The sequence below is a fragment of the Zea mays genome, chromosome 9 (assembly GCF_902167145.1).
Source record: "Zea mays cultivar B73 chromosome 9, Zm-B73-REFERENCE-NAM-5.0, whole genome shotgun sequence".
NCBI classification, from domain to species: Eukaryota; Viridiplantae; Streptophyta; class Magnoliopsida; order Poales; family Poaceae; genus Zea; species Zea mays.
Window position 1 is genome coordinate 63,540,022 of NC_050104.1, and position 72,089 is coordinate 63,612,110.

Below are 72,089 nucleotides of genomic sequence, written 5' to 3' on the forward strand. Positions count from 1 at the left end.
AAGGTCTGAGTCAATATTGTAAACTTTTATGAGGGGCATGATTGTAATTCCTCACAGGCTGTGTCCTGTGCCTATAAATAGTGAATAGTATTCCTTTACTGTTCACACATTCCTGTAATTGCAATCACATCACTCGAGAATTATTCTTTACCAAGGCAGAGGTATAAATGTGTCTAATATTTGAATACATCATGTTTATATAATATGTAAATGATGTCTTTTACTTATAATTTACTCGGCTTTAATGATTTATATCTCGCATTGTTTTATATAATCTCTGAGAGTCCAATTACGAAGATTTAACCTTCGTAATTGTACCGTTTTTTAACCTTCGTCCGAAGCTCATTAAATCGTTGAGGAAATAATGCTTCAGCGGGCGAAGGGCATTAACATTTAACATTATATATTGCCTTGTTCTTAATTCATAGCATTTGAGAACAAGTCCCCAACAGGACCTAAAAGTATAAAAAAGCTGTAGGAATCATTATTGTTTGAACTGCCAACAAAAGGAGGTGTGGACAAATGAGAGTTCAACTTTGTCCCTAATACTGAAAGTTCAACTTTGAACTAACCATTAGAAGCATTTCGACCACCAAGGCCACCACCAGCACCAAGAACACTGAACATGTTCATCAAGGTGTTGAGGTTGACATTGCCTAGGATTCAAATTTTGCAGAAGTTATTAAATAAGCAAAGGGATATGTAAATCCACATAGGAAGGTACTCAATTGTCTAAAGAAGTTTAATTACATCAAGTTCTGGCCAAGACTTGGGACCCCAACAGAGTTGAACCAGCTAAATTAATCAGGAAAATGACACATGCTTCTTCATACTACAGTCACTTGGTCATAGAATATTACTATTCTTGTGTGTGAATTTTCAGTCAAGATAAATATTTAATGGCATTTGGAAGCAATGCTTAAACTGATCTTGTGGTTTGTCCAGACCAACTAAACAAACATAAATATTCTTAGTGCAAATATTTTTTGGGTAAGTCCATTTCGAAACTACAGGTAGTAAATTCAGGGGATACTTGCGCAAGAGCCTGATTGTGTCCACTCCCTGGATCAAATAACAAAAAGAATTCAAAAGACAGTTGGTTGTGCAGGAAATCTTGTGCAGGAGTAACATAAAAATGGAAGTGTTTGCATCATCAGAACACAAATCACAAAAACAGAAACCACAGAATATAATGTAAAACCAAATGCTCAAGATTGTTTGAGCTTTACGACTGTAACTGCAGTTCAGGCACATTAAACATCAACTGGACCTGCATTTTTAAGTGAAATCCAAACTCCATCACATCTCTCAAACATGGCTAAAAAAGTCCAGATGGTAACTATAGACGATTTATGCACACAAAGCATCTATTAAATCATATATCAAGTTAAATGGTACACCCCAACAGCAGTAGCAATAGCATAGCATTTGAAAGGAGAAGAAAAATAGATTGCTAAGTATGTATATCGACAAGCTAATCAAAGCTAGTCAACATGCACATTCCAACGCCCATTGCCCCACATTAATACATTATGCATTGCTTGGAAGTGTAGCATTTGAAGGTATCGAACACTTAAAAGTATGGACCCTAAATAAAAGTTAAAACATTTATCTCAGAGAGGGAGATGGTTACCTGTAGTGCGATGGTTACCCAAGAACTTCCGGGCGGAGAGGGAGAGGGTACCGGCAGCGCGTCTGTAGCGCGCTGGGCTGGCTGGCGGCGATGCGGTGGGCGAGCTGGCGGAGGGCGTGGTGGGCGGGCTTTCCTAGATAGTCAGCCAAGGGCATCCCATACCACCCTTGTGGTAGCACTGTTTTCCCGGGTGGTCGCTCCATGTTCCAATTTACATAATGATCTTATCATGAACAGTAAATAACAAGCTGGTAATAAAAGTGTGATCATGAATAATGTATCTCCATACCCAAAACCACATAAAGCAATAGCAAGTACTACCCAAAAAGTTCAGTGGTAATCAAGGTATAAAGATAGTCAAACTGGGGTAACCTATTGGGTCCCATCAAAATTAACCTATGCAGATCATTATGATTAATAAAAACATGACTGGATAAAAAGAAGTGATCAAGGGCACAACTTGCCTTCAACGAGCTCCTGCTCAGTAGTCTCCACCTGCTGAACCCCTGGATCCTCAGTGGCTGGCTCGTCTACTCGCATCAATACAAACAAACATGGTATAGAAGAAATTAACATCACAACAAACAACAGATCAAAATGCATGCTAATATTCTACGCTGCGTAATGAGATCGTAGGAACAAGAATTACTAAATTTGGAATTATGGTTATTTAGTTATGAATTTCTAAAGTTATTTAGCACTTAGAATAGATTAATTCAAGTGAACAATTTTATTCCAAGTTACATGGCTAAACAGTGTTACTAGTTGATAGACAATATTAATACAAAATTATTGAACTGGAATGGTTCAATTTGGAGCTAGAATGAAATTAATATGAATTATACAAGTTTCTGGAATTATTTTTGTATTAAAAATCAATTTCTATAATTAATTTTCTATTCCCATTACTCTCTGGACTGCGCGTCAAATACCAAAAAGGTCAGGGCTAATTCGCAAAATCTACACAGACTCAGCTATCTCCACCCTGGACGGTGGGTTCTATTTAAAATAAACGCAGGGGCTCAAATGAAAATGTGTACCCGCGAAGGGGTATCTTCGCATCACAGCCGTTAGATCCGCTCCCCACGGTCTGGATTAAATCGGCCACTTAATGAACTGGTACACGTAGAGGACCGTCGATCAAACAATCAACGGTCATGATCTAACGTGCAAAGATGTATGCCCGAGTCCAATCCCAAACGTAGGCCGGAGATCCAACGGTGGCTCTTCAACCGCACACCCTCATCTCTCTCATCTTCCTGCCCTAGGCTCCAACGGCGGTGGCCAGCTCCTCTCACGATAGGGGAAATCCCCGGTGAGCACCCGACAACCGCCGCAGGGTTTCCCCTAGCCAAATCAAAAATGCCCACATAAATATATGACGGTGCCAATGTCATGAAGGTGTTATTTCCGATATCCGTGTGGAGGTGAGCTCTAGCCACGATGAGGAGTGGATCCGTGGCCCCAAATTGCTCCGGCAAGCAATTCGCCGCACAGTGTTGACCCCCAAGCCCGGATGCCTACCTCACGCGACCCTAGCTGGTTGTAGCCCTTCTCCATACACCTTCCCGGCCGCCGATCTTTATACCTTGATTACCATTGAACTTTTTGGGTAGTACTTGCTATTGATTTATGTGGTTTTGGGTATGGAGATACATTATTCATGATCACACTTTTATTATCAGCTTGTTATTTACTGTTCATGCTAAGATCATTATGTTAATTGGAACATGGAGCGACCACCCTGAAAAATAGTGCTACCACAAGGGTGGTATGGGACACCCTTGGCTGACTAACTAGGAAAGCTAGTGGAGGACTACCTTACTCGAAAGGGGCAAGGGCAGTAGGGGAGTGGTTAGTGTGTGGAGGCCCTTGGGTTGATTTTGCTGCGATGGCGGTCAGGCGAGGGGTCCCTGCATTGGAGCTTCCTAGAAACTGTAGCAGGTTTTCTAAAGCTAGTGGAACTTTGTAAAGGCCTCGTAGTGTTACCCTGACTCGATTCCTTGGTAGAGGTGTATGGGATTCATGACCCCTTGGCAGATGGTAACATGACTTGTGGGTACAGGGTATAACCTCTGCAGAGTGTAAAACTGGTATACTAGCCGTGCTCACGGTCATGAGCGACTCAGACACTCACATGATTAATTTATGGAATTAAATTCAATTCATCATTTGCATCGCATTGGGATTATTTTATTATTACTTTTATTTATTGTTAATATGGTTTTTATTTATTATTAATATGGTTTGGTATTCACTTACACTTAGTAACTGCTAATAAAATTTTGACCAACTTATAAAAGCAATGCTCAGCTTCAACCTTTATTTTGTTAATCAGCCTTACACTTCACATGAACTCCCACCTTTGGTGAGTTCATACATATTATTCCCCACAACTTGTTGAGCGATGAACATGTGTGAGCTCACCCTTGCTGTCTCACACCCCCACAGGAGAAGAATAGGTGGTTCAAGAGGAGCCACACAACGAGGAGTTCGATTTGATCTAGGTGGCGTCTCCCAGTTGACTTGTGGCGCCAAGGATGGACTTTAGTTCGATTTATAATTATAATTTATTTTGTAAGACTTCCTCTATGTAATAAGTACTCTAATGTTATTGTGACATTTATCTGTATACACTCTGTTATTATACGTGTTGTCTTCTTTGGCATATATATGAGATGTACCTAGTTTTGTCCCTTAAATCCGGGTGTGACAGACCGGCTCCATGGGCCTCGGCGCCGGTATTTATAGAGAGAGGGAGGTGGGAGAGAGAGAGTCGGGGAGGGAGTGGGAGAGGCCGGCGGCGGCCATCAATGGTGTCGGCGGTTTCTCCATCATTGGAGAGGGAGTGGAGGGGGAGAGGAAGGGGAGAGGGCGCCGTTACTTGGCGTGGGGATGGGATGGGACGTGGGGGAGGTGAGCGGTCCGGCTCTCTGGCGGTAGCGGTGCCGCGCCGAGCGCCCGCGCTCCTGCGCGTCAGCGCGCGGGGGGAGAAGAAGGGCCACGGGGCCTCGCGGGGCCACACGCCATAGAGAGAAGGGAGGAGGGGAGAGGGGCATGCGGATGCTGGGCCTGGCTGGGCGGATTTGGCTAGCCAGCTAAGGTTTGCATTTTTTCTTTTTTATATAAATATCCTATAAAAATATAAATAAATATATTTTAGATATTTCTCAAAATCATAATACTTATACCAAAAATGTTTATAATTAATATATTTATTTTTAGACCAAAGTTCCTATATTAATAAATTGAGTTTCAAATAAAAAGGGATTTAAAAAGCATCAATCAATTGTTAGCAAACAAAAATGATTCTCTCAAAAATAAATGAAACCAAGCTCTTGGTTCGAATTTTACTATACTCTCTTTTATGTTTTAAATGACTATTAATGTATTATTTTAATTGATAGATTTGAGGTGTTACAAAACCTACCCCCTAAAAAGAATCTCGTCTTTGAGATTACAAAACTTCTAAAAATAGCTGGGGGAATTCTGCTGTGAGCTCATCTTCTCTTTCCCAAATTGCCTCATCTTCTGAATGATGACTCCATTGCACTTTGCACATATTGATAACTTTACTCTTAGTAATTCTATGAGATGTTTCCAGAATTCTGACTCGATACTCAGAATATGTTAAGTCCTCATTAATGCTCAGTTCTTCTATGGGTAACTGTTCCTCCGGTACTCTTAGGGTGTGTTTGGTTGCAATGACAGGTCGGGACGGGACAATGCCTCAAGGTTGTTTGGTTCAGGGTTAAGGGTTGCGACAGGACTATCCCAGTGTTGTCCCTACTTATCCCTCAAAATTGGTGGGACGAGAGAGGACGCCCCTGTCCTGGCTATCCCGCAACCAAATGCACCCTTAAGCATTTCTTGAATTGTGACACATGGAATATGTCATGTACGTCAGACAAACGATCAGGTAGCTCTAACTGATATGCCACTTCTCCTTTCCTTTCCAAGACCTTGAATGGACCAATGTAACAGGGAGACAATTTTCCTTTAACCTTAAATCTTCTCATTCTTCTCATCCGGGAAACCTTAAGATACACGAAGTCTCCAACTTCAAAGGTTAATTCTCTTCTATTGTCAGCATAGCTTTTATGCCTTGACTGTGCTATTTTCAAATTCTCCCTAACAATATGAACTTGCTTTTCTGCTTCTTGGAGAATTTCTGGACCAAACACTTGACTTTCTCCAGTTTGGTTCCAATATAGTGGTGTTCTGCATTTCGTTCCATAGAGTGCTTCAAAAGGTGCCATCCTTAAACTTGCTTGGTAACTATTGTTATAAGAAAACTCTACATAGGGCAAACTCTTATCCTAGCTTTTACCATATTTTAAAGCACAGGCTCTTAACATATCCTCTAACACTTGATTTATTCTTTCAGTTTGTCCATCTGTCTGTGGATAATAGGCTGAGCTGAAATTTAGCTTAGTATCCATAGACTCATGTAACTTTTCCAAAAACGTGAGGTAAATTGGGTTCCTCTATCTGATACAATTTTCTTAGGTACACCATGTAGGCAAACAATCCTTGACATGTACAGTTCTGCTATCTGGGCTCCTGAGTATGTGGTCTTCATAGGTATGAAATGTGCAACCTTTTTTAACCTATCTACAATGACCCATATGGAATCATATCCATCACATGTACTGGGTAACCCAACTATAAAATCTATACCAATTTCTTCACATTTCCATTAAGGCACTTTAAGGGGTTGTAGAAAACCTGCTGGTCTTTGATGTTCTGCATTAACTCATTGACATACGTCACATAGTGCAACATAAGTAGCAACATCTCTTTTCCAACCATACCACCAATATTTTTCTTTTAGGTCTTGGTACATCTTATTACTTCTAGGTTGTATAGAATAAGTTGAATCATGAGCTTCTCTCAAAAATAAGTTGGCATACTTGTTCAATTTCTGGTACACAGATCCTCTTTTTAAACCAAATTGTGCCTTGATCATCTTCGGTGAAATCAGGGACTTTTCCCAAATTAATCTGTGTTTTAATTTCCTTAATTTTCTCATCAGATTCCTGTCCTTTATGAATCTCTTGCTTCAATGTAGATTCTACTTCCATAATTGTTGCTTCCATATTATTAACCATACTAAGATTAAGTTGTTCCATTTTCCAACATAATTCTTGCGACATCAGATAGGTAGAAATACTATTTACTTGTCCTTTACGGCTCAACGCATCTGCTATGACATTTGCTTTTCTCGGATGATACTGAATATCCGAATCATAATCTTTGATTAACTCAAGCCATCTTCGTTTTCTTAGGTTGAGTTCTTTCTGAGTGAATATGCATTTCAAACTTTTGTGATCGGTGAAGATTTTGCACTTATTCCCAATCATATAGTGCCTCCAAATCTTCAAAGCATGTACTACAGCTGCTAATTCCAAATCATGTGTCGGGTAATTCTTTTCATGTTTCCTCAACTGCCTTGAAGCATGAGTTATTACTTTTCCTTCCTGTATTAACACACATCAAAGACCTAGATGTGAGGTGTCACAGTATACATCAAATCCTTTGTGAATATCTGGCATTACCAAGACTAGAGCAGTAGTTAGCTTTTCTTTTAGTTCTTCAAAACATTTCTGGCAAGCTTCATCCCACTTAAACTCTTTACCTTTCTCTAGTAGCGAAGTAAGAGGTTTCACTAGCTTAGAGAAGCCTTCAATAAATCTTCTATAATATCCTGCTAATCGAAGAAAACTCCTAATCTTTGACACATCTTTCGGTTGCTTCCAATTTAACATTTGACTTATTTTACCTAGGTCTACCTTTATTCCTCCATCTGTGATAATATGTCCCGGGAATGTGACTTCCTTCGGCCAAAATTCACACTTTGAGAACTTTGCATACAATTGGTTGTCATGAAGCTTATGCATAACTAGTCTTAGATGATCTTCTTGTGTTTCTTCATTCTGAGAGTATACTAGTATATCATCAATGAATACAACCACAAACTAGTGGAGATACTCCATGAATACTTTATTCATCGTGTTCATAAAGTATGCTGGTGCATTAGTTAGTACAAATCACATGACCAAAAACTCATATAGTTCGTATCTTATGGTAAAGGCTATCTTAGGTACATCTTTGGTTTGAATCTTTAAATGATGATATCCTGATCTTAGATCTATTTTTGAGAATATCTTAGCTCCTCTCATCTGATCACACAAATCTTCAATCCAAGGTAAAGGGTATTTGTTATTAATTGTCACTTCATTTAAACTTCTATAATCAACACACATTCTTCTTGAACTATCTTTCTTGTTCACAAATAGAACTGGGGATCCCCAAGGGGACGAGCTTGGATGGATAAAACCTTTTTCTAACAATTCTTCTAATTGTTTCTTAAGTTCTCCTAGATCCTTGACATCCATTCTATAAGGTCTTTTTAAAATGGGTGCAGTTCCAAGTAATAATTCAATAGAGAACTCTATACCACGATCAGGCGACATACCTGGTAATTCTTCCGGAAATACATCTAGGTATTCACACACTACTCTTATGTTTCCAACGATTTCTCCTCCAAATGATTTATCACTGGCATGCTAACATTGACTTCAACTCTTTCTCCTTGTGGACTTGTTAATGTAACCATTCTCTTAGCACAAGATATTACTCCATCATACTTGGTTAAGTAATTTATTCCATGTATCATATCGATTCCATATGACTCCAAAATTATCAGCTCTACTAGGAAGCTTATTCCTCTAATCTCAAGCTTAGTTTGAGTGCATGAGTGAGTGGCACTAATTTTACCTCTTCGTGATTTAATTAATAATTTCCTCTTCAAAGGATAGTTCGATATATTATGCTTTTCCACAAATGACTTTGTTACAAAAGAATGAGATGCTCTAGAATCAAATAAAACTGAGGTAGGTAAGGAACATACCATACACCACGTCAGCATCATATGGAACTATTTCTGCTGTCACATGATTTACCCTACCCTTACTCTAGTTCTGCGGAGTTTTGTTCTGTGCATTACCACAGGCAGGTGTATTCTGATCAAATATTTGGTTGTTGTTCTTTTGGGGCATTTGTGGGTTGCGCTTTGGGCAGTTGTTTGCATAGTGACCAATTTCTCCACACTTGGGTTGTTATTTTTGGCCGGTGCGTTCACGGTGCTTCCTTAATGGTTCTATGAATTACCACCAGAACTTTGACTTGTCTGAGAATTGTTCCTCTACTGGTTCTAGTATTGGTTGCTTCTCTGTCCTTGCTATCTAGAGCGTTGCATTTGATAATTATTATTTCTGCTCTGATTTTTAGAGCAAAACTGAGAACCTTGAGAGTTGTGTTGCCGGGTGTTTCTGCTGGACTGTCCCTGTAGATGGAACTTCCTTTTATGGTTCATCAACTCCCTTCTTTTGCTTTCTAAGCCAATCGCTTTATTGAGCAGAGTCTGGAAATTTGGAAAACTATGGCTTTGTAGCTGATAGTTTAGGGGTCCAATTAATCCTTCTAAGAACCGCTCTTGGTGCTTCTCGTCTATGTCAACCCCCATAAGTGCATAGCGAGAAAGTTGTGTGGAACGATCCCGGTATTCACTAACGGACATAACTCCTTTAGTAAGGGATAAGAATTCCTTCTTCTTAAGCTTCATTATTCCTAAGGGAATATGATAAGCATGGAAGTTCTCCTGAAATTCTTGCCTGGTTATCGCATCTGCATCTGCGTGGGCCGCAGTGTAGGCATCCCACCAGTGAAATGCATCGCCTTCAAGTCTTCCGGAAGCATATAAGACCTTTTCTTGGTCGTTGCATTGAGTGATGTCTAGCTTCTTACTTATAACCTTAAGCTAATCGTCGGTGTCCAAGGGATCAATCGAGTGAGAGAAAGCAGGTGGGTGGTGGCTCATGAAATCTCTGTGTTTATCCCAAGCTTGGGTGCATTCTGATGCTGTGGATTATGTTGATTTTGCAGAATCTGCTGTACCGAGGCAGTAAGGCCTTGGAGAAGTTGCATCTGTGTGGCCATGAACAATTCCATTGTTGGGTTGGGTGGTGGTGGTGCCAACTGTTGACCAGTACGCTGCTCGTGAGTCTGTTGGGGACCTGAGCGAGTGTTCACCATCTGGTATGTTAGAAAGTGCATCCCTTTTAGATAAGTGAAGAATAGAGGAAGATTTTAGGGGAATAGCTTTTGAACTCAGGTTAAGCTTATTTGTTAATTTTTAATGTTCTTATGGCCATCATTCCATAAGATCATTGCACTCAAACAAAAAATCCAAAATCAAACATTATGAAGCATCACAATCACCTTTTTGTTATTATAATAACATCATCATAAAGAGTTTCATCGTCTAACGCAAATCCAAACTTATTACATTATGACTTATAAAACTCTAGAGTAGCCTGGTAATAGATCCTAGGGCTCCATAGTGAATCCTCTTGCGGGGTGGGGATACAGCTATGGCAGGGACTTGGGCTTCGGGTGCAGTCCTTCAATCTGAGCTTCGAGCGATGCAATCCTCACATGTGCGTCCTCAATCTCCTCATGTACTCTTGAGAGATCTAGGGTAGCACTGTCCAGGTCAGTGTTAAGACCTACCACCACACCAACGAGGGTATTGAGGCGATCTTCTCCAGCTTCACCTCACGCTTGTGTGGCTCTCACCATGAGGACGTAGGGGAAGGTGCATGTACGCCGTGTCATGCAGTTGCTACCGATAAGTGTGGCTGAGGGACCACAAAGCTCTCCGAGCAGCATTGCTGACCAAAGCAGCGTAGGTGGATGGCAGCGTCAGTGACTTGTGAGATGATAGAGTCTTAAAATCTCTATCTCCTACATCCAACACTCTGATATGCACGCGAGTGATGTAGTAACAAGCCCCAGGGGGCTCAGACACCTACCTTGTGTCATATAGAGATCGAACGTAGGTTCCCAATGCATGCAACACATCTTGCAGCAAGTTTGGGAAGTGTCCCATCTCGAACATTTAAGTGTAGTGCTCTACGATAGGCCACAATCCAACAAAGTTGTCTTCTTGTTCCTGTTCATTGTTGGCATCCTCATCGTTGTCATTGTTTTCTTCTTCCTCTTCTTTATCATCGTCTTCATCATCACCAGATTCATCAGGGTCATCACCTCTATGAGCCGGGGCTTGAGCTACTGGCACAGGTGGTGCTGAAGATGAAGCTCCAGCAGCAAATGCATGAGACTCTAATAATGGAGTAGGTATCGCTAGAATCTCCTCAGAACTGTCCTCCAAGATCACATCATTCCTTATGGAAAGGTGGTGCAACTCCACAGGGATTTCTTCCGCCACAACTGGGTAGGAAGGAGCCAGTTGTGGTGGAGGGATACGATTGGTGTTCACACGGGTAGTCAGGAGAGTGTGCACCATCTACAAGAGAAAGTGTCACCTTAGTTGAATTTTACAGAGGCAAGATCAATAAAATAAATTTGTAAAGACAAAGTTAGCATATTTTGAATAGACTAGGTTTTCCATTTCTAACTAGTCTAACGACCTAGAGTCAGCATAGCTTTGATACCAATTCTATCACACCTAGTTTTAGGGAGAAAACCGAATGCATAGGCATATGTGTGCCAAGATCCATTTTTCACACATATGTTGATGTCACAAGTGTAATATATCAAAAACAATGCAATTGTTGGGGACTTGTTCTCAAATGCTTCGAATTAAGAACAAGGCAACACAGAAAATGTTAAATGAAATTGACCTTCGTCCGCGGAAGCATTATATCCCCATGGATTTAATGAACTTCGAATGAAGGTCACGGACAAGATACCACGAAGGTTATACCTTCGTGGTTAATGTGAAATAAAATATAAAATACTAGACATTATAGGAAATATAAATTACATTATTTATACATATCATAATATAAATTTAAATGTTGAAACAATATTTAGGTACATTTATACCTTCGTCTCTGACAAAAAATGATTCCAGTACAATGCGTTAGCAATTATAGGATCGCGTGAACAGTGCCGGGGTTCTGTTCACCTATTTATAGGCACAAGATTCAACCTGCGCAAAATTACATTTATGTCCTTTACAATCGACTACAATAATGACACAAAACACCATGGGTCTTTAAGTCAATTCATCTTTAAGTCGGTTTGGCCCTTCATCTTGAGATCTGTCTTTGTGCTGAAGCTTTATAGATAATAGCTTCGGCGCTTGCTTCTGAGAAGACCTTTCGAAGGTGTTCTCTCTCTTTAGGATCTTCGGCTACGAAGCATACCCCCAACAGTAGCCCCTTCGCGGTGCTAGATCATTTTTCGTAACGAGCTTGATCCGTGAAAAAGTCTTCTAGGCTTCGGGACGCCGAAGATCCAAAAAACACCTTCCCTGAGCTCGTTGGCGAGAAACGATTAAAATAATCGTCGCGCGCGCCCCATCTTGCACCAATTGCGTGCACCCCATCTTGCACCAATTGCGCGCGCACCAGCGATTCACCTTCTCGGACCCTGTGGCCCACCGTTCAGTGAGTGCGTGTGACTGTTTGTTCGGTGCTGGAGACCTTGCCGATTCACCTTCCCACCTGCGGCACTATATAAACAGACGGGTAGGTGTGAAGTTACCACATCATTCATTGCTATTGCACTGTTTTGCTGCCAAAATTTTAGTCATAGCCGAAGCTTAATCATCGTGCTCAGACGAAACTTTGGTTTTGGTTCTGCTTCGTCACAAGAGGAAGAGCTTCGGGAAAATCAGAAAAGTCAACAACAAAAATTTCAAGAAAGTCATAATCAAATGGCCAGAGTTCGCTCCACTGCTAGGGTTGATCGCGAGGGAGATGAGACCGAAGCTGCTGAGACTGTTTCGATTTCCGAAGCCATGAGGCGGTCTGGGCTGGTAGCACCGGAGGATGTCCTTGCCGCTGAAGCAGATCAAGCTGATGTTGGAGAGACGGATTCTGAAGATGATTACAGCAGCGCGGTGCCAAGCAAACCTAGCCACCTGGATTTTGGAAAATCCACGATCTCCGAAGGCGACCTGGCTAAGATGTTAAAATTGGGCTATTTTAATGAAGAGAAGAAAGAGCAGATTCGTTTCGGTGGAGAGGAAACTACTCCGAAGCCAGGAAAAGATGAAATAGTAGTTTTTAAGAGTTTTTTCAAAGCTGGTTTGAGATTCCCTTTGAATAAGATGATTGCTGATGTGCTAAAGAAGTTTGGGATCCATTTCCACCAGCTAACTCCTAAAGCTATCGTTAGGCTTAGCGTTTACATTTGGGCTCTCCGAAGCCAAGGGGTGGAACCGTTTGCCGAAGGTTTCTGCCGGGTGCACGAGCTGCATTACCAAACCAAGGCCAGAAAAGATGGATTACATGAAAACTTCAGCTGTTACAATTTTGCTTACCGGAAGACTACAAAATTTCCTGTGATCAGCTACCGAAGCAAGTGGCCGGCAGGCTGGAAATCAGAATGGTTCTACGTCAAAGTTGGCGATGATAAGGAGAAGTTGGTCTAGAGCCCGCTAGAGCTGATCTTCGGAGAGACCAGACCCCAATGTAATATGACACCAGAGGGTCCAACCCAAACAACACTGGCTGAATTCAGGATTATCGCGGCACACATTGGCACTAGGGACTTGGTGCAGGAATTTTTGGCTTTCAAAGTATTTCCAACTATGAAAGAGTGGGCCATGCCGAAGCTTGAAGGAAAGAAGAAGGAGGGAGAACTCATCCGGCTGCCCTACCACTACAAGTTCAAGAGAAATTTCAAAGTACCCTGCCAAGAATGGCTGGATACAATCGAAGTATTGTGCAACGAAATTCGTGGAAATTATTCCAAAAAGGAAGATCAATTAATGACAGCAGCCTTCGGCACCCGTCCGAAACGAAGGCTAAACCGAGTGATGGATGCTATAGGCTTTGAATATCCTGACTATGAGCGACTGGACAAGGGTGTCGAAGGGCAAAAAAGAAAAAGAGTTGCTAGTGCTCTAAATAAGGACGACGAAGATCAATCAAAGAAGAAGAAACAAGAGTCTGAGGTGAAAACAGTTGCTTCGCAGAAAAGAAAAGCTTCAACTCCGAAGCAAAAATCAATTGATGAAAAAGAAAAGACTTCTGCGACATCTTCTACTGAAATAGAAGAAATCTTAAAGGTAATCACTGAAACTTTGCCTATCAAACTAAGTCCATTGGGGCTACATCTGACGAAGCTTTTTCATAAGGAAAAGGAGCCCACAAAAACAAAGGCACCTAGGCCAAAGAGGCAAAGGATTGTTACTGTGACAGAAGTTATTGAAGCAACACCACCAAGGGCTTCAGCACCGAAGGTGCCGGCTATTGAAGCTGTACCTTCGAAAATTGCCGCAGCAGAAACCAGAGCCGAAGATACTAAATCCGAAGATATTAATTTAGAAAGCATAGCTGCCGATATAGACAAAATGTTGTTAAACATGGCCACGGAAGAAGCTGGCGCAGCCACCGAAGAGTCCACGACCGCAAAACCCGAGAAAGAAGAAATGACCGAAGATACTTCGGAGGATGAAACTTTTGACTTCCAAAACTTAGTTGGCCAAGAGCTGACAGAAGCTGAAATAGAGGAACTAAAAGAGTATGCTATATCTTGCGGGTACCAGCCGGGGGCGCTTCTCTTCGGTGGCATTGATGATGAAGGGTTAGGCTGCATACGAGATCAAACCGGTGCGAAGGTTATCAGTACTCTATCAAAGAGTATCGGTTTCCCAAAGCTCGAAGCGGATATCAGCCGCTACTGACGACAACACATTGTCGGCAGTTTGTTCTATTCCAATTTTAAGGTAAACATCTTGCATCTAACTCTTATTATTTGTAATAACAGAAATATTTTCTAACGAAGGTTATTTGTCCACAGAGTATGCTTTTGAGCAAGGCCTTAAAAATGCAGCAGGACTTAGAGGATAAAAGGCACGAAGTTATAATTGAGAACTTAGAAAACAAGATAAAAGAGCAATCAGCTGCCATCGAAAAGAAAGACTTTGAGCTTCAAACAACCGAAGGCTTATTAGCGGATGCTGAAGCAAAAATAACAGAATTAAATTCGATGCTTCTTTCCCAATCAGAAAATTTCGAACAAGAAAAGCTGAAACTTGATGCAAGGCTTGAAGCCGAAGTTCAAAGAAGTTCGGAGCTGAAAGAATCCTTGAAAAATCTTCAGAATAAGTGCCTGGAGTTCAGCACTCGATGCATTCAACAATTGAACCAGGTGTTCCATTTTGTTGGAGCCAGTAGTGAAAAGTTCACTCCTTTGGCTGAAGACCTGCCTGGTGCCTTCGAGCATATTGAAGGTGAAATTAATGATCTTGACGAAGTTATAGCTGGGCATGGCTACTTCTGTGCCCTGGCAGCTTCTCGGGGCACAGATGTTGCCTTTTTGAAGTCTGGCTGTGAACACGACAAGATTGTTAATAGACCCAACTTTAGCCTGTCACCAGCAGACCTAGATAACATTCCCAGTCTGGCTCGAAGTATTGCGAATAGATTTATAAAATTAGTGTGGACAAAGGGTGGACGTAGTAAAGCTGGTGACGAAGCTCGAAGCCACCTTAAGCTAGTAACAAAATCATACCTTATGCTTACCTTTTCCTTTGAATTTTGAATTTAGCATATAATACTTTCATACATGTTGACCAAGCCGAAGCTGAAGCTGCAGAGTAAAAGGACGAAGCTCCAGAGATGCTGTCGAAGCTCAAATAGTCTGTAAAAATAGCTCAAAAAACTCCTGTGATAACTTGTATAAAGTATGATGTAATTGAATTTCACTTTGTAATATAATCTTACTTTTCTGTCCATGTATGAAATGCTTTGGTGTGGACGAAATCAATACTTTTGAGCCATAGGCGAAAAACACCTTCCCTTCTTTGCGTACACAACGAAGCATAAAATTGCCTCTTTTTCTCTTTTTTCCGAAGCCTTCTCTTTCGAAGCCGAAGCAAGTTTGTATGTTATGATGATGATGATCCTATGTATGTCTAAGTGAATGTTTATGAATGCAAATGTATGATGTAATGTATCGTGTAAATGAATGTTCGAAGACACATATGAAACCATAATAACAAATCTTTGGCGTTTATTTTTCGGCTTCACCGCTTATTTTTCGGTGTATCAGCGCTGACTTTTCGTTGTAAGCCTCCCTTAGAAGCTTCTTCGCCTTTTATTTTGGCGGAATCAGCGTTGACTTTCCGCTGCAAGCCTCCCTTAGGAGCTTCTTCGCCTTTTATTTCGGCGGAATCAGCGTTGACTTTTCGCTGTAAGCTCTGCATTCCCTTAGGAACGACTTTTGAGCAGAAAACTTACGCTGCGCTCCCTTAGGAACAGCTTTTTGTAGCTTCTTCGTGCTCTGCATCCCCTTAGGGACGTCTTTCGAGCTTCTCCCTGTTTTTATTTTTTCTCGTTGCACTCGATGGTGCATGCCCAGTTTTTACATTTACATCTTCGGGGGATACTGCTCTTGTAGAGCTGATATAAGAAAAAGAGAAATTACATGCTATGGCCCCATTAAAAACCTTTCTCCCCCTTTGGAAAGGAGAAGGGTGCCATAGGAAAGAATAAAAAAATGATTACATCAGGTTACACATAGTACCGCCGAAGCTCATCCGCATTCCAAGGTCTAGGAATGTCGCTGTCGTCCATATCCTTCAACCTGTAGGAACCGGGTCTTGATGAAGATACTACCAGGAAAGGCCCTTCCCATTTCAACTGTAGCTTGCCTACTGTGTCTGGGTTGGCAACTTTCCGAAGTACCAAGTGTCCTGGCTTAATATTTTTTAACCAAACCTTTCTGTCACGCCATTTTATTGTTTCGGCTTGATATTTATTGATATTCTCTACAGCCTGAAGCCTAATCCCTTCTATGGCATCTTTTGCCACAGAATAATCAGCTTCGTCTTCTGCCGAAGCCACTGTTCTTATTGATCCCGCTTTAGCTTCTTCTGGGGTTATTGCTTCGTCACCAAACAGCAGTTTAAATGGTGTAAAACCTGTTGACCTTGATATTGTTGTGTTGTGGCTCCACACCACTTTGATTAATTCGTCCGGCCACTTCCCTTTGGGCTGATTGAAGATTAACTTCATTATTCCTGTCATTATAATGCCATTAGCTCTTTCGACAAGTCCATTTGACTCCGGGTGCCGCACTGATGCAAAATGAATTTTCGTGCCAATTTGTTCACAAAAATCTCTGAAAGCTTCGGCATCAAACTGCGTTCCATTGTCCACGGTAATTGCCTTCGGCACTCCGAAGCGACACACAATATTTTGCCAGAAAAACTTTTGAACAGTGACCAAAGTTATTGTGGCTAAAGGCTTCGCCTCAATCCATTTAAAAAAATATTCTACTGCCACTACAACATATCTTAAATTCCCTTGTGCTGGTGGAAGTGGGCCTAGCAAATCAAGAAACCATCTTTGCAATGGCCAAGTGGACTGTATTAATTGAGTTAGAGACGAAGGTTGTTTTTGATCTCTTGCACATTTTTGACAACCTTCGTATTTTTGGACTAATTCTGCTGCATCCGAAGCTGCCTTCAGCCAATAGAATCCTTGACGAAAAACTTTACCCAACAAAGGCCTAGATCCGATGTGAGATCCACACAGGCCTGCATGTATTTCTTTCATCAACTCTATACCTTCAGCTCTGGATAAACATTTGAGTAATGGAGAACAGACTCCATGCTTGTATAACTCCCCTTCTATTATTACATATGGACGAGCTCTTGCCGCTATTCTCTTGTGATAAGCTTCGTCATCTGAAAGAAAATTGCCCTAAAGAAAAGACATGATCTCAGTTCTCCAATCTTCACTATAAAAAGGAGATATATTGAGCACTGCTCTTTCAAGAAGGTCAACCGAAGGTGCTTTTATTGTTTCAAAGAATACTTCCGAAGGTAATGGCAGCCCCTGTACCACTGATTTGGCTAGTAGATCAGCGTGTTCATTTTCTCCTCGTGGAATATTCTTGACAGAAAACCCTTCGAAGGAAGCTTCAAGTCTTCGAACTGTATCTAAGTATTTCTCAAGCTTTGGATCTCTTGCTTTGCAACTTTTGTCAACATGGCCAGAAATTACTTGAGAATCAGTTTTGAGAACCGCCCTTCTTATACCCATTGCCTTCAACTTTCAAAGACCCAAAAGCAAAGCTTCGTATTCAGCAATATTATTTGTACAACTAAAGTCAAGTTTCACTGCATAGCATGTTCTGACTTTGGAAGGTGCAATTAAAACGGCAGCTGCACCTGCCCCGAAGGTTCCCCAGGAACCATCGCAGAATATTGTCCAAGCTTCGACATCTTTAGTTGCTTCTTCTTCCTGAGCCCGTGGCATCCAGTCAGCGATGAAATCTGCTAGCGCTTGGGACTGAATCGAAGATCTATGCACATAATCAATGTAGAACTCATTGAGTTTCGCAGCCCACTTTCCAATCCTTCCAGTAGCTTCTCTGTTTCTCATAATATCCTTCAAAGGCTGTGAAGAAGGAACAATTATATGGTATGCTTGAAAATAATGTCGAAGCTTCCTGGAGGCCATTAAAACAGCATACAGCACCTTCTCCAATTCTGTATAATTTTTCTTTGATAAACTGAGAACTTCGGAAACAAAGTATACCGGAGCCTGCTTTTTGAATTGCCCTTCAAGCTTCTCCTGAACAAGCGCGACACTTACTGCAGAGCGCGAAGCAGCCACATACAGCAGCAGAGGAGCCCCTGGCGCTGGTGGAGTTAGAGTTGTTAAATCTATCAAATACTGTTTTAGTTCTTCAAAGGCTTTTTGCTGAGCTGATCCCCATTGAAAAACTTCGGCTGACTTCAGCACTTCAAAAGAATGGTAAATTTCTCTCTGCCGATCTAGATATAAATCGATTCAAAGATGCCAATCTTCCTGTCAGCCATTGAGCCCCTTTCTTTGTGCTTGGCGGCTCCATCCGAAGGATAGCTTCGATTTTATTTGGATTAGCTTTGATCCCTTTTGTTGAAACCAAACAACCAAGGAATTTCCCCTTCTTTACCCCGAAGACACATTTTTCCAGATTCAGCTTCAGACCAGCTTGCCTAAAATTAGCGAATGTCTACTGCAGATCAGCAATGTGATTTTCTTGCTTCGTGCTTTTTACTATGATATCATCAACATATGTTAGCACGTTTCCGCCTATCTGAGAATGAAGGACCTTTGCTGTCATTCTGCTGAAGCTTCCTCCAGCATTCTTGAGCCCCTCAGGCATCCGAAGGTAACAATATGTACCACTGGGGGTGATGAAACTGGTTTTTGGCTCGTCTTCCTTCTTCATCCAGATTTGATGGTAGCCTGAATAACAATCTAGTAAACTCATGAGCTCTGACGAAGCTGCTTCATCTACTAGAGAATCTATCCTTGGTAATGGAAATTCATCCTTCGGACAAGCCTTGTTGAGATCAGTAAAATCAATGCACATTCTCCATTTACCATTGGCTTTCTTTACCATAACAGTGTTGGCTAGCCATTCTGGGTATTTCACTTCTCTGATGACTCCGGCGCTGAGGAGTCTTTTCACTTCATTCCGAGCAGCTTCGGCCTTGTCATCAGACATCTTCCGAAGCCTCTGCTTTCTGGGTCTGAAGTATGGATCAACATTGAGCGAGTGTTCAATAACATCCCTGTTGACTCCACAGAGATCATTAGCTGACCATGCAAAGACATCTTTGTTGTTGAACAGAAACCTAATCAAGGTTTTCTCCTGTTCCTTAGACAATTGAGATCCCAATAGCACCTTCTGCTCTGCTATATCGTCACATAAGAGCATGGGCTTCGGCTGATCGGCCGAGGCAGCTTTTTCCCTTCTGTACATGTATTGCTCACAAGCTTCAGCTCCATCTATGTTATGGATTGCTTTTGAATCTGTCCAGTTTCCTTCGGCCTTTCTGGCAGCTTCCTGACTTCCATGAATAGCAATAGACCCTTGATCCGAAGGTATCTTCATGCAAAGATATGCTGGATGAAGAATTGCTTCAAAAGCATTGAGAGTACCACGACCAATGATTGCGTTGTAAGGGTACTCCATGTCAACAATATCAAACACAACTTGTTCAGTCCTTGTGTTGTTGATAAATCCGAAGGTCACTGGCATCGTGATCTTGCCAAGTGCTACAATCTGCCTTCCTCCGAAGCCACAAAGGGGGTGTGTGGCGTCATGGATCTTACCTTCGGGCTCTTGCACATGTCTAAAGGCCTTAGCAAATATAATATCTGCTGCACTGCCTGTGTCAACCAAAACATTGTGGACCAGAAATCCTTTGATAACACAAGAGATAACCATAGCATCATTGTGGCGGTAATCCTTGAGCTGAAGATCCTCTTGGGAGAAGGTAATCAGGATGTGAGACCATCTTGACTTGATGAAGGGTCCTTGCACCCCTACATGTTGTACCCTTTTCTGTGCCTCCTTCTTCTGCTTCTTGTTAACTGGCTCTGAGCATGAACCGCCTGTTATCGGGAGTACGAGCTTCGGAGCCGAAGCAACTCCAGCTTTGAACAAAGCCATCAGCTCAAAAAGTGGAAGTGAGTTCACCGGAGGTGGGCGCCAATGTTGGGGACTTGTTCTCAAATGCTTCGAATTAATAACAAGGCAACACAGAAAATGTTAAATGAAATTGACCTTCGTCCGCGGAAGCATTATATCCCCATGGATTTAATGAACTTCGAATGAAGGTCACGGACAAGATACCACGAAGGTTATACCTTCGTGGTTAATGTGAAATAAAATATAAAATACTAGACATTATAGGAAATATAAATTACATTATTTATACATCTCATAATATAAATTGAAATGTTGAAACAATATTTATGTACATTTATACCTTTGTCTCTGACAGAAAATGATTCCAGTACAATGCGTTAGCAATTACAAGATCGCGTGAACAGTGTCGGGGTACTGTTCACCTATTTATAGGCACAGGATTCAACCTGCGCAAAATTACATTTATGTCCTTTACAATCGACTACAATAATGACACACAACATCATGGGTCTTTAAGTCAATTCATCTTTAAGTCGGTTTGGCCCTTCATCTTGAGATCTGTCTTTGTGCCGAAGCTTTATAGATAATAGCTTCGGCGCTTGCTTCTAAGAAGACCATTCGAAGGTGTTCTCTCTCTTTAGGATCTTCGGCTACGAAGCATACCCCCAAAAGTAGCCCCTTCGCGGTGCTAGATCGTTTTTCGTAACGAGCTTGATCCATGAAAAAGTCTTCTAGGCTTCGGGACGCCGAAGATCCAAAAAACACCTTCCCTGAGCTCGTTGGCGAGAAACGATTAAAATAATCGTCGCGCGCGCCCCATCTTGCACCAATTGCGCGCGCGCCAGCGATTCACCTTCTCTGACCATGTGGCCCACCGTTTAGCGAGTGCGGGTGACTATTTGTTTGGTGCTGGATACCTTGCCGATTCACCTTCCCACCTGCGGCACTATATAAACAGACGGGAAGGTGTGAAGTTACCACAACATTCATTGCTATTGCACTGTTTTGCTACCAAAATTTTAGTCATAGCCGAAGCTTAATCATCATGCTCAGACGAAACTTCGGTTTTGGTTCTGCTTCGTCACAAGAGGAAGAGCTTCGGAAAAATCAGAAAAGTCAACAACAAAAATTTCAAGAAAGTCATAATCAAATGGCAAGAGTTCGCTCCACTGCTAGGGTTGATCGAGAGGGAGATGAGACCGAAGTTGCTGAGACTTTTCGGATTTCCAAAGCCATGAGGCGGTCTAGGCTGGTAGCACCGGAGGATGTCCCTGCCGCTAAAGTATATCAAGCTGATGTTGGAGAGACGGATTCTGAAGATGATTACAGCAGCGCGGTGCCAAGCTAACCCAGCCACCAAGATTTTGGAAAATCCACGATCTCCGAAGGTGACCTGGCTAAGATGTTAAAATTGGGCTATTTTAATGAAGAGAAGAAAGAGCAAATTCGCTTCGGTGGAGAGGAAACTACTCCGAAGCCAGGAAAAGATGAAATAGTAGTTTTGAGAGTTTTTTCAAAGCTGGTTTGAGATTCCCTTTGAATAAGATGATTGCTAATGTGCTAAAGAAGTTTGGGATCCATTTCCACCAGCTAACTCCTAACGCTATCGTGAGGCTTAGCATTTACATTTGGGCTCTCCGAAGCCAAGGGGTGGAACCGTTTGCCGAAGGTTTCTGCCGGGTGCACGAGCTGCATTACCAAACCAAGGCCAGAAAAGATGGATTACATGAAAACTTCGGCTGTTACAATTTTGCTTACCGGAAGACTACAAAATTTCCCGTGATCAGCTACCGAAGCAAGTGACCGGCAGGCTGGAAATCGGAATGGTTCTACGTCAAAGTTGACGATGATAAGGAGAGGTTGGTCCAGAGCCCGCTAGAGCTGATCTTCGGAGAGACCAGACCCCAATGTAATATGACACCAGAGGTCCAACCCAAACTGCACTGGCTGAATTCAGGATTATCGCGGAGCACATTGGCACTAGGGACTTGGTGCAGGAATTTTTGGCTTTCAAAGTATTTTCAACTATGAAAGAGTGGGCCATGCCGAAGCTTGAAGGAAAGAAGGAGGGAGAACTCATCCGGCTGCCCTACCACAACAAGTTCAAGAGACATTTCAAAGTACCCTGCCAAGAATGGTTGGATACAATCGAAGTAATGTGCAACGAAATTCTTGGAAATTATTCCAAAAAGGAAGATCAATTGATGACAGCGGCCTTCGGCACCCGTCCGAAACGAAGGCTAAACCGAGTGATGGATGCTATAGGCTTTGAATATCCTGACTATGAGCGATTGGACAAGGGTGCCGAAGGGCAAAAAAGAAAAAGAGTGGCTAGTGCTCTAAATAAGGACGATGAAGATCAATCAAAGAAGAAGAAACAAGAGTCTGAGGTGAAAACAGTTGCTTCACAGAAAAGAAAAGCTTCAACTCCGAAGCAAAAATCAATTGATGAAAAAGAAAAGACTTCTGCGACATCTTCTGCTGCTGAAATAGAAGAAATCTTAAAGGTAATGACTGAAACTTTGCCTGTCAAACTAAGTCCATTGGGGCTACATCTGACGAAGCTTTTTCATAAGGAAAAGGACCCCACAAAAACAAAGGCACCTAGGCCAAAGAGGCAAAGGATTGTTACTGTGACAGAAGTTATTGAAGCAACACCACCAAGGGATTCAGCACCGAAGGTGCCGGCTATTGAAGCTGTACCTTCGAAAATTGCCGCAGCAGAAACCAGAGCCGAAGATGCTAAATCCGAAGATATTAATTTAGAAAGCATAGCTGCCGATATAGACAAAATGTTGTTAACCATGGCCACGGAAGAAGCTGGCGCAGCCACCGAAGAGACCACGACCGCAAAACCCGAGAAAGAAGAAATGACCGAAGATACTTCGGAGGATGAAACTTTTGACTTCCAAAACTTAGTTGGCCAAGAGCTAACAGAAGCTGAAAAAAAGGAACTAAAAGAGTATGCTATATCTTGCGGGTATCGACCGGGGGCGCTTCTCTTCGGTGGCATTGATGATGAAGGGTTAGGCTGCATACGAGATCAAACCGGTGCGAAGGTTATCGGTACTCTATCAAAGAGTATCGGTTTCCCGAAGCTCAAAGCGGATATCAGCCGCTACCGACGACAACACATTGTCGGCAGTTTGTTCTATTCCAATTTTAAGGTAAACATCTTGCGTCTAACTCTTATTATTTGTAATAACAGAAATATTTTCTAACGAATGTTATTTGTCCACAGATTATGCTTTTGAGGAAGGCCTTAAAAATGCAGCAGGACTTAGAGGATAAAAGGCACGAAGTTATAATTGAGAACTTAGAAAACAAGATAAAAGAGCAATCAGCTGCCATCGAAAAGAAAGACTTCGAGCTTCAAACAGCCGAAGGCTTATTAGCGGATGCTGAAGCAAAAATAATAGAATTAATATCGAAGCTTCTTTCCCAATCAGAAAATTGCCTCTTTTTCTCTTTTTTCCGAAGCCTTCTCTTTCGAAGTCGAAGCAAGTTTGTATGTTATGATGATGATGATCCTATGTATGTCTAAGTGAATGTTTATGAATGCAAATGTATGATGTAATGTATCGTGCAAATGAATGTTCGAAGACACATATGAAACCATAATAACAAATCTTTGTCGTTTATTTTTCGTTGTATCAGCGCTGACTTTTCGCTGTAAGCCTCTCTTAGGAGCTTCTTCGCCTTTTATTTCGGCGGAATCAGCGTTGACTTTTCGCTGCAAGCCTCCCTTAGGAGCTTCTTCGCCTTTTATTTCGGCGGAATCAGCGTTGACTTTTCGCTGTAAGCTCTGCATTCCCTTAGGAACGACTTTTGAGCAGAAAACTTACACTGCGCTCCCTTAGGAACGGCTTTTTGTAGCTTCGTCGTGCTCTGCATCCCCTTAGGGACGTCATTCGAGCTTCTCCCTGTTTTTCTTTTTTCTCGTTGCACTCGATGGTGCATGCCCAGTTTTTACATTTACATCTTCGGGGGATACTGCTCTTGTAGAGCTGATATAAGAAAAAGAGAAATTACATAATATGGCCCCATTAAAAACCTTTCTCCCCCTTTGGAAAGGAAAAGGGTGCCATAGGAAAGAATAATAAAAAAAAGATTACATCAGGTTACACATAGTACCGCCGAAGCTCATCCGCATTCCAAGATCTAGGAATCTCGCTGTCGTCCATATCCTTCAACCTGTAGGAACCGGGTCTTGACAAAGATACTACCAGGAAAGGCCCTTCCCATTTCAACTGTAGCTTGCCTACTGTGTCTGGGTTGGCAACTCTCCGAAGTACCAAGTGTCCTGGCTTAATATTTTTTAACCGAACCTTTCTGTCACGCCATTTTATTGTTTCGGCTTGATATTTATTGATATTCTCTACAGTCTGAAGCCTGATCCCTTCTATGGCATCTTTTGCCACAGAATAATCAGCTTCGTCTTCTGCTGAAGCCACTGTTCTTATTGATCCCGCTTTAGCTTCTTCTGGGTTATTGCTTCGTCACCAAACAACAGTTTAAATGGTGTAAAACCTGTTGACCTTGATATTGTTGTGTTGTGGCTCCACACCACTTTGATTAATTCGTCCGGCCACTTCCCTCTGGGCTGGTTGAAGATTAACTTCATTATTCCTGTCATTATAATGCCATTAGCTCTTTCGACAAGTCCATTTGACTCCGGGTGCCGAACTGATGCAAAATGAATTTTCATGCCAATTTGTTCACAAAACTCTTGGAAAGCTTCGGCATCAAACTGCGTTCCATTGTCCACGGTAATTGCCTTCGGCACTCCGAAGCGACACACAATATTTTGCCAGAAAAACTTTTGAACAGTGACCGAAGTTATTGTGGCTAAAGGCTTCGCCTCAATCCATTTAGAAAAATATTCTACTGCCACTACAACATATCTTAAATTCCCTTGGGCTGGTCGAAGTGGGCCTAGCAAATTAAGGCCCCATCTTTGCAATGGCCAAGTGGGTTGTATTAATTGAGTTAGAGACAAAGGTTGTTTTTGATCTCTTGCACATTTTTGACAACCTTCGCATTTTTGGACTAATTCTGCTGCATCCAAAGCTGCCTTCGGCCAATAGAATCCTTGACGAAAAACTTTACCCAACAAAGGCCTAGATCCGATGTGAGATCCACACAGGCCTACATGTATTTCTTTCATCAACTCTATACCTTCAGCTCTGGATAAACATTTGAGTAATGGAGATAGACTCCATGCTTGTATAACTCCCCTTCTATTATTACATATGGATGGGCTCTTGCCGCTATTCTCTTGTGATAAGCTTCGTCATCTGAAAGAAAATTGCCCTGAAGAAAAGACAAGATCTCAGTTCTCGAATCTTCGCTATAAACAGGAGATATATTGAGCACTGCTCTTTCAAGAAGGTCAACCGAAGGTGCTTTTATTGTTTCAAAGAATACTTCCGAAGGTAATGGCAGCCCCTGTGCCGCTGATTTGGCTAGTAGATCAACGTGTTCATTTTCTCCTCGTGGAATATTCTTGACAGAAAACCCTTTGAAGGAAGCTTCAAGTCTTCGAACTGTATCTAAGTATTTCTCAAGCTTTGGATCTCTTGCTTTGCAACTTTTGTCAACATGGCCAGAAATTACTTGGGAATCAGTTTTGAGAACCGCCCTTCTTATACCCATTGCCTTCAACTTTCGAAGACCCAAAAGCAAAGCTTCGTATTCAGCAATATTATTTGTACAACTAAAGTCAAGTTTCACTGTGTAGCATGTTCTGATTTTGGAAGGTGCAATTAAAACGGCAGCTGCACCTGCCCCGAAGGTTCCCCAGGAACCACCACAGAATATTGTCCAAGCTTCGGCATCTTTAGTTGCTTCTTCTTCCTGAGCCCCTGGCGTCCAGTCAGCGATGAAATCTGCTAGCGCTTGGGACTGAATCGAAGATCTATGCACATAGTCAATGCAGAACTCATAGAGTTCCGCAACCCACTTTCCAATCCTTCCAGTAGCTTCTCTGTTTCTCATAATATCCTTCAAAGGCTGGGAAGAAGGAACAATTATATGGTATGCTTGAAAATAATGTCGAAGCTTCCTGGAGGCCATTAAAACAACATACAACACCTTCTCCAATTCTGTATAATTTTTCTTTGATAAACTGAGAACTTCGGAAACAAAGTATACCGGAGCCTACTTTTTCAATTGCCCTTCAAGCTTCTCCTAAACAAGCGCCACACTTACTGCAGAGTGCGAAGCTGCCACATACAGCAGCAGAGGAGCCCCTGGCGCTGGTGGAGTTAGAGTTGTTAAATCTATCAAATATTGTTTTAGTTCTTCGAAGGCTTTTTGCTGAGCTGATCCCCATTGAAAAACTTTGGCTGACTTCAGCACTTCAAAGAATGGTAAATTTCTCTCTGCCGATCTAGATATAAATCGATTCAAAGATGCCAATCTTCCTGTCAGCCGTTGAGCCCCTTTCTTTGTGCTTGGCGGCTCCATCCGAAGGATAGCTTCGATTTTATTTGGATTAGCTTCGATCCCTTTTGTTGAAACCAAACAACCAAGGAATTTCCCCTTCTTTACCCCGAAGACACATTTTTCCGGATTCAGCTTCAGACCAGCTTGCCTAAAATTAGCGAATGTCTCCTGAAGATCAGCAATGTGATTTTCTTGCTTCATACTTTTTACTATGATATCATCAACATATGTTAGCACGTTTCTGCCTATCTGAGAATGAAGGACCTTTGCTGTCATTCTGCTGAAGCTTCCTCTAGCATTCTTGAGACCCTCAGGCATCCGAAGGTAACAATATGTACCACTGGGGGTGATGAAACTGGTTTTTGGCTCGTCTTCCTTCTTCATCCAGATTTGATGGTAGCCTGAATAACAATCTAGTAAACTCATGAGCTCTGATGAAGCTGCTGCATCTACCAGAGAATCTATCCTTGGTAATGGAAATTCATCCTTCGGACAAGCCTTGTTGAGATCAGACATCTTCCGAAGCCTCTGGTTTCTGGGTCTGAAGGATGGATCAACATTGAGCGAGTGTTCAATAACATCCCTGTTGACTCCACAGAGATCATTAGCTGACCATGCAAAGACATCTTTGTTGTTGAACAGAAACCTAATCAGGGTTTTCTCCTGTTCCTCAAACAATTGAGATCCCAATAGTGCCTTCTGCTCTACTATATCGTCACATAAGAGCATGGGCTTCGGCTGATCAGCCAAGGCAGCTTTTTCCCTTCTGTACTTGTATTGCTCACAAGCTTCAGCTCCATCTATGTTATGGATTGCTTTTGAATCTGTCCAGTTTCCTTCGGCCTTTCTGGCAGCTTCCTGACTTCCATGAATAGCAATAGACCCTTGATCTGAAGGTATCTTCATGCAAAGATATGCTGGATGAAGAATTGCTTCAAAATCATTGAGAGTACCACGACCAATGATTGCGTTGTAAGGGTACTCCATGTCAACAATATCAAACACAACTTGTTCAGTCCTTGTGTTGTTGATAAATCCGAAGGTCACTGGCATCATGATCTTGCCAAGTCCTACAATCTGCCTTCCTCCGAAGCCACAAAGGGGGTGTGTGGCGTCATGGATCTTATCTTCGGGCTCTTGCATCTGTCTAAAGGCCTTAGCAAATATAATATCTGCTGCACTGCCTATGTCAACCAAAACATTGTGGACCAGAAATCCTTTGATAACACAAGAGATAACCATAGCATCATTGTGGGGGTAATCCTTGAGCTGAAGATCCTCTTGGGAGAAGGTAATCGGGATGTGAGACCATCTTGACTTGATGAAGGGTCCTTGCACCCCTACATGTTGTACCCTTCTCTGTGCCTCCTTCTTCTGCTTCTTGTTAGCTGGCTCTGAGCATGAACCGCCTGTTATCGGGAGTTCGAGCTTCGGAGCCGAAGCAACTCCAGCTTTGAATGAAGCCATCAGCTCAGAAAGTGGAAGTGAGTTCACCGGAGGTGGGCGCCAATGTTGGGGACTTGTTCTCAATTGCTTCGAATTAAGAACAAGGCAACATAGAAAATGTTAAATGAAATTGACCTTTGTCCGCGGAAGCATTATATCCCCATGGATTTAATGAACTTTGAACGAAGGTCACGGACAAGATACCACGAAGGTTATACCTTCGTGGTTCATGTGAAATAAAATATAAAATACTAGACATTATAGGAAATATAAATTACATTATTTATACATCTCATAATATAAATTTAAATGTTGAAACAATATTTAGGTACATTTATACCTTCGTCTCTGACAGAAAATGATTCCAGTACAATGCGTTAGCAGTTACAAGATCGCGTGAGCAGTGCCGGGGTACTGTTCACCTATTTATAGGCACAAGATTCAACCTGCGCAAAATTACATTTATGTCCTTTACTATCGACTACAATAATGACACAAAACATCATGGGTCTTTAAGTCAATTCATCTTTAAGTCAGTTCGGCCCTTCATCTTGAGATCTGTCTTTGTGTCGAAGCTTTATAGATAATAGCTTCGGCGCTTGCTTCTAAGAAGACCTTTCGAAGGTGTTCTCTCTCTTTAGGATCTTCGGCTACGAAGCATACCCCCAACAGCAATAAAGGTGTAAAAGAGAGTATAATAACTTTATTACATCATACGGACTTAAGAGTCTTAACAGTATCATAATCAAAGTACAGCGGAAATATCATGGCAATCTCCAACAGGAAGATGAGCAGAGCGTCGCTAGACTCAGTACTCATCGTCAGCATCGTCAAAGTCTTCCTCATCAGCTTCTGATAAAAAATTTAGCAAGGGGTGAGCTCACTTATGGTGGGGGCTTAGCAAATGAGAGGAATTATGCAAGGTTAACAAGGTAGACTAAGTTTGAGCGGTAAGCATTTTAGTAGGTCAATATTTTATTAACAATGCCTAACTTACTAATTGTAAATGTATCCCACAATCCCAATTAATAATAAGCATATGGTTATATCTCAAAAGCATTTAAGTGAAACCACTTAAACAAACCATTAAAAATCACGGATCGTGATTTATTTCTCCATCTTTAAGTTCAACTATCATGTGGGGGTCCAGGTTGCTCTTAACCGTTAGCACGATTGACGTATTAGTTTTACACTCTGCAGAGGTGGTACAAGTTTACCCACAAGCCATGTATCCTATCTAGCTTGGGTTGTACTGACCCTTAAACACTGCTGAGGTGAATGGCTAGGGATCCATTATAAGGCTTTCACAAAATATCCTTAGTACAAAGCCACCCGCTAAGGTTTCCACATCAGTATTGGTGACCCTCTGGCAAGGTAGCTTAGCCAAGGCTACCACCCCATGTTAATGTAAGCTGCCACCAAACCACTGCCGCCCCTCTTGCCCATCTTTCAGGTAGGGTTGCTAAGCACTAAGTCTATAAAGCTATTTACCAAAGCCAGAGCCATGATAGCACTCATGGTTGTGTTGTTTTCCTGGGTGGTCACTCCATGTTCTGTTTATATTCAACATGATTTTGTTTAACCATCGGGTTATCATCATAATACAAATTTCATTTCCAGAATAATAGTATCATTAAAGAGTAACATCATAATGATCAAGTTGAGAAGTAGCACAATTACTAAGCATAGTATTTATCGCAGGGTAATCAAGGAATAAGGTTGGTAATTCTAGGTAATCCTATTTAGGCAAAACCCATCAAATTTATGCAAATGTCCAAAAGTATATATTATTGTATGCATTATTTAGGTGCAATCAAAAATGCAGAGGGAGAATCCACTTGCCTTGGTCAAAGATTTCCTACGGATCGTCTTCAAACATATTTTGGTCTTCTACCACGAAATCAGCTTCTAATATAGATTCGCACATCATACATATAAAAAAGAAAACACACATCAAATAAATAAGCATACACCATTACATGAATAAACATATACTGATCAAATCATACCAATAAAAAGAAACAGTCTAGAATAAAACCTAATTCGTAACCCTAGTATAAGTCTACTCATATTGACGTCCATCTCATTCACTACGACATAAAATATTAATTCTACTTTGGGTTGTCACAAGTGAAAGCTATATGGCAATTCGACTATGAAAGTACTTTATATAACATAACTTGGATGTAGTGATTTAACCCACTCTACGGAAATAGATTAATTATTAATTAATTATTTCTACCACAAACATGGGTCTCATTTTATTGTTATGTTTTCTTTATGAAAGTAAATAACATCAAGTTAAGTAGAGGTCAAATATTTTTCAATATTAAATTAAACCACTAATTAAATTATTGCGGACATGGGTACTACTTTTGTCTCAGCGTTAATAGAGACTTTATTATTTGTTTAGTAGGTCTAAATTAGGAATATTAACTTATGAACACAAACATCTAAATTCTAAAATTCATTATAAAAAAAGTTAACCGTGAACTTACTCATCTAGTATTTTTGTCACTAATATGTGGTCTACCAAATCCTGTCATTCTTCATTGTAAACACAACTTATAAAATAATCATAAACAAATTAACATACACAATGTGACAGATAAGAGGACATTAGTCCATCACATACACTCAATAATAATCGTTTAACATCCACAATTTCCAAATCACAGTATATACAAATTTGAATAAATAGTTACAGAAATCATGAACTAAATCAAACATGATTTTGAAAATATAATAAAATTTGTGTCGTCTTCAACCTTGCTCACGGGTCCTTGCGCACGGGTGAGATCAAAGAACGGGGGGGGGGGGGGGGGGGGGGCGAGCAGGGGCGCGACCGGGGGTGGACAGGGCGCTCTGGCTGGTGGCGGTGCTCTGGCAGGCGGCGGCGCTCCGGCGCGGCGGTGGGCGGTGCTCCGGTTGGCGCGCGAGAGGGAGGGAGAGAAAGGAGAGGGCGCGGGGAGAGTGAGAAGGACGATCTCGACGGCAAGGGGGCCACTCCATGGGCCTCGACACCGGTATTTGTAGAGAGAGGGAGGAGAGAGAGAGAGCCAGTGAGGGAGAGGCCGGTGGTGGCCATCTATGGCATCGGTGGTTTCTCCATCATTGGGGAGGGAGTGGATGGTGGAGAGGAAGTCGTTACTCGACGTGGGGAGGGGAGGGGTCGTGGTGGAGGCGAGCGGTCCGGCTCCCTGGCGGCGGCGGTGCGGCGCCTAGCGCTCGCGCACCAACGCGTTTGCGCGGGTGGAGAAGAAGGGCCACGGGGCCAGGCGGGCCCACGCGCCATTGAAAGAAGGGAGGAGGGGGAGAGAGGCACGCTGGGCGTGTTTGTGAGGGTGGCCCAGTAGCCCGGTTGCGCTCGTGGGCTGCAAGTAGCGTTGTTTGCCATGTTGGCCCGTTTCGCGGCCTAGCTCAAAGCAGCCAAAAAGTCGGCTTCTGCCTGGCTCCCAGGAAACGCGGCTAGGGTTCGTTTCCTGGGAGCGTGGCTGCGCACGGCGCACGCAGGCGGAATCTGGCGGCGGGCAGGGTGGCTCGCGCGGGCTCGCGCGGGAATGGTGAGGATTTCGCGCGCACGGGAAGGTGCCCTCCGGTGAATCCTCTTCCGGCTATATATGGCGACGGTGCTCCCTCCTTTTCCCCCTCCTCTCGCTGCTCGTTCTACTTCCACCCCCTCCCCCCTCGTGAGAGACCGGCGGCGAGCGGCTGTGCATCGAGGCTGCATCCAGCTCCGCCTGGTGCCGGGACTCCGTGGTTTTGGGCATCTGCTTCGTCTCTGGTCAATCTGCTTCATATACTTCTAGATCTGCTCCATCTCCGTTGCTACGACCTTGACCCCAAGGTGAAATCAACCCCAATCGTTCTATTTTCGGGTTCATGCTTCATGAGTTAGGGTTTGGTACAGTGTGTTGTTCATGTTATACCTGCTGCTATTTTTATTTTCATGTGGTTTGCTTTGGATTTATATTAAAATGGTCGATGATGTTGTCCTTTACGTTCACTTGGAGGTATCATATAGATGATGCAGTCGTGTTCTTTTTCCTTACTGATTCATTTTGCAAGCATGCTGAGGCCAAGCAGGGTATGATTAGATTAATTCTTTTATCATTGTTATATGCATGTAGATGGATCCCTCTTTGAGTCGTGAGCTGTTGTGTAAGCAAGCAGCTGCCTTGACAGTAGTGATGGTTTCATTTGTTACAACTAGGCTTAAAAGAAAAAGGATTGATCCTGAAGTAGAGCCTGATCCTCTAGTCTATGTACTTAGGGAACAAAGTGAACTTCACAGACAGAGGACCCTCAACATGATTTACAACTCCACTGATGTAGAGTGCATTTCCATGCTTAGGATGAAGAGAGCCCCTTTTTTTGCTTTATGCACGACCTTTAGAGAGAGGGGACTGGTAACTGATAGGGAGGGGGTGTCAGTAGAGGAGTAAGTTGCCATGTTCCTGCATGTTGTTGGTCACAACCAAAGGTTTAGAGTTGTGCACCAGGCCTTTAGGAGGTCCATTCAGACAGTACACAAGCACTTTCATCAGGTTTTGTATGCTGTTGGAGAGCTTAGGAAGGAACTTATCAAGGCACCTAGCCCTACCACTCACCCAAAGATCACTGGAAGCTATAGATGGAATCCATATTTAAAGGTATTTGCCTACCTTGGGTTCATTAGTTGTTCATACTCATATGTTCATTTATCTTACATATATGGTTTTTAGGACTGCATTGGTGCCATTGATGGCACCCATGTGCTGGCAAGGGTGCCTAGACACATGCAGCAAGCTTTCAGGGGTAGGAAAACTAACCCGACACAAAATGTGATGGTTGCTGTGGACTTTGACCTCAAGTTCACATATGTTCTAGCTGGCTGGGAGGGGTCTGCCCATGATGCACTTATCCTGGCTGATGCCATTGAGAGGGATGATGGGTTCACTGTCCCACAAGGTAATTGCACTACCAAGTTCACATTGTAGGTAAATTCTACAATGTCACACAAGCTCATAGTAGATTTCACATCGTAGGTAAATTCTACTTGGTAGATGCAGGGTATGCATGCTGCACTGGCTTTCTACCCCCCTTCAGGGGGGTTAGGTACCATTTGAGTGAGTTTGGGAGCAGAAATCGACCTACCAATGCAAGAGAACTGTTCAACCTGAGACACTCATCACTTAGAGTTACTGTGGAGAGGGCTATAGGTGCATTGAAGAACAGGTTTCGTATCTTGGACAACAAGCCCTTTCACAAGTATAAGACACAAGTCAAGCTTGTGTTGGCATGCTCGATCCTACATAACTGGATTTTAGGCTTTGGCATTGATGAAGTAGTGCCTAATGAGGAGGGTTTCACTGGCACAATGGTAGATCCACTAGATGACAATGGTAGCCAGAGCCAAGAATCCAGTGCCATGACTGCAAAGAGGGATGCCATTTGCAATGTTATGTGGGAAGGGAGGGGAAGCTCTAGGATATGATGGTTTGTTTACCCTGCTATGGAACTCATGTTTGTTTGATGATAATGTAATAATATGATGGACATGGCTGAGACCAGTTTTTTTCATTCCCATTTGTCTCTTCTTGTTGTGCTGATATTATTATCCTAATTTGTACATGCAAACCAGTGGTAAGATGCCTTAAGTCCCAGCTGGTGATCAGGGTGGGTTTGTCCCAGCTACTGATGTGATGACTGAGATGATAAGGGTTGGTGCTAGTGCACCAGCTAACGCTGATGATGCTACAACACCTAGTGCTGGTGCTGCTCTAGCAGTAGCTGGTCTTGTTGCTGCTGTTCCCGGGGGTCCTAGGGCAATGAGGTGGAACAACAACACCTCTGGATTTATTCTTAGGAGGATGGCTCAACTTCTTAGTGATGGTAGCAGGCCTAACAAGGTCTTCAAGGACAAGGATGTCAACTCTATTGCCAAAGCCCTTAAGGATTACAGTGGGGAGGCAGTGAGCCCAACTCAGGTGTATAACCACTTGAGGAAATGGAGGCAGAAATGGTCTAGGGTGTCTAAGCTCAAAGACCTTAGTGGGGCTTTATGGGATAGTGACTCCAATGTTATCTTGCTTGATCAGGAGCACTACCTTGGCCACTGCAAGGTAGCACTATGATTTGTTTCCTATGACTCCTTGCTTTTTTTACTTGTCTAAAACACTATCTTTTCAATTACTTGATCAGGACCATCCAAAAGATGCAGAGTTCCTAAACTGCCCTATTAGGTTCTACACTGAGATGGAGGCCATTTTTGGCCATGCTATGGCCACTGGCAAATTTGCACTTGGTTCTGGTGAAGCCTTAGGACAGAACTAGGTTGATAGTGTTGCTGCCAAGGTTGAGGGACCTGCCTTCACCTATATCTCTGAAGAGAGAGCACAAACAAATGTTGGAGAGGGTAGCAAGGCCACCGAGAACCCCTCCATAGCTGTGGGTAGGAAGAGGAAGAGAGGGAACTTCAGTGAGGATGAGATGCTTATGTTGACCAATATGTCTGATGCAGTGAACAATGTGGCTAATGCCCTTAGAGAGACTGGACCTGCCCATGTGGATGCTAACCTCTACCTAGCTGTGATGGAGATGCCTGGCTATTCTGAGGAGGCACTGATTGTTGCCTACACCTTCCTCCTGGACAACAAGGCTCAAGGCAGGGGCTTTGTTCACATGACTGAGGCACATAGAAACATTTGGCTTAGGACCTTCCTAGCCAAGAACTGCTACATGTAGGTGATTTACATGTTGGTGTGCGCCACCACCCACTCTCTCTTCCTACCCACTCTCTCTTTTGACTACAACTGTGAATAGTTTGTTGTAGACATTTTGGTGTGCAGTCTGGTTTACTCCCACCAGTCCTTTTGTCTAATTTACCTAGGATGGTGGCTAACAATAGGTAACATTTGGGTGGACACCATTTGAACCCTAAGCTATTGGGCTCAAACTTATTGTAAGGCACTATTTGTGTAGCCTCTGTTGGCTGTTGTGGTAAGTTTATATTATTTCATCCATTTCATACTATGATTGAAGTTTTTACTTGGCCAATGATGCTATATACACCAATCTGAGGTGCATTTGCATTTGATGTGTTGTACTGCAGCTGAGGCCCGTGTTTACTTGTGCTTTCCTTTATTCCTATGATGACATAATTGCCATTGAACCATGTTGTCATTATTGCCCGTGTTAATGTGGATGATCTTTAAATTGTGAGGTACTGGGCATATGCTGAAAATTATGTTGTTTCCACCATGTTGTGATTATTGCCATGGAACCATGGGGCACATCCATGCCCAATGCAACTGTTATCCACAAAAGATGACTTGATGGTTGGGTTGGATGAATATCATGGTTTCATGGCTACCCAGCTATGTTCCTTATGCTCCAAGTTAAAAGATCACATGAAAATGGCAATTATATCTGAGGAAAATCATTGCTATTGTCAATCTTGCATGGCTTCTTTGATGGATATGTTGCAGATGGATGCCCAACTACCTGACTATGTTGCATATGGATGCCCAACTACCTGATCATGGCTTCTTTGATTGTAACTTGTAAATAGCAATGACAATAATTGATTCAATTAAGTTAAAATTGTCTGAGGCTAACTCAGTTGTAATGCCTGTATTGTTGTAATAGCAATGACAATTGTCTCTATTTTCTATCTATGGGCTAGGCCGACCACAACCAGCTGCCAAACATATTCTCAGTTTGGCAGTTGGGCAGTTGGCCTCTTAGCCCAGCTGCCAAAAAGGGTCACAAACACGATCTCGCCTGGGCCGAGCTCATCTTGTGCAGGAACACAAACAAGGTCACTTGCACCAACTAGGCCAAGCCAACCTAGGGCTGGGCCAGTAGAGCAGGCCGAGCCAGCCTGGTGCAGGGTCGCAAACACGCCCGCTGCTGCTGAGCCTGGCTGGGCCGGTTTGGCTAGTCGGCTAGGGTTCCCAGATTTTTTTCTTTTTTATATAAATATCATTTAAAAATATAAATAAATATATTTTTAAATATTTCACAAAATGATAATAATTATACCAAAAAAGTTTATAATTAATAATTTATTTTTAGACCAAAGTTCCTATATTAATAAATTGGGTTTCAAATAAAAATAGATTTAAAAAGTATCAATCAATTGTCAGCAAACAAAAATCATCCCTCAAAAATAAATGAAACCAAGCACTTGGTTCAAATTTTAGTATACTCTCTTCTAAGTTTTAAATGACTATTAATGTATTATTTTAATTAATGGATTTGAGGTGTTACAACTTATCCCTGCAAGCGCAATCAAGAACACAAGCAAGAACAGGAAGAACACAATCAAAATTGTATTGATCACGAGGTGGAGTCTCAAAAACCGATTAACGGCGACACTGTTCCATAACAGATATGGTTTAAGCAAAACCCAAACCCTAATGTGGTGGTGGCTGCTGAATAAATAAATAGCGTGCAAGTGCCCTGGTCACCCCCCTAATGGGCTCCAACACGGTACACGAGCCAATTGCCCAATAGATAGTGTCGCAACACCAAAATAGAATCTAGATGCAGACTTGTTTCAACGATTCCTGTTGACTCTAGATGAATTTTAAGTCGGGACCAATTGGGTTAGTTAGCTTATATCCATAGCTTTCCAACCATAACAAGCCCATCCCAATTGGTATTCAAATGCGTCTTGGGCATCCGTTTTACTGTAGACTAGTCTTGGAACCCGAGATGGAATCGCAGTTCAGTCGGACTGGATCTCCTTCCTGTTGTAGTAGCCCTTGCTTCTCCTCCTTGACACCTTGGCCTTTTCCAAGTCCTTGATGATCCTCTCCAAGGTTTCTAATCAACAAAACATCCATGGCCCCAAGTGTAAGCTCCAAAACACAATTGACTAGGATAGAACGAACCTGGAGATTTAGTTGTCATGCACGTGAGTGTGTTATCGGTCCATGCATTGTATGTATAGGAGTCATGTCCTCATCAAGATGGGTATCCATGAGGAATGACTGTCACTTTTTCATGGAGCCGCAACATCCAGCATGGTGATGCGAGATCACCACGATAATAATTGGTGATCCGGAAGTGATCTTGGGCTAAAGATGGTGGTTGAGGCGAAGGAGGGAGTTGCCCACTCACCATGGTGATGAAAGACGGCTACAGAGGCTAAGGACCGAGCAAAATTAGATGAGCCACCCATCCGGTTCATGAGTAGAGTTTTTCGTGCAGGTTTGAGAGCTGGTGGTGCCTGGTCCCCTAGATCATAACATACAACAAGGATTCAATGATTGTAGAGACGTGTCAATGAGCCTGATGTCAGGTGATCTGAATCCACCATTTAGGTGTCCATGCATTTTGTTGTATGTGTCTTGTAAGCTATTAGTTTAAATCGTTTCACAACGTCAACCAAATTTCTTATAGTTTGCACATACACTTCAATTATCTTACATTGCTAATAAAAACATATCATATATAAGAGCTAGTTTGGATCCATGATTCCATATATAGATTGGTGGGATCGAGGATGAAATTAGTTCATTTCTCCTTCAGGGCTAGTTTAGAAACTTAAATCCTCTTACACCCCGTTTGGATCATTGGAATTGAATTCCATTCTAATAATAGTAATTTAGGCATATATTAATTAAGATAATTCTGTTTTATACAAAATATATTTGTATACTTTTATTAGCAATATGTCGGAGATATTTATGTGTTACATTTTTACTATAGAGGAGTGAGACGAAGAGTGTCATGTAAGTTACAGAGTAGAAACAAATTCTACTAATGCATAAAATCATTTCCCATCCTCCACCCCATGAATTTGAGATAGGCTTATATCTGAACTTTGGAAAGTGGTGGACTGTCAAATTCTAAACTAAATAAGTTAGTTTATTGAGTGAATTCAAATCCTCTAAAATGAAGGGATTCAAATTACCTCTGAGGTTAAAGAGGAATGAGCGAGAAATTAGTTTATTTTCCCCTCAACCCCCTCTAATCCTAGAGTAGATTTGAGTTTCTAAACTATTCCTTAGGGATTAGAGGGGATTTGAGTTTTTCTCTCAGACCCTTCTAATCGTTATAAGGAACATGTGTATCCAAACTATGACGGAACCGCCCAATCTATAAAAGCACAAGAACCAAGAACATCTGCTTCCATAGTTGTTTAAACATACTTGAGCCTATATAGACCCAATAGACCGCCGAGTATCCCGGAGGACCTCGATAAATCAACTCACAATCAAGATCACAGATTAAGTAAATACACATTCACATACTGGAGTTTTTGTAGCAGAAAGAATATTACATTATGTTTACAAATAAGGATAGAGAATAAGTACAAAACTTGATTTGAAAGAAATACAACTTTGAACAATATAGATGTAACCATAGTTTTCAAATACAATGCTATCTCAATGACAATCCTCCAGAAAAAGCAGAGATGGGATGAATATATAGAAGGTCGAGCCCACCAGCACTTATCCACCATCGTTAGCAGGCCTACATCTTCACCTGCAACATGGCGGGATAAATACCAAGTACTCGAATGGAAGGCTTTATCTACAGCTGGCTCTTTCTTTTAGAAGAGTACATGAATTAATGTAGTTATTAGCAATTTAAGGGGCATCATGATTATTAATCATCTTTAGCAGTTCACTTTTACCTATTATGCGGCAATTCTAGATTAGCACCTAATTAGCTAGATGACATTTGCCAATTCACTATGTCAAGTTATAGCTTTAGTGATTAATCAAGTTCGGCAAGTATCTCATTAAGTAGACAAGCAAGTGTAACCCAAACCCTTGATTATAATTATTCATGTAATCATCCTTAATAAATATAATCATCCTTAGGATTATCATTGTTCTTACTATGATGAGATAGCAAGAGTCAAGTACTCACTGTTGGGGGCCTTCGTCTTCCGAAGGTCCTCAAAAACACGACTAACATGTTTTCCAAGTATAACATACTGTTACAGGAACCTTCGGCTTTGAGATGAAGGTGCGCACGGTATGAAAGGCGTGGTCTAGAAGAAGGATGAATCAGCTATGGATGGAGAAGCTTCGGCTTAGCACAAAGACGGTGATGGAGAATGAAACCGACCTAAAGAGGAAAAGACTGCTTAGTCCTCGACAGATTACTCCTTAGTCAATAGTAAATGTCAAGGACATGGATGTAATTTTACCCAGGCTGCGTCATGTGCTTATAAATAGATGAACAATAACATTGTACTGTTCACGCTGACTTGTAATCACTCGCAGTCACTCTTGGATTCTTACCTTCTGTCAAGCCGAAGGTACAAATGTAATTCAATTTCATTAATATTTCTCCATGATCATATAATGAAAATGTAGATGATCTAATGATTTTATGTGATTATTCATGTTCTTTGTATGTCCCATATATTCCTGCTTTATATTATTACATATTGAGATGAGGAAGGTTTGTCCTTCATAACCTTCGTCTGAAGATCATTATGTCCTAAGGGAGATGATGCTTCGAAGGACGAAGGTATTTAACCATTAACATTTGTGTTGCCTTGTTCTTATAGCATTTGAGCACAAGTGACCAACATTGGCGTCCACCTCCGGTGAACTCATTTGACCACCTTTGGCAAGCTGTGACCTTCGTCATGCCGCCAAAGAAGTCTTCAGGGCTAGGGGCTGCACTGCAGCCACTGGACGTCAATCAGGAAACACTGCGCGAAGCTAGGAGCCAAAAAAGGAAGGCTACCAGTCCGACACCTCAGGAGGAGGAGTTGGACCAAGAAATCAGGGACCTCGAAGCCATTCATCAACAGTTTCAGAGGAAAAAGGAAAAGATGCTTTGTCTCGCCGATCTTTAGAAGAAGATCGATGAGGCCGCTGAGGAAATACATCATATCACCCAAGATGACCAAGACCGAACGCCTCAACACAGAGACCTTCGTCAGGACAATTCATACAATGACGATGAATGGTATGATGATTTCCATCACGTCAATTTTGCTTTTGATGATGCTTCTCCTCTAGCAGTAGAATTGCAGGCTACCCCATGGCCCCTATCATACAAGCCACCCCAACTCCCTATGTATGATGGGCACTCAGACCCGAAGCAGTTTCTAATGAGCTATGAGGCAACCATATCTTCTTATGGGGGCAACACTGCAGTCATGGCAAAATCCTTTGTCATGGCAGTCAAAAGTGTCGCACAAACTTGGTACTCTTCTCTTCGGCTAGGGACAATCACATCATGGCAGAAGCTTAAAGATATGCTAATCACTAGCTTCCAAGGATTTCAGACGAAGCCAGTCACTGCTCAGGCTTTGTTCCAGTGCACACAAGACCATGAGGAGTACCTTCAGGCGTATGTCCGAAGGTTCCTGCGTCTGAGAGCACAAGCGCCTACAGTGCCCAATGAAATTGTCATTGAGGCCATGATCAAAGGGCTTTGGCCAATACCTATGGCTCAGTATTTTGCCAGGAAACCCCCACAAACCCTGGAGAAGCTTCTTCAGAAAATGGATGAATATATCCGGGCTGATAATGATTTCCGCTAGAGAAGGGAAGAAGCCTACAGGTTTTCTGAGATGACCAGGGGCTTCGGAGGAAAAATATACCCCAGGCATGTCAGATTGATTTATAATTCTAGCCTAAGTGATGACAGAGGAAGCCAGCCTAAAAGGCTACAACACAGCTCCCAAGCTTCAGGGCAACAACAAAGCTATTTCAGGCCACGAGTACCAAGGGAAGAGGCGGCAGGGGCTTCGGAGCAAGATATGGAGATCAGCCCAGAAGGCTATATTGTTTATTCTGTAGTGAAGATAAGGGACATACCACAAGAACAAGCCAAATCACAATACAGAAGCAAAAGGAGATTGCCGAAGTTGAGGCGCGACAGAATCAGCCGAAGCAGGTCTTACATACTGCTTCATGCTACTCTCTCTATGTACCAGAGTATGTAGGCAATCAACAACCTTCGACTTATGTCACTTCGGCAAGTCACTCTCAAGCTTCCTGGGCCCAACTCCCATTACCACCACCATTACCACCCACTCAGACCCAAAGCCAGCAGCCAGAAGGGCACCCGCACGCACAGCAGCAGCGTGATTTTCGGGAGGAATCCGAAGCTCGCACAGTCAACAGCACTGTGCCAGAATCCAAGCATATCTATTGAAGAATATCCTATTCTTGATGTATCTTTGTCTTTTATGCCATTTTAATTTTTATATGAGAAACAAGTCATGAAGGACTAAAATTCGATTTTATGTAATAATTGAGCCTGTGTCAACGAGTAAAATACGTCTTAAACAGACTTCTGAAGTTACAAAACTCGTTCCTAAGGGAGCGCAAAGTAAGTTCTGAAGCTACAAAAGTCGTTCCTAAAGGAGCGCACAGTAAGTTTTCGATGCTCAGAAGTCGTTCCTAAGGGAGCGCAGAGTAAGTTTTCGAAGCTACAAAAGTCGTTCCTAAAGGAGCGCAGAGTAAGTTTTCGAAGCTCAGAAGTCGTTCCTAAGGGGATGCAGAGCCAAAAATTCCACCGGAATAGAAGGTGAAGAAGCTCCAAAGTCGTTCCTAAGGGGATGCAGAGCTTAAAGACTCCAAAGACGTCCCTAAGGGGATGCAGAGTCTTGTGTGTTCTAGTGTGGGCGCGCGTGTGTGTGTTTGACATCACCATCATATTGCATCATATCATAGCATCATTCCGCACAACATTACATCATACATCATATTGCATCAACGACAAAAAGATTGGATATGAAGCAAATCTTCGGCAATACTTTGTTGAATGAAAATGTGCTGAGGCACGAAGCAAACTTCGGGAAACACAATCTTATCATACTTTCCATAAAAGGGGTTTCCTTCTTTACGAAGCATGAAAAGAAGGGAAGGTGTTTTTTCGCCGAAGGCTCAAAAACGGTATGTGTGTAAATTTCGTGCATCGCAAAGAAATATATTACAACAATTTACATGTCTGATTAACTGTTCCATACACCAAATGTTACATAGTATCATTACAATGAAGTCTAATCTTCCTTAAGTATTTTTTCCGCGGCTTTGTTATATTCAGTGCTTCTTTCATGACTGGATCGGCTAGGGGGTTGTATGGCTCAGACAGCGGTGATAGTTCGGCTGTAATAAGCAAACTGTTAGTTTGAAGCTGGAAAATAAACGTCGAAGCTAAAATTCAAAAAACAATACCTATACGCTTTTCGCGCTCAGCAGCTTCTTCGGCTCGCCTAGCTTCTTCCTAGGCTTTTTGGGTTTCTTTTTCATTCTTCTTTATAATTTTGTTGGCCAATTCCCGGCCACCGTTCACCCATACATCGGAATAAAATTTTCCGCCCACCAATGTAGCTTCAGCCGAAGGGTCTTTTGTGTCGTCTATGGAGAAGGCGGCTTCAGCCTGGGCCGCAGCTTTATCATGATCGCAACCAGCCTTCTCCAGGATAGCCACAATCCCTCGAGCGCCAGAGAAAGCACAGATATCCCCACGGTCGCTTAGGATCTCTTCAAAAGCTTCGGCTTCCCCTCTTATCCAATCAATAACGCCCTCGGGGTCGCCTCGGATGAAGTTTTCTTCACAAGAATAGGCGCCTACTTTGGCAAAGCTGGTTTTCAATTTTTTCACGCAATCCAAGGATTTCTCGAAGCACCTTTCCTTGGATTCACGAAGCTCCTCAACATTTTGCTCTAGCCTAGTTTTTGACCATTCACTAATTTCTTGACTAGCTTTTGCAACCACAAAGTTCTCATTGGCTTCGGCAAGTTTTTTTCGAAGGTCTTCAATTTCGGCTTTATAAATTTCGGATTGAGTGTTAAACTTAGCTTCATCTTATTTAACTTTGTCCACCAATGAAAGTAAAATTTTGTCCTTCTACAAGGCTTCGTTTCTCAGTTTAATGACTTCTGATCGAAGGTTGCCAAGAGATATTGTGCAGCTTTCATCCTCTGCGTTCTTTTGCGCCCTCAGGGTGTTGCTAAGAATTAAGCCCTACGAAAAAAGGATAAAGGATTAGCATGAGAATAAGACTTCATTTCCAAGTCCATAAACTTTAAAGTTCACAGCTTATGTACCTTCATACTGTTGTATGCGAGGCTGTCCGCAAGGTCATCCTTCGACATGGCGGAGAGGCCAGCTTGGAGCTTCGGAAATCCCATACTTTTGGCCATCTCCTAGCAGACAGATATCTCTTTGCTGTCCGGGAGACAGTACATGAAATCATCTTCGTCCGTGCCGTTGAACACTAAGGCCCCTTCGGGTATTTCAGTTCCCAGGCATAGTGTTTGGCTTCCAAAATTTCTTCTACGGATAATCTTTTTCCCGAAGCATGTCGAATAATATTGTCAAGATCTTCGGATGGTGCTTTGGGAGCAGGAGATTTAGCTTCTTCGACCACTTCCTTCTCCATAGCTATGCCAATATCTGGAGATTCTTGCTTAGCTCTTTCCTCAGTTACGGCAGGCTTCGTCTCAGCAGGCATTGAAGGCCCAGCTTCAGTTTCAGTATGAGCCGTAGCAGCTTCGACAACCTTTTTTACAGGAGCAGGAGTCAATGCTCTTGTTGTCTCCATGACATCGTCTAGTACGCTAGCCATTCTTCTCCTCTTGGGAGTTGTGGCAGGAGCTTTTGCAACCTTTGGCAATTCTGCTTCTACAGGTGGGTTTAGAATTTCTGGCAGCACTATTGTTTTTTCAAACTCTGGTGTTTTGGTCGCCCCATCTTCGGGTTCGACTGGCTCAACTATAGGCACCTTCGGCACTATAGTCAATTCCTCAGCGCTCCGAGCGGCGGGAGCAGCTTGTTCCGCTTCGGCAGCGGAAGTTGTCTCTTTACCAAATTTTGGCACTATGGTTATTTCAATATATCTTGGCCGGTGGGTCAAAACCTTGATTTTTTTGCCCTTCAGCACAACAAATATGGCCGAAGTAGCAATTTTCATCTTTTTTCCCTGCTTTCGCGAGGGATAGCAATAATCAGGATATATAAAACCAATTGCATCGAAAACCCTGTTCAACCTTTTCTTGCCCCGACCCCCGAAGGCTGAGGACAAAGCATCATCTTCAGCTCTAGTATATGCCCCAAGTAACTCGTCGCTAGTAGCTATAACACCCCAGGTGTTACCTTGGCTAGAGCCCACCTTGGCACTAGAAGCTGTGATCACAAGGGGTAAAGGCTTAGGGCAACACTTGAGAACTTGGAGAGCAAGTGCTAATAAAGTTGCCAATGACATGAGAAGCATTACCCTAATCCTTGCTCACTTACTACCTTGGATAAGAGGGGAGAAGAACCCTAGACCTCTCTTGAAACCCTATCTTCCAAAACCCTAGGTAAGGGGGGAAAGAGAGTGAACAAGTGTGCAAAGCATGTGTAACTTTTACCCAAACCCTAAGCAACTTTATAACCATCAATTAGGGGAGGAAATATTGCAAAAAGACCCCTGGAGAAACCCCAATTCAAATCTCCAAGTGGAGAGAGAGCTAGAGCTCTCTATTTCCCTCTAAGTCAAATTTTAACCCTAACCCAAAGATCAACCGTGTTCACTTTGAAGATGGCGCCAAAACCACTTGAGTTCTATACCAAAAATGTGGTATACCACTTGAGGCACCCCCTGGAAAAAGTGGAAGCCGAGACTCGGACATTTGACAGCTCTTGACATCAGTTTTGTCGCGGTGTGGGCAGTGAGACAAGCCAGATTTGGCGCCTGTCTATCTCCTGATCTAGGGCATATCATCCATTGGAACTCACACACGTGAGATAGCCCTAGGTGCAAGGAGGAGGTCTGCGCCGGATTCATGGCAAGATTCGCACGTTTGCGATCTCTGGAGACGTTTGAACACTTGAAGAAAAACACCTCCACGTGTTCGACGCCTTCTGCCCGCGCCAGAGCACGCTCGCGCGCGCCCCCGCATGCCCAGCGCCGTGCCCGAGCCAAGCCAGCGCCATGGCCAGCGCCCGCGCTTATAAAACCCTCCCAGACTTAGATCGTACCCTTCCGCGCACCCTCAAACCTCACCGGAGTCTAGCTCGTCGCCGTTTGCCCGTGCGCAGCGGGTCCGCGGCCGCCCAATCCCTCTGTCACCGTAGACCGGCCAGTGGAGCCATTCCCAACCCCGTCCAGCCCTCGGAGAAGACTGTGCACACCTCCGTGAAGCTCCCCGAGCGAGGAATCGGAGTTTGCTTCGCCGGAGAGGCCAGTCCACGCTCGCCGGAGCTCTCAACCCCGCCAGAGTACGTGGACCGGGTAAACCACTCCACCATCCTTCGATTCCTTGTGCACACGGTCGCTACGTTACCCCGTGAAGCTCACCATGCCCTCGGATTGAACCAGTTCGCCGTGATTTGGCCGGTATACTCGCCGCCGACGAGGACACCCGCCTGCACGCGTGGACCGGGCGATTCCGGCCATCCCCGACGTCAAGCCGTACCTCGACGTGACCGCCAGAGCCTCCCCGAGCCAACCCCACCCTTCGCCGGACCTCCCTCGCCGCCGGTAAGCCGCGCCACCCTTTTCTTTCCCGCAGTTACTATTTGCATAAGGGGAAGGACTGCGGGTGAGAGGGAGAGAAGGTCAGGGGGTTTTGTGAAATGTCAGAGACACAGGGGAATAGTGGCGTGGGGGTAGATTTGCGAAGGTGGATTTAGTTTAAACCCAGGGACCTCGGTGTAAACTGTTTTTCCAGAAAACCTTTATTAAATCTGTTTTTAAATTGGACAGAAACTTTGAAAATGCATAACCTCTGTTTAAATCATCCAAATTTGGTCAAACCAATTTTGTCAGACTCTAAATAATGTAACCTACTTAGGAAAAATATAAAACCCCTATGTACTATAGAAAACTTTAAAGCTCTGATTTAATTGTAGTTTTGACCAAAAGCTAAATAATAGGGCCAAAATTAGTTGCACTATTTGAGTGGGGTTAGAAAAATTTTGAGAAGTTTGTATCTACCTACTAAACCAAATAAAAATGCTAAACCTCTCTGTCCACTCCATTAAGTTAGTTTTTACCCCTTATTTCATAATATGATTAAGGGTAAGAAAAATAGAAAATGCAATTTAAACAAAGAACCAGAGAGTACCTCAATATAGTTCACTGGAAAAATATATCATACCCTGTTTTAGTAGAAAATAAGTAGGATCCCTTTTGTTTTAATAAAACAAGTGAAACTTAGGAAAACTCTACAAAAATAACCCCAAGGTAAAAACACTCCCACCCTTGGGATAACTAATGTTTTGTTATTAAGAACTTAGGAAAAATAGGAGATCTGCTGTTTGACATTTTTCAAATAATAATGTAGTAGAAAGTGCCTTTTTGACATTAAACTTAAGAAAATCATAACTAAATAACCACCCCTTAGTTTTCTGTGATTTTTAGCACAGAGGCCTATTATTACTATGGGATGCCAGCAAAAATAACCTTTAGGACAGAACCTACCCCTAACTAAAAGGTGTAGTGTAAAGTGGCCCATTTTGCCTAACTATTGTTATTTTTTTTAAAGCCTAGCCTTTGTACTTTAAGCCTCAAAATCTTAAAACAAGTTAGAATAGCAAATGACAACCCACTGTAATTTTTACAGAATTTTTGGAAATTATTAAAACACTGTCGTAGTTCAACCTACACTAGAAACCCTAATTGGAAATTAAAAAAAGAAAGATGAATAATGTAAATTAATGTCATCCTAAAACCTTTGTAAATTTGTCCACTAAAATATATCCAGGCAATACCAATCCACTATGTTATATTCACTGAAAACCCAAGTCTAAAGAGTAATAAGCCTAACCCACTGGAAGCCCCGCATGACTAAGAAACCCTAAGTTACTTCTTAACCTAGTTCTCGTTAGCATAATATTATTGAATCCTGCATAATCATGACATACATGTTCATTGCATTTCGATATACTGTAATCTTGCTGACGGAGAGTACATCCTCGTGCCGGAGCAAGGAGCTGCTCATGAGGTAGCCCTAGATCCAGCACCCGAGCCTGCACCAGAGGACCTGCCTGCCACTGCTTTGGAAGGCAAGCCCCGGTTTTATGCATAACCTGTTATTTATGCTATTTTACTTCACTTAATGATTGTAGGATTGATTGTGCACTTAGGTGTAGGAATTGTTTGAAACCCTAGTTGCATGATCTCAGGAATCCTTTTGAGATGAATACTAGTATGACAGGTCGAGTAGTTGCTTTATTTAATTAGGATCTCGGTAGAAGACGGGTGATTTTTCTAGCACTCGCGCGAGATCAGGAAATTGATTGTACCCACTTTCACACTGTCATGATACTAGTTGGTGGACAACAATCCATGGGGATTGGTTGTTTACGAGATGGAAAATGGAATAAGGATTAACGTGCGGATACCTGTGTCAAGCGTTTGAACGTACTAAGCACATGCCGAGAAATATGGTAAATCGGTAAGCCTAGTACCTGATTGAACCTGGCAGTGGACTTTACCCCTCACGCGACCTGAGACGAGGTCTCCCATTCCGGTTATGGTGGGTACAAGTGCGGTCACTGCACGACGGCCAGTCGGGGTCAGTGAGGCATTGTACGCCAAGGCGGTGAGCCCTGATCTGCTGACGGGGAATCGATGGGGACGGTTGATGTGTGTGGGGACGGAGTGCCCCTGCATGTCGTGTGTTTAGGTTTACCTTGCAAGGATAAAAACTCGATTCGAATCGTCTGCTTCTCGCAGCTAATGAGACTGCTTGATCCATTGTACTGCATTGATTAACAAGTGGAAATATGATGAGTTGATATAAGATGTTGATTGCTAATAATGCTTGCTACCATGTATGAGTAGATAGTCCACTTTTAGCCTTAAGAGAGTCACACTTAACTTTGACTAAGTTAAAATCTTGATTTAGAAACTCAGCTAGTGCTTTTGGCAACCAAACCCCACAGCCAAACAGCTGCATGTCTAGAGGTAGAGGAGTAGACTCCTCACACCGGGTAAGTCTAGCTGAGTATTAGTATACTCAGCCTTGCTTGTGGCATAATTTTTACAGGTTCTCTGGAGGAAATGGTTGCTGGAATAACTTGGCCGTCCACCTTGCCATCGGGTTGGACTGTCGAGTGGGACCCTGCCTCGGCTGAGGAGGAGCATGAGGAGTGATGGGACAGGCTTCCCCATCTCTCCATTTATTTACCGTTAGTTCATTTCCGCTGCACTTCGAACAATGATGATTACCTTTGCAAAAACTCCGATGGTGATGATGGTGATGTAATAATTTAATACTCTGGCATGTATGGTTTTATGCTTTATTGTATTTGCTCTGTGACTCACCTTCGAGTGAGATTGTGGTACTTGATCCTGTCAGTGGCCGTGTCAGACTAGATCCGAGGGATTGACGGGTTATTCCCATTTAAGTGTGGTCTAGCCTCTAAGGCGGGGCTTAGGCACTTAAGTTGGAATAATTCGGGCAGTTCCGCCACAGCTGGTATCGGAGCTTGTACCACCACAGAGGAATCAATAAAACATGAATACCATCCTTTTCCAAAGTAAAACTTGATAGAAACAATGTTGGATAGATAGGGCGAGCAGGATAGACCTAGGACGTGAAGCCTTAGGATGATAGAAGGGTAGCTAGGTGGCTAAGTAACTAGGCCCTACAGGCCACATTTACAGGATGGGAGTTCTTCCCTATTCCCTTTTATCTTGTTGTGAGGCCGTTCAGGACGAGCATGCATGCATTCATAATTAAGCAAAGAGATAACTGAGTAAAGGACTTAAAAACAAGATAACAACCAACTAGGTCCCCAGTGCCTTTTCATTTAACTAGAGAAGGGCTGAGTTTTTTTTTCCTTGTTCTTTTTATAATTCTTTTTCTTTTACTTATGCTTAACCGTACACAGATGACTTCCCACGGATCCTCAGATGACGGAAATGCACTGGCCCACACTGACGGACTTGCACGAGAGGGCTTTCCCCGCATTTTGTGGGAGGTACTTCAGGGGGCCGGATACGCGACACCCCCTCAGTACGCGGTGCAGCAATTCGAGAAGCACCGAGTGCCCCGCTGTAGGGTGAGGATGACCTTGGAGCCTCATCCCCTGCAGCCAGGCTGGCGCTCTTTGGACTCCGAGTCTTTCGGATACCGAGCGGAGGACACGATCGAGGCGATCGCTCTGCATGGATTGACTACTTTCTGCGGGTTCCATCCTTTGGAGCTCGCTACCCACCCCATTGGCTTGTTCCCCGCTGAGAGGGAGGACCACCCAATGTGGAAGGATCGGGTGGAGCATGCCAAGGATATCTGGGCCATCTACCCAGGACAGACCGCACACTTGACTGTACGGTGCATGAATGCCCTGTACCGTCTGCAGGTGATGCGCGGTGAGGCAATGTCCCACTTGATGGCACTGCTGGAGGTAACAAAGATTACGTTGGACAACAGAGAGGAACTCGTGGTTGACTTGTCTCAAGAAATGGTGGAGAAGGACTTGCAGGTGGAGCAACTATCCACTGATATTCAGGAGTTGGAGGAGCTGGTAGGCACCAGGGAGAACACCATCGAGGTTCTAGAGGATCAGCTCATTAATACTCAGCAGCAGCTTGCTGAGGCTAACGAGCACCTAGACATGCATCACCAGGAGATCCAGGACCAAGAGGCCAACGAGGACGTCGACATTGAGGGAGGAGATGAGCCTGCCTCCAGTGTGGACACTGCTGGCTCGGGAAGACCACCTTCCCCCGAGTCGAGTGTTGCTTCGTTCGCTCACTAGGTGTTCAGGATAGGTTTAGAAGTTGGATAGTCGGACTCCTCGCAGCTAGCTTAGCTTTTGCACCCTTGGGGTACTAGGCTAGATAGAGTTGAGTCATTTTGGAACAATTTGATGTAATCGCGCTAAACTCTCTTGGGAGCTTGTTTGATGGATGCTGGCATCAGTCTAAATTTGGAAGAAAGAATTAGTGTCTTTTAAAAATCCTTTTGTTGAAGTCAGAGTCTATCATGTTGTTTTAACTTTTCTCCGTGATAAAATCTTGAACTTAGAACTGTGGTGTTAAGTATGTATGTGGTTTTTCAGATGGCCGGGAGGCAGCGTCGTGGCCAGAACGAGCGCGTTCCTCCACCGCCGCCACCACCTCCCACTCTGCAGGAGCTCATGGCTCAGCAGAATGAGATCCTGAGGCAGCTTGCTCAACGTCAGCCACCACCTCAGCATTATGGTGGTGGAGACCATCAGCGTCACCCTGCAGCGGCTACATACCAGGAATTCCTTAGCACCCAGCCTCCATTGTTCACAAGGGCGGAGGACCCACTTGACGCAGATGTATGGCTGCGAGTGGTGGAATCCAAATTCCCACTACACTACCGGAATCAATAGCTTCGCCGAGTGCCGGAAGCACTCGGTGAAGCCTTAAAAACACTCGGCAAAGGCTTTGCCGAGTGTAACACTCGGCAAAGAAGACTCGGCAAACAGTGCATCGGCAAAGACTTCTTTGCCGAGTACTTTTTCTCGGACACTCGGCAAATATCTTTGCCGAGTGTCAGGGAGCACTCGGCAAAGAAAAGCGACCGTTACGGCGCCGGTTGACGGAGACGGCGGATTTGCCGAGTGTCAACGGTGACACTCGGCAACGAAGATATCTTTGCCGAGTGTCTGCCTGGAAGCACTCGGCAAAGCCGACCTCTTTGCCGAGTGCCAGTTGGGACACTCGGCAAAGAGCCCGCCAGGGAGGGTCCCCATGTCAGGCTCTTTGCCGAGTGCCCCAATAGGCACTCGGCAAAGCCGACCTCTTTGCCGAGTGCCAGCGACATAACACTCGGCAAAGAACCTAAGCCGGTGCCCAGGTCTGTGCTCTTTGCCGAGTGTTATGACCCAGACACTCGGCAAACAGCCTCTTTGCCGAGTGTTACACTCGGCAAAGTGACCAGTATGTACCTTTTTTATTTGATTTTTGTTTTCCATCCACACAAACAGAAGATATCACATATATATCACATATATACATCACAGATATCATCACAGACATAAATAGCCAACACAAACATAAAACCGTGACCACAAACATAAATATCCATCACAAACATAAGTGTTCAACACAAGTATTAAACACAAACATAAGTCTCAAACGTCGCAAGCTCTCACATAAGTATCAAACAGAAACATAAGTATTATACATAAGTTGTGAAGTCTAAAACAACGACTCATGGAGGTGGGTGGTTTGGCCGGGGTTGCGTTGGGCTGAACCCTTCCGGAGGGTTGTTGGATGCCGCCCCAGATTGGCCCTGCACAAAGAAGAGATAGCATGTGTTATACCAGATGCATTACAAACATCTAACTACAATTTTGGTACTCACAGGAGTGTGGAAGAGAGTAGGGTCAACTGGGGGGAACAATGGAGGTGGCGGAGCGATGCCCTGTGCGGCGCCAAGGCTCTGCATGTACTGGAACATCTCCGCCATCCTCTGATCAGCCGCCGCCCGCTCCGCCATTATCCTCGCCTCCATCTCTTCTAGTTGGGTCTGTAATATTACAAGCCAACGTTATAGTAACTCAAAGACTAGGTATATAACTAAAGGAAGGACGAGTTACAGAAGCACTAACCTCGAGTTGTGAAATGCGATGCTGTGAGCTGTCGTGCCGAGGTCGAATGGCTGGGCTCGAGCCAGTGCTCCTTGCTCTCACCTGAGACAGAGTGGGAGTGGAGGACGAGTCGATTGCCCCGTCGGCAATCCAGTACCGCCCATGTCTCTTGCCTCCTCCGACCCTCATGAGCACATCGGGGTCGATAGGCTCGGTGCTCGGATCATAGTCTGGGCCATGGACCTCCTGCGCCATGGCGGTGTAGTCATGGAGGCGGTTGTAGACGGCGGGGTTGGTGTAGGCCTCGGGCCCGTCATCCGGGTTGTAGGTGACGTCGGACGTCGCCTTACCCTTATGGGCCATAGCATAGGCCGAGAAGGTGGAACAAGGCCTGCCACCATGTGACGCCGACTGCAACGAAAACCAACGAGATAGTTAGAAATAATATCTAACTTAGTGCTATATATCGAAATAAAAAGGTGGCGTACCCATGCTTCGGCATATTGGCCCAGGCTCCGGCTGCCTTGGTGGTGCGAGGGCCCTTGCATCTGCAAACGCCGTTCCCGGCTAGCTGTGTGCACCTCGTCCCACTCAGCCGAACACCACCTATCCACCATCTGCTCCCAGCAGAGAGGATGTGCGGCGCACCAATGTGGAATCACCTGCAAAGTAAACACATAAAGTGCATATCAGAAGATAAAATAAAATTCATGCATGGAGTCCTTATACCAAACATGCATGACTTTACCTGCAGGTACTGCTCCCTGGTCAACGACATGGTTCGGGCTTGAGGTTTGGTCACCTTCTCCCCAAGGACGGAGCCGTGGTAGGTGATGATGGCCTGGATGCGGGCCTCATAGTGCATGTCCACGACGAGCTTCTTACAGCACGTGGTGGCCACCACATCCGCCCTAGCCTCGTATCCAGCATCGCATCTGAAGAAATCCTGCATACAAAAACGATGTATCCATACATTATTTCAAGAATTTGCAACGAATGCGACATATTTTATATTATACTAAGACTTACCCACAGCTCTTGCTTCACCCGCTCCGCCTTGTTATTGAATTCCCTGCCGTCCCGGTCTACTGCATCGGGGGCGACGGCGTAGTGGTCGAAGGTGAAGGCTGGGCCCGTCACTCCGGCGTACTCCACAAGTCCAGGGAAGTGTTCCCTGCACAGCAGGCCGAGGATGTTGTTGGGGGGCGACGATGACCCCCAGCATAATCCAAAACCGTCCAAGACCTGTCCAAGTGATAAATAAAAAGTATTAGTTTATATTATGATTTTGAACACATAATATGAACAAGAATGAAGAACATAAAGTTACATACCTCTCCCCTTCCGGCCGAATCAACGGCCGTCTGTCCCGAAGTATGGGACGCGGCGGGAGACTCGCGGGGCCTCGCAGGTAGATGCTCCTCGAACTAGACCCGCCTGAACCTGAGGCGTCCTGCTGCTGGTCGTCGTCGTCCTGCTGGTCGTCGTCGTCCTGAGGCGCCGGCTGCTGCTGCGCTGCCTGCTCTGCCTCGTGCTGCTGCGCTGCCTGCTCTGCATCGTCCGCCGTCCTACTCCTCCTCCCCCTCCTCCTCCTCAGGAAACCGCCCACCATATTTGTCCAACAACCTGCAATTAAGAGTAAACAAATAAGCACATATAAAAAGATGTATTTAAAAACAGGTGCGAAATAAAAAGTCATATAGCATTACATCGATTAAAAATAATCTTCATATGTGTCGGGGTTAGCCGGATCAAAACTCTCATCATCACTATCAAGCATTTCAATCTCAACACCATCGGAAGACGCAACCTCATCATTGCCTTCAAGGATTACTAAGTCATTATCATTTTGCACCTCATCATCCTCCTCATCAACAACCATTTCAATATCTACGTCCATTCTGATAGCTTCTGTTAAGTCTATCTCAAATCGCCCTTCTAGCCCATCTTCCTGGAAGAACTCTCCATCATATGTGTCCGGGTCTAAGTTGTAATCTTCATCGTTAGGAACAGGTAACCTCCCATGCGGCGATACCTTATACACAACATCCCAACCCTTAAGATGTTCTTTCGTTTGACACGCATATGGGAGATAATACACTTGTGTGGCCTGTTGGGCCACGATATAGACATCGTCTCCTGCTAAGGTGGAATCTTGTCGAATTTTGACTATCCCAAGATTAGAATGTGTCCGTCTCGTCACTTGAGGGTCAAACCAATGACATTTGAATATCACTGGAGTAAGAGGTTTGGAACCATAAAAATTGAGCTCATATATTTCTTCAATTCGTCCAAAATAATCGACATTGTCAAGCCCCGGCGTAAAGACTCCAGAACACGTTGTTTTGCGATTGGGCCGACTTTGGTCGTAGTGTGTTGTGCGAAAACGGTATCCATTGACGTCATACCCAGAATATTTCTTGACCCTATAAGCAAAGCCGTTGGCTACTTGTCTCAACTCGGCACTCATAGACGGATCTCTTTGGCCCTGCAAGTATTCGCAAGTTAAAAGATGCTAAATTGAGTTCAAAGACGTATCTCTTTTACAAACTAAGCACGTACCTTACGTTTGAACCAGGAAATGAAATCGGGCAACCCATTTCGCGCACCCTTTCTAAGAAGAGCGTCATATTCCTGTGGAGTGGGGTCCCTTGATCGACGCCAGAATTCATGAAGAAATTGTTCCATGTATGGCGTCACCTCTTCAAGGTTGGTCAATACGTATAGCATGATATGTCGCCACTCGTCATGATTCAGGGTCTTGGTGGTCGAGCCACTTGCGCTTCCGAGTTGGCCTCGAAATATGCTAAGGTTCGATTCATTGTCGCCATCATTGTAACGAGGGGGTGGATTATGCACGCTCGGCAGTTTGTCACCATAATAAGTTGTTGTGAAGTTTGAGACCTCCTCTAGAATGTATGCCTCTGCAATGGAAGCCTCGATTTTGCATTTATTTCTACATTTCTTTCGAATAGTCTTTAGACATCTCTCGATTGGATAGCACCAACGTCCCTGCACGGGGCCCCCCATTCGTGCCTCATAGGGGAGATGAAGAATCAAATGCTGCATTGGATTGAAAAAGCCGGGTGGAAATATCTTCTCAAGCTTACACAGTAACACGGGGGCCAATCTTTCCAAGTCTGCAACAACGGTCCGAGACAACTCTTTTGCACAAAGCTGACGGAAGAAATAGCTCAACTCTGAAAGCGCTAGCCAGACATGCTCAGGGACATAGCCTCGAACCATCGCAGGAAGAATCCGTTCAATCCATATGTGGAAGTCATGACTCTTCATCCCTAAGACTCGCATAGTAGATAAGTTCACCCCCTACTCAGGTTAGATGCATAACCATCAGGGAACATCAACATCTTGATCCACTGAAGTACTTCCTTCCTCTGGGCCCTGCTTAGGGCGAAATCGGCCTTAGGCCTTCTCCATGTCTTTCCGCCACTTGGCGGCTTCATCTCTAGTTTTGGTCTATCACATAACGCTGCCAGATCCACTCTTGCCTTCACATTATCCTTTGACTTATCAGGAATGTCCATAATTGTTGCCCACAGTGCCTCGGCAACATTCTTTTCAGTGTGCATCACGTCAATGTTGTGTGGAAGGAGCAGGTCGTCATAATAGGGGAGCCGAGTCAAGCCAGACTTATGTGTCCACATATGCTGCTCACCATATCCCACAAAACCACCTTCTGTATTGGCCACGAGCCCATCTATCTGTTGACGAATTTCGGCACCAGTCATCGCTGCAGGTGGGCGGTCTGTAACTATGACACCTTTCGTAAAGTTCTTGATGTCTAGGCGGAATGGATGGTCAGCAGGAAGAAATTGTCGATGTTTATCGAAGGACGAATATTTGCCACCCTTTTTCAACCAAATGAACCTGAGAGCTTCCTTGCAAACTGGGCATGGGAACTTACCGTGAACACACCAGGCACAAAATAGCCCATAGGCCGGTAAGTCATGCATGGAGTACTGGTACCAAACATGCATTCTGAAGTTTGTCTTGGTAGCTCGGTCAAACGTCCATACCCCTTCCTCCCAGGCACGTACCAATTCATCGATCAAAGGCTCCATGTACACGCCCATTTTGTTCCCCGGGTGTCCGGGAATTATCAACGACACGAATATATTCTGCCTTTGAAAGCACACACCAGGGGGGAGATTGATTGGGATAACAAACACGGGCCAACATGTGTACGGGGCAGCGCTCATTCCATAGGGATTGAACCCATCTGTGGCCAACGCAACACGTACATTACGAGCCTCTTCGGCTTTCTCACGGTGAATGTCATCAAAGTGTTTCCATGCTTCACCATCTGATGCGTGCACCATCTTGTCAGGATTGTATCGTTTTCCATTTTTGTGCCAAGTCATCTGTTTCGCGGATTCCTCTGTCATGTACAGACGGTGGATCCTCGGTACGAACGGAAGGTGTCGTAGGATTGTCAAGGGGATGTCGAGCTGCCTCTTTTGTCCATCACCAGAGTCTACCTCCATAAACCTAGACGAATTACACTTGGGACAGTACTTTGCCTCCTCGTATTCTTTCCTAAATAGCACGCAGCCCTTCGGACAAGCATGAATCTGCTCATACGTCATCTTGAGTGCACGAAGTAGTTTCTGTGCCTCGTACATGCTCTTTGGCAGAACGTGATCATCCGGAAGCAGACTCCCAATAACCGTCAACAAGCCATCGAATGCGTCTCTACTCATGCTGTACTGCGACTTGAACGCCATTACACGCCCAATGGCATCCAGTTGAGAAACCTTTGTCTGGCCGTGAAGGGGCTTCTGTGCCGCGTCGAACATGTCGTAGAACGCTTTTGCAGTCGGCTCTGGCTCGTCATCCATACATCCTCCCGTGTACTGTGCCTCCTGATAGTCGTTCAACATATCTGCTACCCCCGCATCCGCGTCATAATCCTCGACACGTTGTCTCAGCACCTCCTCTCTCGTACGATGCGCTTCACCATGAAATATCCACCGAGTATAGCCCGGCGTAAATCCATTCTTCCAAATATGTTCTACCATGGTCTTCTTTGGTTTTCTTTTCCGGTTGTCACATTTGCTGCACGGGCATGGGACTAGACTAGCTCCTTTAGCAGCTTCGCCATATGCCCGTTCCACGAAATCATCGGTCTTTCTAATCCATTCAGTGGTGACATCGTTCCTTCCTCTACGGCCCGTGTACATCCACTCACGGTCCTCCATCCCCTAACAGGTGCCTAGCAACAGAAAATTTCGGCAGCACCTCCCCTGCACGGGGAGGTTTCGAAATCCTGCAAATAAAACTATCAGCACGATGGCTGTCTTCCACGCATAATTCAACGGCACGATGGCCGGAAATCCATGCATAAAATGATAAGGACATTCAACCTACGCACACATACCCTCATTCTCGTTCTCATTAAAAATGTGACTGTGTCTACTTTGATTACATTAATATAAACATGTGTTTGTTCAAATTAAATCATGGTAAATAATATTGTTTATTAACTAATACCAGGTCGTTATCAACAAATGACCAAAACAGTAAAGCATTCATATAAATAATATTGTTTATTAACTAATAAACACGCAACATATAAACATGCATAAATTCATGAACACACATATAAACACGCATATAAACACGCATATAAATAATAAAAACACGCATAATTTATACCTTCGGCGAGGCGGCGTGGCGACGAGCGAGCGGGTGCGGCGGGGACGGCCGCGGGGAGGGGGCGGGCAGACGGCGCACGGCACACGGCCGCGGAGAGCACGACCGCAGGGCACACGACGGGCACGGTGCACGGCGCACGGCACACGGCCGCGGAGGCGGGCGGCGCGGCGGGCACGGCGCACGGCCGCGGCAAGGGCAGACGGCTGGCGGGCGGCGCGGCCTCCGCGGCGGGCAGACGGCGCGCGGCGCGGCCTCCGCGGCGGGCAGACGGCGGGCGGCGCGGCGGCGGGCTATAAGGCGGCGCGGCGGCGCGGGCAGAGAAGTGAAGAAGCGAGTGAGAGAAGAGAAAGGAGAAAGAAGAACGACCGGCATAGTTATTTTTCTTCTTTGCCGAGTGCCAGCGATCTGGCACTCGGCAAAGTTTTTTTAAAATTGTAAAATATTCTTTGCCGAGTGCCAGATCGGCGGTACTCGGCAAAGAGTTCTTTGCCGAGTGTCCCCGGTGCGGCACTCGGCAAAGAGTCTTTACTACCTCTTTGCCGAGTGCCACACATCTAGCACTCGGCAAAGCCCTCTTTGCCGAGTGTCATATCCAGACACTCGGCAAAGTGTATTTTCATTTTTTTTATTTTGTCTCCCAAACTTTTTGTGGTATGTTCCTACACTATGTAGACCTACATGTATCATTTGTGGACAATTATAACATAGTTTCGATAGTTAGTAGATTTAGTTCGTGTATTTGAATTTCTTCGGAAAATTCAAATTTGAACTGCAGGTCACTCGAAACTTGGAAAACCGTGCATGAAAAAATGATATTCATGTTACTTAGCATAAGTTACGACCGATTGCAGAAGCGTACCGGAAACTTTGAGCAACATGCTCACTAAACATGGCCGTGAACTTGGCATCCACATGTTTAAAAATTGTATAAAACACAAACAAAGTCAGAAAATCATGAAACTTGTCCACGTGTCATGATATCATATGTATGGGCTGTGATAAAAATTTTAGAATGTTTGGAGAAAGTTGTGAGACACTATGTGTAGAAACCTAAGAGATCCACATGAAATAACTCTTAGATTTCATGTGGATCTCTTAGGTTTCTACACATAGTGTCTCACAACTTTCTCCAAACATTCTAAAATTTTTATCACAGCCTATACATATGATATCATGACACGTGGACAAGTTTCATGATTTTCTGACTTTGTTTGTGTTTTATACAATTTTTAAACATGTGGATGCCAAGTTCACGGCCATGTTTAGTGAGCATGTTGCTCGAAGTTTCCGGTACGCTTCTGCAATCGGTCATAACTTATGCTAAGTAACATGAATATCATTTTTTCATGCACGGTTTTCCAAGTTTCGAGTGACCTGCAGTTCAAATTTGAATTTTCCGAAGAAATTCAAATACACGAACTAAATCTACTAACTATCGAAACTATGTTATAATTGTCCACAAATGATACATGTAGGTCTACATAGTGTAGGAACATACCACAAAAAGTTTGGGAGACAAAATAAAAAAAATGAAAATACACTTTGCCGAGTGTCTGGATATGACACTCGGCAAAGAGGGCTTTGCCGAGTGTCTATTACGTAGCACTCGGCAAAGAAGCCTCTTTGCCGAGTGCCAGCCGTTGGCTCTCGGCAAAGACTGACGGCCGTCAGCTCTGGGACGGCCGCTGACGGCCCTTTGCCGAGAGCACCGTTTGCCGAGTGCGTTACACTCGGCAAACTTGTCTTTGCCGAGTGCCTACCTGTGCCGAGTGTTTAGCACTCGGTAAAGGGTCTCTTTGCCGAGAGCCTAACTTTACCGAGTGCGGCACTCGGCAAAGCCGTCTTTGCCGAGTGCCCGACAAAAGGCACTCGGCAAAGAATACAACACTCGGCAAAGCCTCGAATTCCGGTAGTACTGCTCCATGGAGTTTGCTCAGAGGTCACCAAAGTCAGGTTCGCCACCCAGCAGCTTCGCGGACCTGCAAGGACTTGGTGGGATCATTTTCTTGCTATGCAGCCAGAGGACCGAGAGGTGGAGTGGAGGGAGTTCAAGGCAGCTTTTAGAGGACACCATATACCAGCCGGGATCATGGACAGGAAGCTCAATGAGTTTTTGGCACTCACTCAGGGCAACAGGATAGTGTTGCAGTATGCCCAGGCTTTTAATGATTTGTGCCAGTATGCTGGGTATCATGCAGATACAGATGAGAAGAAGAGAGACAGGTTCAGGAGGGGGCTCAGCACTAAGCTCCGTGACCGTCTCAACACCGTCAGGGCCAACAGTTACAATGAGTTGGTCAACATGGCTATCTCCCAAGAGGACTGCATTACAGCTAGACAGGCAGAGAAGAAGAGGAAGACCCCTGTGGCAGGACCCTCAGCTCAGCCACAGCGCTTCAGGATTGTGTCCGACACCCAGGGCAGGGGACCTCAGCAGCAGCAAGGGCGATGGGTGATCCGACCGCAGCAGCAGCAGCAGGCACCCAACCGCACCCAATTTCCAGCTCAGAGGGGCAATCAGCAGCAGCAGCAGTACCGCCAGGCAAATGACAACAGATGCTTCACATGTGGCAACACTGGGCATTATGCCAAGAATTGCCCCAGGAACCAGCAGAGGCAGGGGCAAAATGTCAATCAGAACCAAGGCAAGAGACAGAAGGTGCAAGTGAGGCAGGGCAGGCTGAACTTCACCACCATGGCTGATATCCCAGAGGGAGCACCCGTCATGACTGGTATCTTTACAGTTTTGAATTATCCTGCTATTATTCTATTTGATTCTGGTGCATCGCATAGTTTTATCAGTGCAAAGTTTAGTGCCAAGTGCCAGTTGCCCTTTCACCACACCGATGGGGGCATTACAATTTCAACACTAGGAGGCAGGGTTGCCACCTATCAAATCAACAGGCACGTGCCCATAAAGTTTGGTAGTCTAATAATTAAAACCACCCTCCTCATTTTGGGTTTGGATAGCGTGGATATTATATTGGGAACTGACTGGTTGACCAGGCACCAGGCAGTTATTGATATTGCAGCCAGGGCCATTGAGGTGCACTCACCAACTTGTGGTGAAACCACACTTTATTTGCCTGACCAGGGTTGTACCCGTTCTTGTGCTTTCGTCATGATAAATTCCCCAGTGGAAAAGATCCCAGTGGTCCATGACTATCCGGATGTTTTTCCGGAGGAATTGCCAGGGATGCCACCTGACCGAGATATTGAGTTCGCCATCGAGTTGCAACCCGGGACTGCTCCTATCTCCAAGAGACCCTATAGGATGCCTCCCGCGGAATTGGCAGAATTGAAGAAGCAATTGCAAGAATTGTTGGACAAGGGGTTTATTCGTCCCAGCACTTCACCATGGGGATGCCCAGCATTATTTGTGAAGAAAAAAGACGAGAGTTTGAGGATGTGTGTTGACTATCGCCCTCTCAATGCGGTGACTATCAAGAACAAATACCCACTGCCCCACATTGATGTTCTGTTCGATCAGTTGGTAGGAGCCAAGGTATTCTCCAAGATAGACCTTCGCTCAGGTTACCATCAGATCAAGATCCGTGCCAGTGACATTCCCAAGACGGCTTTCTCTACCAGATATGGACTGTATGAGTTTCTGGTGATGTCTTTCGGGCTGACCAATGCCCCGGCTTATTTTATGTTCCTGATGAACTCAGTGTTTATGCCAGAATTGGATAAGTTCGTGGTCGTTTTCATTGATGATATTCTGGTCTATTCCAAGAATGAAGATGAACATACTGAGCACCTGCACATCGTGCTTCAGCGGCTGCGCGATCATCATCTTTATGCTAAGTTGTCTAAATGTGAGTTCTGGCTGAAGGAGATCAAATTCTTGGGTCATACAATTTCTCAGGATGGGATATCAGTTGATCCTGAGAAGGTGCAGGAGGTGATGGATTGGAAGCCCCCGACTACAGTGAGGCAGATTCGGAGTTTTCTGGGATTGGCAGGGTATTATCGACGATTTATTCCGGATTTCTCCAGAATTGCCAAACCAATGACTGAACTGTTGAAGAAGGGAGTCAAATTTGAGTGGAGCCAAAAGTGTGAAGATGCCTTTCATATCTTGAGGCAGCATTTGACAACAGCCCCAGTGCTGGCTCAACCTGACAGCACCAAGCCATTTGAAGTTTATTGTGATGCCTCTGGTACCGGATTGGGATGTGTCTTGATGCAAGAAAACAAGGTCATTGCTTATGCTTCCCGAGCACTCAGGCACCATGAGCAGAACTACCCTACACATGATCTAGAATTGGCAGCTGTAGTTCATGCTCTAAAGATATGGAGACACTACTTGATGGGAGCTCACTGTAACATCTACACCGATCACAAGAGTCTCAAATACATCTTCACTCAGGCAGATCTGAACACGAGGCAAAGGAGATGGTTGGAGTTAATCAAGGACTATGATTTGGAGGTGCATTACCACCCAGGTAAGGCCAATATTGTGGCAGATGCTTTGAGCAGAAAGGCCCAGTGCAACTGTATGAGCATGGATGTGGGAGTTACCACCCTGTGTGATGAGTTGTGCAAGTTGAACCTGGAAGTTGTTTCTTCGGGTAACCTAAGCTATATCTCGGTGGAGCCCACGTTGCAAGAGCAGATAGTCAGGGCACAGGTTGAGGATAAGGGTGTTCAGATTATCAAAGATATGATCAAGCAAAAGGCAGAGAAATACAAGTGCTTCCGACAGGACAGCAAGGGAATTATATGGTCTGGAGATCGATTGGTTATTCCCAAGGACCCGGAGCTCAGAAAGCAAATACTGGATGAAGCTCACCTTTCCAAATTCTCTATGCACCCTGGTAGCAACAAAATGTACCATGATCTCAGATCTCTATATTGGTGGACTAGAATGAAAAGGGAAATTGCCAAGTACATATCCGAATGTGACACCTGCCAGAGAATTAAAGCTAGTCACTTGAAGGCAGCAGGCCCTTTGCAACCCCTTCCCATACCATCTTGGAAATGGGAGGACATTTGCATGGACTTCATAGTGGGACTACCCAATACCTCCAGACACCATGATTCTATTTGGGTTATCGTGGACAGATTGACCAAGACTGCTCATTTCTTGCCAGTGCACACCACCCCCAAGACAGAGAAGTACGCTGAAATTTATGTTGATCAGATAGTAAGATTGCATGGTATTCCAAAGACCATTATATCTGACAGAGGAGCACTGTTTGTGGCACGCTTTTGGGAGAAACTGCAAGAATCACTTGGGACCCAAGTAATCCGAAGCTCAGCATATCACCCACAAACAGATGGCCAGACAGAAAGGGTGAATCAGATTTTGGAAGACATGTTGCGAGCATGTGCACTACATTATGGAAAGGATTGGGACAAGTGTCTGTCTTTGGCAGAGTTTTCTTACAATAACAGCTATCAGTCCAGTCTGAAGATGGCACCTTTTGAGGCATTATATGGGAGGAGGTGTAGGACCCCACTAAATTGGTCTCAAGCAGGAGAAAGGGAAATTTTTGGGCCAGACTTGGTACTCGAGGCAGAGGCAAAGGTCAGGGTTATTACCAAGAACTTGGAAGCTGCTCAGGCCAGGCAAAGGAGCTATCATGATAAGAGGCGGAAGCCTCTACAGTTTGAGGTGGGAGATCATGTCTATCTTAAGGTATCACCCACCAAGGGTGTCCAGAGATTCGGGATCAAGGGCAAGTTAGCTCCTCGCTACATTGGACCCTATGAGATCAAGGCAAGTTGTGGACCCGTAGCCTACCAATTGGAATTGCCACCTCACATGTCAGCAGTTCATAATGTGTTCCATGTATCTCAGCTGCGGAAATGTGTTCGTCTACCCACTGAAGTGCTACCAGAACCAGACATTGAGATAGAACCAGACTTGTCCTACCAAGAGTACCCTGTCAAGGTATTAGATCAGAAGGAAAGATCAACTCGGGCAAGGTCGGTCAGAATGTATAAGGTTCAGTGGAGTCACCATTCAGCAGAAGAAGCTACATGGGAGACTGAGGATTTTCTACGCTCTCGCTTCCCCGACTTTCTGCCCAAAGGAGTCGGTATGTAACCCCAAAACCCCACCCCCACCTGCCCTTTGAATTCAATTATAAGAAAAACTTAGATAACAAGGATAGTCTAAGTTGCGGATTTAACTTAAGAAGGGCTTCCTTCTGAAGTTGCAAAGAGGATGACATTCGAAGAGCAGTTAATAAGAGAAATTTAAGTAAGGGGAAAACAACACCAGCACACCTTCAAGCACCCTCCAAGGGACCCTACCTAAAATCTCGGGACGAGATTCCTTTAAGGGGGGAGGGCTGTAACACCCCAGGTGTTACCTTGGCTAGAGCCCACCTTGGCACTAGAAGCTGTGATCACAAGGGGTAAAGGCTTAGGGCAACACTTGAGAACTTGGAGAGCAAGTGCTAATAAAGTTGCCAATGACATGAGAAGCATTACCCTAATCCTTGCTCACTTACTACCTTGGATAAGAGGGGAGAAGAACCCTAGACCTCTCTTAAAACCCTATCTTCCAAAACCCTAGGTAAGGGGGAAAGAGAGTGAACAAGTGTGCAAAGCATGTGTAACTTTTACCCAAACCCTAAGCAACTTTATAACCATCAATTAAGGGAGGAAATATTGCAAAAAGACCCCTGGAGAAACCCCAATTCAAATCTCCAAGTGGAGAGAGAGCTAGAGCTCTCTATTTCCCTCTAAGTCAAAATTTAACCCTAACCCAAAGATCAACCGTGTTCACTTTGAAGATGGCGCCAAAACCACTTGGGTTCTATACCAAAAATGTGGTATACCACTTGAGGCACCCCCTGGAAAAAGTGGAAGCCGAGACTCGGACATTTGACAGCTCTTGACATCAGTTTTGTCACGGTGTGGGCAGTGAGACAAGCCAGATTTGGCGCCAGTCTATCTCCTGATCTAGGGCATATCATCCATTGGAACTCACACACGTGAGATAGCCCTAGGTGCCAGGAGGAGGTCTGCGCCGGATTCATGGCAAGATTCGCACGTTTGCGATCTCTGGAGACGTTTGAACACTAGAAGAAAAACACCTCCACGTGTTCGACGCCTTCTGCCCGCGCCAGAGCACGCTCGCGCGCGCCCCCGCATGCCCAGCGCCGCGCCCGAGCCAAGCCAGCGCCATGGCCAGCGCCCGCGCTTATAAAACCCTCCCAGACTTAGATCGTACCCTTCCGCGCACCCTCAAACCTCACCGGAGTCTAGCTCGTCGCCGTTTGCCCGTGCGCAGCGAGTCCGCGGCCGCCCAATCCCTCTGTCACCGTAGACCGGCCAGTGGAGCCATTCCCAACCCCGTCCAGCCCTCGGAGAAGACTATGCACACCTCCGTGAAGCTCCCCGAGCGAGGAATCGGAGTTTGCTTCGCCGGAGAGGCCAGTCCACGCTCGCCGGAGCTCTCAACCCCGCCGGAGTACGTGGACCGGGTAAACCACTCCACCATCCTTCGATTCCTTGTGCACACGGTCGCTACGTTACCCCGTGAAGCTCACCATGCCCTCGGATGGAACCAGTTCGCCGTGATTTGGCCGGTATACTCGCCGCCGACGAGGACACCCGCCTGCACGTGTGGACCGGGCGATTCCGGCCATCCCCGACGTCAAGCCGTACCTCGACGTGACCGCCAGAGCCTCCCCGAGCCAACCCCACCCTACGCCGGACCTCCCTCGCCGCCGGTAAGCCGCGCCACCCTTTTCTTTCCCGCAGTTACTGTTTGCATAAGGGGAAGGACTGCGGGTGAGAGGGAGAGAAGGTCAGGGGGTTTTGTGAAATGTCAGAGACACAGGGGAATAGTGGCGTGGGGGTAGATTTGCGAAGGTGGATTTAGTTTAAACCCAGGGACCACGGTGTAAACTGTTTTTCCAGAAAACCTTTATTAAATCTGTTTTTAAATTGGACAGAAACTTTGAAAATGCATAACCTCTGTTTAAATCATCCAAATTTGGTCAAACCAATTTTATCAGACTCTAAATAATGTAACCTACTTAGGAAAAATATAAAACCCCTATGTACTATAGAAAACTTTAAAGCTCTGATTTAATTGTAGTTTTGACCAAAAGCTAAATAATAGGGCCAAAATTAGTTGCACTATTTGACTGGGGTTAGAAAAATTTTGAGAAGTTTGTATCTACCTACTAAACCAAATAAAAATGCTAACCCTCTCTGTCCACTCCATTAAGTTAGTTTTTACCCCTTATTTCATAATATGCTTAAGGGTAAGAAAAATAGAAAATGCAATTTAAACAAAGAACCAGAGAGTACCTCTATTTTTGTTAGGATACTTATTCAATATAGTTCACTGGAAAAATATATCATACCCTGTTTTAGCAGAAAATAAGTAGGATCCCTTTTGTTTTAATAAAACAAGTGAAACTTAGGAAAACTCTACAAAAATAACCCCAAGGTAAAAACACCCCCACCCTTGGGATAACTAATGTTTTGTTATTAAGTGTTGGGGACTTGTTCTCAAATACTATGAATTAAGAACAAGGCAACATAAAATGTTAAATGTTAACGTCCTTCGTCCATGAAACATTATTCCCTTGAGGATAATGAGCCTTGGACGAAGGTTGATGAGAATATAATTACGAAGGTTAAGTCTTCGTAATTAAATTTCAATAGATTGTATAAGATAACATAAAATAAAGGGTATAAAAAGGTAAATAAATCATAAACGAATTATATTATATTTACTTAATATATTGAATCATTGAATACAATTATACCTCTGCCTTGGCAAAGATTGGTTCCCGAAAGATGCGATTGCAATTACCAGAATGCGTGAACAGTAAAGGAATACTGTTCACTATTTATAGACACAGGACACAGCCTTTGAAGAATTACAATTATGCCCCTCATAAAAGTTTACAACATTGACTTAGACCCTTATGGACTAAAAGGTCATTCTATCTTTAAGTCGGTTTGTAATACCGAAGCTTCATGAAGAGGAACCTTCGGCCATCCCATACAAACAGCTTCAGCCGAAAACCACTTCTTCTTACAAGACCTTCGGCGACGAAGCATAGTCCCAACAGTAGCCCCTTTCACGGTGCTAGATCGTTTTTCGTAACGAGCTTGATCCGTGAAAAAAGTCTCTTAAGCTTCGGGGAGCCGAAGGTCCAAAAAACACCTTCCCTGAGCTCGTTGTCGAGAAACGATTCAGTTTCCCAGCGCGTAGTGGTCCCACCTTGCAGAGTTACTGTTTGTCTCTGCGGTCCACCGCGCAGCGAGTGCAAGCGGGTGTCCGCCTGGTGTAAAAATCCTGGCGCTTCGCCTTCTTACCTGCAGTACTATATAAACAGACGAGTAGGTGTGAAGTTACCACAGCATTCATTGCTATTTGCACTGTTCTGCTGCCAAAATTTTTAACCATCGCCGAAGCTTGACTCTCGGAATCGAACGAAGCTCCAACTTGAAGCCTGCTTCGTCAAAAGAAAAAACTTCAGAAGAAAAAAGTATTTAATTTCCACAAATTCAGAATTAAATGGCCAGAGTGCGTTCTACCGCTAGGGTTGAGCGTGAGGGGGGCGAAGCTGAAGGTTCGGAGACTGTTCCCATCTCCGAAGCGATGCAAAGATCCGGACTGGTAACTTCGGAAAAGATCCCCAGTGATGATGCAGAACAAGCAGAACAAGCAATTGCCGAAGCAGAAGAAGAAAATATTGAGGAAACTGATCCCGAAGACGATTATCGTATTGCCATGCCAAGCAAGCCCAGCCACTTGGACTTCGGAAAGTCTACTGTTTCGAAGGCTGATCTCTCCAAGATGGTAAAGTCGGGCTTTTTCAATGAAAATCAGAAGAAGCTATTACGCTTCGGGGGAGAAGAGACTACCCCAAAGCCGGAGAAGGATGAAATTGTCATTTTCAAGAGCTTTCTAAAGGCTGGATTAAGATTCCCCCTACATGGGATTATTGCAGAGGTACTGAAGAGGTTCGGTATCTATTTTCATCAGTTGACTCCTAACGCTATTGTTAGGCTTAGTGTTTATATCTGGGCCCTCCGAAGCCAAGCGGTGGAGCCGTTTGCGGACAACTTTTGCCGAGTTCACGAACTGCACTATCAGACGAAGGCTAGAAAAGATGGATTGCATGACAATTTTGGTTGCTATAATTTCGCTTATCGGAAAACCACAAAGTTTCCTGTAATCAGCTACCGGAGCAAATGGGCAGCAGGCTGGAAGTCGGAGTGGTTCTATGTCAAGGTTGATGACGACAAGGAGAAGCTTGTGCAAAGTCCACTCGAACTAATCTTCGGAGAAACCCGACCTCGTTGCAACATGACACCAGAAGGTCCAACACAACAAGCGTTGAATGAATTCAGAATTATTGCAGAGCATATCAGTACAAGAGACCTGGTTCAGGAGTTTTTGGCTTTCAAAGTTTTTCCTAGTTTAAAAGAATGGGAAATGCCGAAGCTAAAGGGGGAGAAGAAAGAAGGTGAACTTGTGCGTTTACCTTACTATTTCAAGTTTAAGAAATACTTTAAAACACCTTGCCAAGAGTGGCTGGATACAATTGAAGTAATGTGCAATGAAATACTTGGCAACTACTCCAAAAAAGAAGATCAATTGATGACTGCGGCCTTTGGCACCCGTCCGAAGCGAAGACTGAATCGAGTGCTGGACGCCTTGGGTTTTGAATACCCTGACTATGAAAATCTGAATAAAGGTGTCGAGGGCCAGAAAAGGAAAAGGATAACTGAAGCCTTAAATGAAGATGAGAAAGAACCATCAAAGAAGAAAATTCCGAAGAAGAGGAAAGCGTCTTCTCCGAAGCAAAAAATATCCGACGAAGAAGAAACCCCCGCATCACCCTCTGCCCCTGACGTGGAGGAAATTTTGAAGGTAATGACTGAATCCCTGCCTGCGAAGCTAAGTCCATTGGGGCCTCAACTGACAAAGTTTTTTCAGAAGGAAAAGGAGCCTGAAAAAACGAAGAAGACGACTAAAGCAAAGAGACAAAGAATCATCACTGTGACAGAGGTCATTGACAAGACACCACCAAGAGCTTCAGCTCAGAAGACACCAGCGGCTGAGGAAAGAACAAATATTGAAATCACACCTTCGGAGGTCGCGGCTGCCGAAGCTGCCTCAATTGAAGATTTGAACCTGGAAAGCACAATTGAACACATCGACAAAATACTGCTAGACATGGCCACAGAAGAAGCTGCCACTGCCGCCGATGAGGCTATGGCCGCAGTGCCGGGGAAAGAAAAGGAAATTGTTGACGAAGCTTCAGAGGACGAGGCCTTCATGTTTCAAAATTTAGTTGGAGAGAAATTGTCAAAACCCGAAATAGAAGAGCTTAAAGAGTATGCCAAATCTTGCGGGTACAAACCAGGAGCACTCCTCTTCGGAGGTATTGATGATGAAAAATTAGATTGTATTCGAGATCAAACTGGAGCCAAATTTATCGGTACTCTGTCAAAGAGTATCGGTTTTCCGAAGCTAGAAATGGACATTAGCCGCTACCGACGACAACATATCGTTGGTAGTTTATTTTACTCCAATTTCAAGGTGAGCTACTTTTCCCTTAACTTTTATTGTTTTTAATAATGAAAACATGTCTAACGAAGGTTGTTTTCGTGCAGAGTATGCTGTTGAGCAAAGCCTTGAAAATGCAGCAAGATTTTGAAGACAAGAAACACGAAGTTATAATTGAAAATTTAGAAAGCAAAATAAAGGAGCAATCAACTGCTATTGAGAAGAAGAACTTTGAGCTCCAAGCAACTGAAGGTTTATTGGCGGAGGCCGAAGCTAAAATAACAGAACTGAACACGAAGCTTCTCTGCCAATCTGAGCAGTTTGAACAAGAAAAGCAAGAACTTAATGCAAAACTTGAAGCCGAAGCTCAACAAAATTCAGATTTGAAAAAACTATTGGCGGGCCTTCAAGAAAAATGTTTGGAATTTAGCAACAAATGTATTCAACGACTAAGAAAAATTTTCCACTCAGTTGGAGCCAGCAGTGAGAAATTCACCCCCTCAGCTGAAGATTTACCGAAGACCTTCGAACATATTGAGGGTGAAATTGACGAGCTCGACGAAGTTATAGCTGGGCACGGTGAATTCTGTGCCTGGGTAGCTTCTCGGGGCACTGCTGCAGCTTTCCTAAAAGCTGGCTGCGATCATGGAAAGATTGTCAATAGGCCCAATTTCACTTTATCACCATCAATCCTAGATGACATTCCTGATCTCGCCCGAAGTATTTCCAATAGATTTGTAAAAATGATATGGACAAAAGGCGGGCGAGAAAAGGCTGGAGACGAAGCTCGGAGTCATCTTGAACCAGTAAGAAATCATACCTTGTGCTTACCTCTTCCTTCAAGCTCGATTTTGACTTACAACAACTTAATTCATGTAGGATGACGAAGCCGAAGTCGATGATTAAAAAGAATGACGCCGAAGCTAAAATCCCTCGAAGATTAAATAGGAGTAGACTGTAGACGGACTCAGGAAACTTTTGAGATAACTTTTGTAAATGTAACTAAATTTGTCTTTAATGAGTTCTGTTCATACCTTGTATTATGCTCTTACCCTTCCATTAATGTATGTGAAGTGCTTTGTTGTGAACGAAATTATCTTTTTTGAGCCGAAGGCGAAAAAACACCTTCCCTTCTTTTCGTACACAGCGAAGCATAGAAAACAACATTTCCCTTTCTTCCGAAGCTCTCCTTTTTGTACGCGAAGAAGCTCTTCTCTTATGCCGAAGCAACCACTTATGCCATGATGATGATTATCCTACATATGCCTGGATGAATGTTTATGAATGCAAATGCTATGATGTAATGTGATGTGCAAATGAATGTCCAAACACATATCCGAAGCCATACTCTCAGCCATTATTTCCTTAGAAACAATCACACATCAGCTCTGCATTCCCTTAGGAACGACTTTGGAGCTTCTTCGCCTTTTACTTTCGGCGGAATCAGCGTTGACTTTTCGCTGTAAGCTCTGCATTCCCTTAGGAACAACTTTGGAGCTTCTTCGCCTTTTACTTTTGGCGGAATCAGCGTTGACTTTTCGCTGTAAGCTCTGCATTCCCTTAGGAATGACTTTGGAGCTTCTTCGCTTTTTACTTTTCGGCACTCGATGGTGCGCTCTCAGCTTTTACATTTACATTCCTTGAGGGATTTTGCTCTTATAGAACTAAAAAAGGAAATTACATATGATGGCCCCATTAAAAACCTTTCTCCCCCTTTAGAAAGGAAAAGGGTGCCATGAAAAAGAAAAAACATAAAAAATTACATCAAGTTACACATAATATCGCCGAAGCTCATCCGCATTCCAAGATCTAGGAATGTCGTTGCCGTCCATATCCTTCAATCTGTATGAACCGGGTCTTGACGAAGATGCTACTAAGAAAGGTCCCTCCCATTTCAACTGCAACTTGCCCACTGTGTCTGGGTTGGCCACTCTCCGAAGCACCAAATGTCCTGGCTCAATATTTTTTAGCCGAACCTTTCTATCTCGCCATTTGATTGTTTCGGCTTGATATTTATTGATATTCTCCACAGCTTGAAGCCTGATCCCTTCTAAAGCATCTTTTTCCACAGAATAAGCATCTTCAGAACCTGATTCTGCCGAAGCTACTACTCTTATTGATCCAGTTTTAGCTTCCTCCGGAGTTATTGCTTCGTCACCGAATAATAACTTGAATGGAGTAAAGCCTGTAGACCTTGATGTTGTTGTGTTGTGGCTCCACACCACTTTGGTTAACTGATCTGGCCACTTTCCCCTGGGTTGATTGAAGATTAACTTCATTATTCATGTCATTATAATGCCATTGGCTCTTTCAATGAGCCCATTTGACTCCGGATGCCTGACTGATGCAAAATGGATCTTCGTACCAATTTGATCACAGAAATCTCTGAAAGCTTCAGAGTCGAACTGTGTTCCATTATCCACAGTGATGGCCTTTGGTACCCCGAAACGACAAACAATATTCTGCCAGAAAAACTTTTGAATGGTGGCCGAAGTTATTGTGGCTAAAGGCTTTGCCTCAATCCATTTGGAAAAATATTCCACAGCCACTACAACATATCTTAAGTTCCCTTGGGCCGGTGGTAATGGACCCAACAAGTCAAGGCCCCACCTTTGCAATGGTCAGATGGGTTGTATGAGCTGTGTCAAGGACGAAGGTTGTTTTCGATCTCTTGCACATTTCTGACAACCTTCGCACTTTTGAACTAATTCCGCTGCATCCGAAGCTGCCTTCGGCCAATAAAACCCTTGACGGAAAACTTTTCCATGTAACGGCCTAGATCCAATGTGAGATCCACACAGGCCTGCATGTATTTCTTTCATCAAGTCTATGCCTTCGGTTCTAGATAAACACTTGAGTAACGGAGCACAAACTCCATGCTTGTACAACTCCCCTTCTATCATGACATATGGACGAGCTCTGGCCTCTATCCTCCTGTTATAAGTTTCGTCATCTGAAAGGAATTTACCCTGAAGGTAAGAGATGATCTCAGTTCTCCAATCTTCGCTATAAACAGGAGATATATTGAGGACTGCTCTTTCAAGAAGTTCCACCGAAGGTGCTTTTATTGTTTAGAAGAACACATCCGAAGGTAAGGGCAGCCCCTGTGCTGCTGACTTAGCTAGCAAATCAGCATGCTCATTTTGTCCTCGAGGGATATTTTTGACAGAAAATCCTTCGAAGGAAGCTTCGACTCTTCGAACCATATCCAGATATTTTTCAAGCTTCGGATCTTTAGCCTTGCAACTCTTGTCGATATGACCCGAAACAACCTGGGAATCAGTTTTAAGAATGGCCCTTCTGATTCCCATTGCTTTTAGCTTCCGAAGACCCAAAAGCAGGGCTTCGTACTCAGTAATATTGTTTGTACAACTGAAATCGAGTCTTGCCGCATAACAAGTTTTAACTTTGGATGGCGAGACCAACACAGCAGCT

At 44.0% G+C, this 72,089-nt stretch overlaps 1 protein-coding gene and 1 pseudogene across 1 annotated transcript; both read left to right on the forward strand.

Moving 5' to 3' along the window:
• Positions 1–32,454: 32,454 nt before the first annotated feature.
• On the forward strand, positions 32,455–33,003 carry LOC109942532 (protein ALP1-like). The gene is made up of 2 exons (XM_020544607.1): positions 32,455–32,655; positions 32,728–33,003. Exons 1-2 carry the CDS (start codon positions 32,455–32,457, stop codon positions 32,980–32,982), a joined length of 456 nt encoding a protein of 151 aa, XP_020400196.1. The 3' UTR covers positions 32,983–33,003.
• A 612-nt stretch (positions 33,004–33,615) lies between these two features.
• On the forward strand, positions 33,616–34,729 carry LOC118473320 (uncharacterized; annotated as a pseudogene).
• Positions 34,730–72,089: the final 37,360 nt, after the last annotated feature.

What these genes read in the sequence shown, in the direction of transcription:
- LOC109942532 (XM_020544607.1), top strand. Translation starts at nt 32,455, where the DNA reads ATGTTCCTGCATGTTGTTGGTCACAACCAAAGGTTTAGAGTTGTGCAC. An exon ending in GATGGAATCCATATTTAAAG is followed by an intron (nt 32,656 to 32,727) that starts GTATTTGCCTAC and finishes TATGGTTTTTAG; the next exon opens with GACTGCATTGGTGCCATTGA.